Below are 60,948 nucleotides of genomic sequence, written 5' to 3' on the forward strand. Positions count from 1 at the left end.
CTCCATTGAAAACCGTCCGAGGATGGCCGAAATCTTTTGTCGCTGGACGCCGCGGCGGAGTTTGATTTAGCGCTGATGGACCGCTCCTCTTTTTTCGAACGTTTTGATTGGACGGATGGCAGTCTGCTGTCTTGACGTTTTGCTACATTTAGCTCCGTTGGTTGACAGACGAAATAAGGAACTTTCTTTTCACTCAAAGAAGACATTTTCAAATTAAACGAAATGCTGTTCTTTCAATAAATCCCAAAATCATCTCAAGAGAATATCGTTAATATAAGAATTCCAGCACAAATATTATTAATATCTATTCTTAATGTCAAATGCCGCTGTATTTTTTTCTCCACACAAAGACACCTGTCCAATATTGCGGTATATTTTGTGAGACGGCACGAAGTTTCTTTGAAATAAATCTCTATTTAACAGCAGTGTTTCTATATGGACAGGTACATATTTTGCTATCGCTGTACGTGTGGTTGTTAGGTAATTTCTCCGATACACAAGGTAAAACCCGCTACAAGACTTTTCAACGAGTGTTCGCATGAAACAACAGAATCAACGACCCAAGTAGAAATTCGTTTTGTTTTGCCCAAACGATTCCAATGAAATCCATTTTTCTATTTTTTTTCCCTTTCACTCTGCTCTACTGTCTTTTGGAACAATGGATTATTTTTATCTATTCTTAATCTTGATAATATTATTTCGCGAGTATAATCTCTCGGGGCATATCCCTTTTGAATTTTTAAAGATCACTATCAAAATAATTACTAGATTGAATTGAAATCTCCTTTGATACTTCATTTAAATCTTAATTATGTTTTCGAATTTTTTTAATATTTTCTTATGAGTGACAGATATATATCCAATCCAGGACAAATATGTCAAGGGACTACACACGAATTTTTGTATAGCCTATAATGCTATATGCAACGAATAACCCAACACGAATTAAATAGCTAGCTAGTATATCGTAGATTAACTCTTTTCATATTCTACGTTATGTACTAGTATACATGTAGCTATATACTGTTTCAACAGTGGGCAATTCCGTATACAAATTGTTACTTACACTGTACATGCATATAGATCTAGAGTACTTATGATTCCGTCCCTATCATATTAAGTGATACTCTTGGTCTCACGATAACTGGCCTTGATTTTATTCAAATGTATGAAAATTTAATGTACGGTACTGAAGAAAGGTTTACGAGAGAAGGAAAATGCATCATGATTAATTATGGTTAGGCCTGGCTCCGGGGTCATAAAACGTAGTCACGCTCACTTTTGCTCTCAATTTCACTATTTCAAAAGGAATATGTAAGTGGAAAGTTGATACTGTGACCACTAGTAAAATAATCTAAATTCTAGGGGTCCGAAACCAGCTTTTCCAACCTGGACAACCCCCCCCCCCCGAACCAATTTATTAAGAGAAAGGACTGACGTAATAATGTCTGACCGCTCGGTCTGACAATAGGCCCGTGAGTGTTCCCGGTCTCCTGGGCACATGTACATGCACTATACGCTGCACTATAAACTGATACAGGAAGCTTTGCTAATTACATTATATAGGGTGAAGAGTATCATTATAAAGCTAGGGGGCGGAGAGCCAACACAGAGCGTTGGGCAGTTCATGAAAAAGAAGTGTTAGTGCGTGGGGAGGGTTTGGATATGAGGAAGGGTGGGGAATGTGGGGTCGGAGTGTATCATTCTTGTCATGCCCCATTATTTTTTAACCCATGGACACCACCTGCATGTACTATAACTTTGAACAAAAAACTGGCGCAATGCACATTGTTTCTGAAAGATGTTCAAAATTCAATGCTTGCAAATATTTTACAAAAAGCGGTAAATCGTCATTCATCCTTAATGGTTCATTTCATCCTACTGTACATGAAATGAAAATGGACAAAAATACCCCCCCCCCTCCCAAATTACCAGGCAACCAAACATATTTGGAGCTAATTGTAAATGTTTCTGTCAAAACAAATTCAGTTCATCATTGTGCTTTAATTTTGTGATCTTCTTACCTTTTCTATCAATAAATTCCATTCATATCAGAATCATTTCACACTTGTCCGTTTCCTGGATTTTACATGTACCAATCAAGAGAAGAAGAAAAAAAAGAAGTTGAATAAAATATGATTTTTAACACGGATTATGCCGCTCAGAGAGTAATCACCCTTCAGTCTTTTATTCATGAATAAATAATTCTCCTTCCTCTGTGGAACAATAAAAACTATTAATTAAGCGATTTTTGCCCCGAGCCATCGAGCTTGCAAAAGTTATTCAAAGATAGGTCCACTTCAGAAACCACTCTTTCGTAAAAGAAAAGGAAGAAAATTCTTACTCGATATTTAATTTAAAAAAAAAAACAACTTTTAAAGACTCACCTGTCTAGTTGGGAATCTCCTTGTGTACGTTGTCCATTTCATCACCTTGATTCCTTGATGTAATACCTAATTACGGAATCGCTTCTTCTTGCAATATTGACTTATCTTCTTCAACGTCTTGCGAAAATCACGGTTTATTTGTAAATATCAAGTTTTCCCTTCGTGAATATGTATATATTTTTTTACCTAGCACTTTATTTGCATTGAAATTTGCAGTGTTTAATTTTCTTCCTCAAAGATATAATTATGCAATGTTGTTAATTATAGGACATTATATATAAGGTTATTTCAGTGGCACCTGCCCGCATCGATATTAAACCATACCCCATATATACATATATACTGTCCCGCAGAGCCCAACATTACACAAAACGACCCATCTCCGCAAACAAAATGAAAAATCCGCGAGACCGTGTTGGATCTGTAGAATATTAGTGTTTACTTATAATACAAAATCGATTCCAATCACTTCATTTAAACAAACTATCACCTTTCACTTTTCCTCACTATTTCTGAAGAAGAAATTTAATCTGACTGTGTACATAGACACGCAATAAGATTAGGCCTGGATATAGTAGATTTACTTTCACGTGCATTTTGTTTTCATTGTGTCTCTCCCCATTCTTGGTCTGTTTGCTGAAAGTTTAAATCACGTTGAATAACATAAAAGTTGCTAAATATGCTTTGTCAAAATTGCTCAATGAACGAATTGAGAATCTTCACTTAAATATGATTGTTATATTTCGTACAAGAATGTTTCTTTACGGCGATGCGATTTAGCCTTTAAAAAGTTCTTAATAAAAAAAATCTAGATTTATTTTAGAAGTTCTAAAAAAAGCAAGATGAATTGCAAATGTCTGTGCAAAAAAATTCGTTACATCACGTAATATAACTCAAAAGATACATGTATGTGTATTACATGTACACTTTGATTTTCACTAAAAAAGTAGGATGATACATTGATATTCAAGCTAAAGAGGGGGGGGGGGGGGGTACTAGTAGTATGCAGTAGGTAATCGATATTGTCAATTTACAGTTTATAAATTTATGAATTGCAGTAGACATACTTTTTTGTGTTAAAAGTATAACTCAGATATAGTTAACACTTGCTATTGACTTCGTAAAGAAAATAATGTGGTTTTGGGGTTAATTGGTTGTGATTAGATAGATGTAGTGAGTTCTCAATGATTCAGGAAATCATCGGGATCCAACGGTAGATGGAAGTCGCTTTCCCATTTTGATATTTTCTTGCAAATATGTACATCCCACGCGGGTAATGTCATTTTTTCTGCAATGATCGCTGCCTTCATAACCTGCATGAATCATCAAAGAAAGCATTTTATTGTTTATATCAACATCTTTCTTCTAGCTAATTGTTAAATTGATAATGAAAAGTAAGTAAAATTTACAAAATTACTGTTAATGTACGTAAGTACGTTAGCTAAAAGAAACAGCCAAATTGTCTCCTGTGAGACTTTGATTCAGACATCGTCATGATTATTTCGTGCAGTCCGTGATTTTTCCTAGGTCGTTCTAGGTTCGACCAATCGATAAACAGTCTGTCCTGTCATTTTCTTGTCAGTTTCAGCCGCTGTAGATTTCGACCAATCGATAAACGGGGCGTGTAGATTTCAGTCTGGCTATTTCTATAGAGCTATGAATTAACTATAAGTTTCCGTAATAAATGGTAGGAATAATACTTGTTTTATATAGATATATAATGTTGAATGTTACTGGTATATACATGTATATGCCGTTTTAATTTGCGTTTTTCCATTAAGCTACAAGAGTTATGAACTTTCTGCGAATTATACAGTTTAAATCAAACGTATTTAAAAGTATTTAATATAAATTATAATTTATTTACTTACTGACTGGGTTGGTTAATATTATAAAAAACCAACTTTGAAATATCCATAAGCACGTGGTGTGACAAGCTAATTTTAGAACTACGTACACATAATGTCGACGCGAGAACGTGGTCAGTCCGTTGGCAGTGGAATAACGCGTTCGGAGAGAAAAGAAAGAAAGAAACAGTTTGACAGAGAACGTTGTAAAATGAGAATCTGTATATTGAAGACCACTTTGAGCGGTGGACACGTGTAAGAAATGAATTAAACTTTATGTTTAATAAGAGTTTGCCGGATTCTTGCTGTTTTGAGTCGAGGGCCCAAGAAGTGATGATTTTTACGTTTTGTTTTACAATTATTTGTTGTCAAATTTATGAAAATAATGGTCAATTGCAAAAGAGCTCGGTGGAAAAATCGAAAAAATCGGTGTCGATTGTCACCGATACGCAACCATCCACACAAAATGCAGATGAATTAGTGTCTGTTTTTCAACATCACAAAATATTTCAATATTCTTTTCTTTACTACCTCTGACATATATATATCAACGAGGTATTCACCATAATTTAAAAATAAATAACGACGATTAACCTACATGTATGCATATTCAAAAACGATTAAAGCTTGATTATAATGGATTTGTATAAGTAGCTGCTTAGAAAGACTATCAAGCCGTCTATTAAAGTTGTAAATTTCAAGAATTTTTTGGGGGGAGGGGGGGAGGTAGGTCAAATGAGCAGACAATGGCTGAATTCTGATCGGGGGTGGGGGGGGGGGGGGGGTTATACAAGATTACAATACACGGGGAATAACTCTTATTTGTGTTCAATCCTCTGTCAGCTGACCACATTCCACACAAGCAGGCTCAGTCATGTTTGAGAACGTCTGCGCGTTTGATGGATGTCCAATTCCATGAATATCATAAACAACTAACACGAGGTTTGTATTCCTTATAAAATTAATAATCTAATATATACATGAAAAATTAAGATGCCGACGTGTTGTTTTTTTATTTACATATTCATATTTAAACAAAACTACAAAGTACTTTCGTTTTAATTTCAGTTTTGTATTATTATACCACCAAAAATGTATTTTACGTCCAAACGCTTATCAATTAATACAAGTCGATTATTCTCTTTGACTATTGTTTCATTGCATGGAAATCTTTGATGAAAGCAGAGCGACAACATACAATTTCTAACACTTTTCGAGTGACCTAAAACATATTTTATATATCTAATAAATAAAATGCTTTCTTAGGTGATTCATGCATGATATGAAGGTGGTGACATTGCAGAAAAAATACATAACCTGCGATAGCGGGTTCTGCCAATATTTTCTGCAATGCTCGATACCTTCATATCATGAATGAATCACCAAAGAAAGCATTTTATTATTTCTATTTACATCTTTCTTTTAGTTAATTATTAATAAACTGATTATAAAAAGTATGTAAAATTCACTAAATTACTGCTAATGAACATAAGTACGATGGATAAAAGAAACAGTCAATCGTCTCCTGTGATACTTTGAGTCTGACATCATCATGATTTTTTGCGCAGTCCTTGATTTTTTTTAAGTCGCTGTAGGTTTTGATCAATCGATAAACGGTGCGTGTAGATTTCAGTCCTGTCAGTTTCAGCCGCTATAGATTTCGACCAATCGATAAACGGGGCGTGTTGATTTCAGTCTGGCTGTTTCGATTGAGCTATGAATTAACTATAAGTTTCCGTAAGAAATAGAGGGAATCATACCCGATAGATGTAAATATGTATACATAATAGTACATGTATTTTCTAGAAAGAATTTCATATGCATTTTAAATAACATTTAATTATATATAATAAGTAAGTTAGATCTGTAATATCTGTCGTGTTTATTTTTCTTGATCAATGACTAACATTTACTTTGATTTTTTTCATTTTAATATTTAGACAAATTATGGATCCTCATTCTACTGCCCAGGATGTGCACCGATGTGACCTTTGTGAGACAGCCATAGTACACAGCTACTGTGACTTTTGTCATGTCAACCTCTGCAAACCCTGTATACTAGATCATATATTAGATGAATATGACAAACATAAAATAGTCCCATTCCAGGAACGAAGATCAACCCTTGTTTATCCAAAATGTAGGACACACCCACAAAAAAACTGCGATTTGCTGTGCAAGAATTGCAACAACCTATTTGTTTGTTCCTCTTGTACTGCCTCTCAACAACACAGAGGGCATATATTTGTAGATGTTACAGAGGTTTACAAGACAAAGAAAAACAATATTGAAAAGGACACAGAGGAATTTGAAAATCTTATTTCTCCTAAATATGAAGAAATTGCACTGGACTTGGAAAATCAGCTCGCCAACCTGGATGTTGGATATGAGAAGCTTACATCAGAAATTACTAAACAAGGAGAGGAATGGCACAAAGAAATCGAGCTCATCATCAACAAGATGAAAACAGAAATAAGCGAGATTAAAGTAAAACACAAAGACATTTTACAGAAACATTTGGATGAAATCAAACAGATACAGTCTCTGATAAAACAAACATTACTTGCATTAAACGAAATCAAGAAATCTACTGCAGTAGTTCCTACCATTAAATACAAGTCGAAGAACAGAGAGTTTAGCAAACTTCCACCAAAGGTTCAAGTAAAACTGCCAACATACATTCCAAAACCGATAGACCATGAGAATCTGTATAGTTTGTTTGGACAGATCACTCCGTTATCTACTGCTACAGAAGAAAACGTCTTGTCACTGAACCAACCCAACACTTTAGTCAGAGAACTACTGGATGAACCAGAGCTAGTTGCCACAATACAAACTGGGTATGAACTACTACTCAGTGTTACCTGTCTAGATGAGGACTGTGTATGGACGCATGGAATCACCAATGAAATCAAATTCTTTAACATTAATGGTTCACTTCTCCAAACAATCGGGACAAAAACAGGACAATTCCCCAGTGACATAGTTGTAAACAGTGATGGTGATCTAGTATACTCTGACTGGAAAATTAGGACAGTGAATAAAGTAAAGAATGGACAGACAGAAGAGTTAATCAGATTACATGAATGGACGCCTAATCAGCTATGTGTCACCTCCACTGGTGATCTCCTGGTTACCATGTACCGTGATGATCTAACTCAATCCAAAGTTGTCCGTTACTCGGGATCTACAGACAAACAAACAATGCAATTTGATGATAAAGGTAAATCTCTGTACTCGGGGAATGGTGATAGTAAATACATCACGGAGAACAGAAACCATGACGTCTGTGTAGCTGACAATGAGGCTAGTGCAGTAGTGGTGGTTAATCAGGACGGGAAACTCAGATGGAGATATACCGGCCATCCCTCAGTTAACAAGAATCAAACATTTAAACCCCGGGGTATCACTACAGACAGTCAGAGTCGTATCCTGACAGCGGACTTCAACAGCCATTGTATCCACATTCTGGATCAGAATGGACAGTTTCTCCGTTACATTGATAACTGTGGTCTAAAGTATCCTGCTGGTTTATGTGTGGACAATAATGACAATCTATTTGTGTCAGAATATAGTAAAGGCTATGTAAAGAAAATAATATTTCTAAGATAGACACCAAATTGGTGACTGATAAAGAGAAAACAGAAACCATTTTCAATATTTTGGCAATTTTTATAGCTTAAGATATATTGAACAGGCAATTAAAATCCAGTCACCCTTTCTTCATTCATTATGCATATCATATAAGTGATTTAATACATGATTGTTGAGTAAGTTGAGTTAACGTTTTTATTTGTTTTTAAATGATTTTTTTGTAACTAAATGTCCAAACATTTTTTCATTTGATAAAGCATTGCTTCCTTATAAAACAGAAAATGACGCCCCATTTCCTTTTGGTAAAGTCAACATAAACTGTACCTAAATCTTCAACACGGTTAGATTTTTAAAAAAGAAACTCAATCCAAAATTTCTTAATACTTGGGATCTACAGAACAACTAAAAAAATTCAATATTTTTAATGCATAAGATTTTGATGCTTAAATATACATGCATAAATGGTGTTTTATTGGTATTGCGAGTTCTTACAATGAATGACAAATACAATGAATGACAAATACGAAATTAAGAAGTATTTATATGTCATAATTATTTATAACCTTTTAATAAATAATACCGGTACATGTACTTAAATATACAAAAATACCTGGTCCAATCTATATATATAAATATATGTTATTGTACTTGTGAGATAAAGTTAATAGATTAGAACATCTGAAAGGTCACTTAATGCCATGTACTTGGAACAGCTTTCTAAAGGAAAGCGGCCATCACCTCCGTCTGCGTTTCCTAGAGGCTGGTTCACTCAGTCGTTTCCTCTTCCTGTTTTCAAAGTCACCAGAAATTTCCCTATCCAAGAAAGTCAAGAATTTACTATTAAAACTAGAACTGTCCTAATGGGACTAATACCCCCGCAAGGCTAATTTCAAATGGGACAGATAATTGTATTGGATACAAAAAAAAAATTCCAGACTTGTAAAAAAAAAATAGTTAACAAAGAAAAATTAAAAACAAAACTGTCAGAATTTCAATACATATCTATAACAGAATTACATTTACAAATGTATGTATCTGATGATATATTTTTAATTTTTTATTTAATTGATTTTAAAGAAAAACCAACAAAATGACATAACCCATCCCTTTGCAGAAATACCGGTATCCAAGCAATGCTCTTCTGTTGATAAAACTTTCAATATCTTTCTAATATAAGAGTCTTGACAGATGCAATTAGTTGTTTCAAATTTTCCTCACTTTCTCCTATGGCACAATGGAACTCCATATCAGAAAATTGATCCCATAGGACTATGATTTTCTTTGATGAGCTTGTTAAATTTAATAAACTCCCAAAACATTACCATAATTACCATACTATGTAGAAATATGTAAAAGGTGGGTAAAACAAAGTTCATGGAAAAATGTACACTCAGCAGCAAAATCAGAGAAAATAAGAATGAGAGAATTTACATGTCCCAGGTGCTGATAAGACAATAATTTATTACAAAAGATGATTGGATGCTTGACATGTTAATTGATCTATTATGTTTAACAATCTTGAAACCTACACCCAGTGACTCTGCTGTGCACAGATGCAAATCACCATCTGTAACATGACAAAGTATTTTGACTATAGTTGTTAATGAGCATCCCCCTTACATGCACACTAACATTATTTTACAAGCTTGACTTACAAAGAGATATTAATAAAACACACACAAGTATCTTATCGCAAACTTTGTTGCCAAAATGATTTTATCTACAATCAAAGTACTGAAGAACTGACGGGAGTTGATTTTATCGATTATTATTTATTTTAAAATAAACGATATGTCATTTTGCATTGTAAGTATTTTCCTATATGTTTTTAAATTACGCACATTTTTTATTATATAAATTCTCCGACAGGAATTTCGTGACAACCCCATATGAATCTTTTTGTGTAATATTCAAAAAATTAATTCCATCAAACTACGTTTGAGTAATCGAAATAGTTCTGAGAAATTGTATGGATTTGGGCAATATTGAATTCTAGTCTCCTTCAACCAGATCGACGTTCAGCTGTCTCCGTTAATAAACTCCCAAAACATTACCATACTATGTAAAAAAGAACATTTAATATTACAAACAATTTTAAAATTGCCAAAACACTACAATTATATCAGTAATTTTGAATTTCATTTAAACTAGAAAACTGACCAGTCAGGAAGGGCCCCGCTATGAAATTATATAGAGAACAATGATAAAAAATAAATGCCCGGCATAAGATGTAAAGAACTGCAAAATATATAAGGTGGTAAAAAAAATTATGAAAATTATAAGTAACAACTGTATTTTTAAAATTTCAAGATAATTCCTGAATGTCCAAAAACTCTAAATAGTAACCTTGTATCTGCATAAAACAGGGATAACCTCATGTCTTATAAAAAAAAAAAACTTAAATGTGTATTAAAAAAGATTTAAACAGGTGTTTTATAAAATGCAAGCCTTCAGTGAATGCTAATACATTGTATCACCCAGGGTTGACCTCAACTTCAAAACAAACATCAGTTGCAGACAAAGGTGTTCACTTATCTTCATATGGCAGATAGAGATAAGCCTCTAAATTTTCTGCAGCAGGCAAGATAATTAATCCCAGGGGATTAATTGTTCTGCTCTCTCATCCTTTTCTTCTAAATTTACAATAAGATTTTTTTTCATAAATGACAGAATGGGGTTATTATCTGATTACCTGTTAAAATTAACAGCATTAAGGCAGAAAAAAATAAAATAATTATTTATTAGTATTTTAACCAAAATAAAGTATGAATATTATATTTTAAATCCATATTTCAAAGAATGTACACAATACTACACATCATTAAAAATTGACCATGACTTCAAAACAAAGTTCATTTGCAGACACAGGCTGTGCAGTAATTAATCTCAATGTGACAGATAAAGATAAAGCTTAGGATTTTCTTCCTGTGAAAGATTAATTAATCCCAAAGGACAAATATTGCACAGCCTTCCAAGTATACAGGGATGGTAACATTCTCAGCAGTTATCTCTCTTTGCCAATTCATTCTTATGCATAGTTAAGGAATCTACCCCACAACCCCAGCTCCAAACCAGAAGACATATAGAACCAAACTTAGCATCAAAATATGTATTTCTGTCATTACCATACCAAAGGACTATGTGCGGTTTGGTCAAATATCTGCCCCCGATTTCAACCAATTTTTTAATAGTATCGTATAAGAATGAAATCTTCACAAATCATTGTAAAGAGGATGCCTATAACTTTAACCTTGATTTTAGTCATTCTTGCTCACTCGCTTTTTATCTATGACGTCATCTAAATGACCTAATTCCCGCAAAGCTGCAAACAAATGAAGATATTCTCATTTTTGCTCTATATTTTGCATTCGGAAGTATAGAGCGCAGGTCTGCTCAAGTGCAATTTTAACATATGTTTTTCTTCAGATAGTTATACATATTAAACTAAAAAATGGTACTTGAGCAAGCCTGCGCTCGATGTTTCCCAGTCGAAAAACCATCGGAAAACACCCATATTTTGCTACAAAACATCAATTTATCAAAAAAATGCAATATTCATGACGTCATTTCTACGTTATGACGTCACTGTGGTGATAACCTTTTACACCTTTATTTCAATATGATTTTAACTATCTTCCATCTTATTTTAAAGCTCTTTCTAAAACTTTGATTTTGGGGGGCAAAAATTGCATAAAACCGTACTTAGTCCTTTGAACTTGATTGGGCAACCATAAAAAAAGTTATTAAACAAAAACAGAAAATTTGTGGACGGAAGAGTGACAGACGGACAGACAGAAGGACAGACGGACAGAGTGATTACTATAGGGTACCCGCAAATCCTTGCAGGACCCTAATTAATGCCCAATAGGGTCACTTCATCAATTAAGTTGACTAATAAATTTAAACAACTTCTAAAAATAGTTAACTTCTTTATTAATAATGATATTATCTATTTCCTTATAATGATAGAAACTTTTGATTTACATGAAACAGTTTTAAAATAGCCCCAAAACCCTCACCCATTTTACAGATTATCAATTTCCCCATCTGAACCATGGCTCAAATAATGGCTCCCTTGGGACAAATGTCACTTGTCTTTGATGTCCTTATTAGCTCCTAAGAATTCATCATTGACAAACAAAAACTTTGCATTGTCAATTGATAGAATACTTATAAAAAATATTTTTTTATTTATTAATTAAGACATAAAGACAAAAAACCTCAATCTGAATGTATTTATATAAATATATTTTAAAGTGTTTTAATACTATTAATTAATTAATAAAATCTGTAAGGATTACCTCCCTTACTTTTTAACATCAGTGTACAACATATAGAATGAGGAAAATGAAAACTGTCATAAAATCATTAAATCTTGTCTGATCTTAAAAAAATTGCAGGTGCACATCTTCAGATGGTGTTCAACATATGTACAAATTTTCAAACTATTCCATGCAGTAATAAAAAATTCTATAGAGGGGGACAAAGTTGCGTCTACAGACAGACGGACAGACGGGCAGGGTGAAACCAATATAACCCCCTAAACTTCGTTTGCGGGGGTATAATCATTCAACATAACCCCAAGGTTATCTCATCCAAAATGAGATTCATCCTGGTGATGCTGTGTTTCTAAACTAATCTTATAATATTAAATAAAACCCACAATGTTTTTTTTTATTTAAAAAAAACTTAATCTAAACATATACCCGGTACCGGTAAAAAATTATTTTATCACATTGAAAGATGTATATCAACCAACTACTGTTAGTGTATTAAGTTATTGCATTCAAAATTCAAAAAAAAAAAATTCACACGGGCATCTACATGTTAATCGGCGTGTTTTAAAGATACCGATAAGTGAATTTTAAGCCAAGCTTCTGAGAAATTTATTTTCAAAAAAATCATAATCCAAGCAGTCAAAGGCAGTGCAAGCATCCATGGAAAGCACTGAAACATTGAAAAGAAGCAAATTCAAACCTTTTAATGGAAGTCTTTCAGTTTTTTCATCTTCCCCTTCCATATTCTAAGTGGAGGTAAGAGCAAAACATATAAATGCAATAGAAAATCGGACTACTTTAATTTTGTGGTCTTCTTACCTTTTCTATCAATAAATTCTATTCATATCAGAATCTTTTCGTCCGTTGCCTGGATTTTACATGTACCAATCAAGAGAAGAGGAAAAAAGGAAGTTGAATAAAATATGATTTTTAACACGGATTATGCCGCTCTGAGAGTAATCACCCATCGGTCTTTTATTCATGAATAAGTAATTATCCCTCCTCTGTGGAACAATAAAAATTAATAATTAAGCGATTTTTGCCGCCAGCCATCGAGCTTGTAAAAGTTATCCCGCAAAGACAGGTCCACTTCAGAAACCCCTCTTTCGTAAAAGAAAAGAAAGCAACTTTATTCCTGCTCGATATTTAAAAAAAACAACTTTTAAAGACTCACCTGTCTAGCTAGGAATCTCCTTGTGTACATTGTCCATTTCATCGCCTTGATTCCTTGGTGTAATACCTAATTACGGAATCGCTTCTTCTTCCAATATTGACTTATCTTCTTCAATGTCTTGCCAAAATCACGGTTTATTTGTACATATCAAGTTTTTTTTTCATGAATATACATATTTTTTTCCTAGCATCTTATTTGCATTGAAATTTGCAATGTTAAATTTTCTTCCTTAAAGATGTAATTATGCAATGTTGTTAATTATAGCACAGTATATATAAGGTTATTTCAGTGGCACCTGCCCGCATCGATATTAAACCATACCCCATATAAACATATACTGTCCCGCGGAGCCCAACATTACACAAAATGACCCATCTCCGCAAACAAAATGAAAAATCCGCGAGACCATGTTGGATCTGTAGAGTATTAGTGTTTACTTATAATACAAAAACGATTCCAATCACTTCTTCTAAACAAACTATAACCTTTCACTTTTCCTCACCATTTCTGAAGAAGAAATTTAATCTGACTGTGTACATAGACACGCAATAAGATTAGGCCTGGATATAGTAGGTTTACTTTCACGTGCATTTTGATTTTCTTATGTCTCTCCCCATTCTTGGTCTGTTTGCTCAAAGTTTAAATCACGTTGAATAACATAAAAGTTGCTAAATATGCTTTGTCAAAATTGCTCGATAGGCGAATTGAGAATCTTCACTTAAATATGATTGTTATATTTCGTTCAAGACTGTTTCTGTACGGCGATGCAATTTAGCATTTAAAAAATTCTTATAAAAAGTTTTTTATTGATGAAATTCTAGAACGAGCCAGATGAGTTGTAAATGTCTGTTCAAAAACTTGTAAATGTCTGTTCAAAAACTTGTCAGACGACATAATATAACTCAAAAGATTCATGTACATATATATTTTTCGCACTTTGATATTCACTACAAAAGTACAATGATAGGTTGATATTGATATTCAAGCTGGGGGGGGGGGGGTGTACTAGTAATCAGTAAGTAATCGATATTGTACTTTTACAGTATACATTCGTTGAAAATTATCGGTAATAGTAATTTATAAATTTCAGTAGACATACTTTTTGTGTTAAAGGGGCATGGTCACGATTTTGGTCAAAAATTATTTTTTTGATTTCAATGTTTACAATGCTTTAGAAAGGCATTTTTAATAGGCAGCTAAACTTTGAGTGTCATTTGATGGGTTATAAGCGACTTTCAGAGCTTACAATTCTTCGCTATGTAAACAAAGGGTTTGTAACTTACATTTCGATCGAATGTTGAAGTGAAAATTCCAGTTTTACACCTAAAATAAATGTATTAATCGTTAGAAGCTGTTTATTTATGCTTAGAATGAATAAAAAGATAGACGAACCAGCTTTAAAAAGATTTGTACTGGTTTAATTATTGAGCTTATGTAAACAAAAACAGGGCACGAGCCTTGTTTACATGACGAAGAATTGTGAGCCCTGTATCTTGCTTAAAACTCAACGTCTGGCACCCACATTTCATTTGATCATTAGAAATGCATTCCTAAAGCATTGCAAATAATAAAAACAGAAAAATAATATTTGACCAAAATCGTGACCATGCCCCTTTAAAAGTAATACTCAGATATAGTTAACACATGCTATTGACTTCGTAAAGAAAATAATGTTGTTTCGGGGTTAATTGTAATTAGATAGATGCACTGAGTTTTCAGTAATTAATGAAATCGTGTGTATCTTTCTGTAGATGGAAGTCGCTTTCACATTGCGATATGTTCTGACTAGCAATTATGTACATCTTTCTTAACAAGCATGGTCTTGGAGCAAACAACTTTTGCACTGTGCCAGCTGAAATTATTTTGGACAGCTCTACGTTCAGTGATATTGGGTCCCCAGGGTTTTGAATATATATATATATATATATATATATATATATATATATATATATATATATATATATATATATATATATATATATATATATATATATATATATATATACACCTGTATATGCCGTTTTAATTTGCATTTTTCGATCCACTAAGCTACAAAAGTTATGAACTCTCTGCAAATTATACAGTTTAAATCAAAATCATTTAAAAGTATAAAATATAAATTATAATTTATTTATTTACTAGCCGGGTTGGTCAATAAACGGCCAACTTTGAAATATTCATAAGCACGTGGTGTGACAAGCTAATTTTAGAACGGACGTACACATGATGTCGACGCGGGAACGTGGTCAGTCTGTTGGCAGTGGAATAAAGCGTTTGGAGAGAAAAGAAAGAAACAGTTGGACAGAGAACGTTGTAAAATGAGAATCTATATTGAAGACCACTTTGTCAGCTTCTTGCTGTTTTGAGTCGAGGGCCTAAGAAGGGATAATTTTGACGTTTAATTTTATAGTTATTGGTTGTCAAATTTATGGTCAATTGCAAAAGAGCTCGGTGAAAAAATCGGAAAAAATCGGTGTCGATAACGATAAAAATCGACACTGATACGCAACCATCCACATAAAATGCAAATATCTGATATTTTTTCTGTTAGCAGCACAAAAATCTGTTGATATAAACTCAAACAACTGTAAACAAACCTGTCGTTTTACCCCGTTTACCATGCTGCTATTCTGAATTACTATTTCAGCCCACATGCACAAATCCACCTCAAGCTTTAATCGTTTATGAATATGCATACATGTAGGTAAATTGTTGTTATTCATTTTCATGGTTAATACCTCGTTGATGTTTATCAAAAAATCCGAAAATCTTTTTTCACGTATCTAGTCAACCATGCTGGCAAAATAAAATTCGTGTTGGTTTTTTTAACATCGCAAAAATGCCATTAAAAACGGCATATAAACCCTTAAAAAAAATATAATGTCTAAATATTCTTTTCTTCACTACCTCTCACACTTACTAAATTATATATAACTACCTGCATATTTAGAAAGATTATCAAGCCTTCTATTAAAGTTGTAAATTTCAAGAGTTCTCCTTTTGGGTGGGGGGGTGGGGGGTGGGGGTGGTTAAATATGCAGACAATGGCTAATTTCTGATTGGGGGGAGGGGGTGTAGATACGTGACTACAATACACGGGGAATAACTCTAACTGTTTTAAAATCTCTGTCAGGTGACCACATTCCACACAAGCAGGCTCGGTCATGTTTGAGAACGTCTGCACGGTTGATGTATGTCCTATTCCATTAATATCATGATCAACTAACACAAGGTTTGTGTTACTTATAAACTTAATAATCTAATCTATAATAATACATGAAAAATTAAGATGCCGACGTGTTGTTGTTGTTTGATATACTTGTATCTAAACAAAACTACAAAGTACTTTAGTTTTTAAATTCAGTGTATTATTATACTACCTAACATTTATTTTACGTTGACATGCTTATCAATTACTGTGGAATCATTAGATTTCGTGGTGGCTCAATTTTCATAGAATTCGTGGGCACCTCTCATCCACGAATTAACACCCCCACGAATTAATATATTAGGGCTATAAAGTCATAACCCTTTTGTAAGTATATGAAAATACACGAAATTACGTCCCCACGATCGTGTAAAATTTAAGCAATCCACGAAAATTGGCCCCCACGAATTTTAATGATTCCACAGTAATACAAGCCGATTATTCTATTTTACATTTTTCTTTGGAAATCTTTGATGAAAGCAGATCGACAACATACAATTATCACACTTTTCGAGTGACCCAAGACATATTTTATATATCTAAACAATAAAATGCTTTCTTTGGTGATTTATGCGGGATATGAAGGTGGCGACATTGCAAAAAAAATTCATAACTTACGGTAGCGGGAACTGTCAATATCTTCTGCAATGATCGCTACCTTCATACCCCGCATGAATCATCAAAGAAAGCATTTTATTATTTATATTTACATTTTTCTTTTACCAAATTATTAAACTGATTATCAAAAGTAAAATTTACTTTATCACTGCTAATGTACATCAGTACGATAGGTAAAAGAAACAGCCGAATCGTCACCTCTAGAATTTTGAGTCTGACATCATGATTTTCATGCAGTCCGTGATTTTTCTGAGCTTGCTGTGGGTTTCGACCAATCAATAAACGGGGCGCGTTGATTTCAGTCTTGCTGTTTCTATAGAGCTATGAAATAACTAAAAGTTTCCGTAAGAAATAGAGGGAGTCATACTCGGTAGATGTACATATAATAGAACATATATTTTCAGAAAAAAATTCATATGCATTTTAAATATCATTAAAAAAATAACAATACATAAGTAAGATCTGTAAAAATTTTTAGTGTTTATTTTTCTTGATCACTTACTAACATTTACTTTGATTTTTTTCATTTTAATTTTTAGACAAATTATGGATCCTCGCTCAAGTGCCCAGGATGTGCATCGATGTGACCTTTGTGAGACCGCCATAGTACACAGCTACTGTGACTTTTGTCATGTCAACCTCTGCAAGCCCTGTATACTAGATCACATCTTAGATGAATATGACAAACATAAAATAGTGCCATTCCAGGAACGAAGATCAACCCTCGTTTATTCAAAATGTAGGACACATCCACAAAAAAATTGCGATTTGCTGTGCAAGAATTGCAACAACCTATTTGTTTGCTCCTCTTGTACTGCTTCTGAACAACACAGGGGACATATATTTGTAGATGTTACAGAGGTTTACAAGACAAAGAAAAATATTATCGAAAAAGACACAGAGGAATTAGAAAATCTTATTTCTCCTAAATATGAAGAAATTGCACTGGACTTGGAAAATCAGCTTGCCAACCTGGATGGAGGATATGAGAAACTTACAACAACAATGTCCAAACAAGGAGAGCAATGGCACAGAGAAATCGACATCGTTATCAACAAAATGAAAACTGAAATCAGCGAGATAAAAGTGAAACACAAAGACATTTTACAGAAACATTTGGATGAAATCAAACAGATACAGTCTCTGATAAAACAAACATTACTTGCCTTAAACGAAATCGAGAGATCTACTGCAGTAGCTCCTACCATTGAATACAAGTCGAAGAACAGAGAGTTTAGCAAACTTCCACCGAAGGTTCAAGTAAAACTGCCAACATTTATTCCAAAAACAATAGACCGTGAGAAGCTGTACAGTTTGTTTGGACAGATCACCCCATTATCTACTGCTACAGAGGAATATGTCATGTCACCGAACCAACCAAACACTTCAGTCAGAGAACTACTGGATGAACCGGAGCTAGTTGCCACAATACAGACTGGGTATGAAAAACTACGTGGTGTTACCTGTCTAGATGAAGACGGTGTATGGACGCATGGATTGACCAATGAAATCAAATGCTTTAACATCAACGGTTCACTTCTCCAAACAATCGGGACAAAATCAGGACAAAGGCCCAATGCCATAGCTGTAAACAGTGATGGGGATCTACTGTTATCTGACTGGAAAACTAGGACAGTTATTAAAGTAAAGAATGGACAGACAGAAGAGTTGATCACATTACAGGGTTGGACACCTTATAATCTGTGTGTCACCTTTACTGGTGATCTCCTGGTTACCATGTACAATGATGATAAAACCCAATCAAAAGTTGTCCGTTACTCTGGATCTGCCGAGAAACAAACGATTCAATTTGATGATAAAGGTAAACCTCTGTACTCAGGGAATACCAGGCTTAAATACATCACAGAGAACAGAAACCATGACATCTGTGTCGCTGATAATATTAGTGCTGGTGCAGTAGTGGTGGTTAATCAGGACGGGAAACTCAAATGGAGATACACTGGTCATCCCTCAGTTACCAAGAACCAAACATTTGCACCCCGGGGTATTGCAACAGACAGTCAGAGTCGTATCCTGACAGCAAACGGTTTATACCACTGTATCCACATTCTAGATCAGAATGGACAGTTTCTCCATTACTTTGATAACTGTGATCTGGACGATCCTTTTGGTTTATGTGTGGACAATGATGACAATCTGTTTGTGTCAGAATATTGTACAGGCAATGTAAAGAAAATAAAATATCTAAGATAGACACCAAATTGGTGACTGATAAAGATAAAGCAAAAACCATTTTCATTATTTTGGCAATTTTTTTATAACTTAAGATATACTGAACAGGTAATTAAAATCAAATCATCATTTCCTTCTTATATTACATATCATATGCGTGATTTAAAACATGATTGTTGAGCAAGTTGAGTTTTTATTGTTTTTAAATGATTTTCTTTTTTTTTCAACTAAATATCCAAGATTTTGCATTTGATTAAAGTAATGCTTCCTTATAAAACAGTGTTACAGTGGTACATCTATTTCATTAGAGTTTTCACATTGAATGACAAATACAATTTTAAATTGAAAAGTATTTACATGTCATAATTATTTTTAGACTTTTACAAAATAATAGATAAATATACAAAAACACCTGGTCCAATCAATATTATATATATATATATATATATATATATATATATATATATATATATATATATATATATATATATATATATATATATATATATATATATATATATATATATATATATATATATGCACATGCTATTGTACTTGTGATATAAAGTATATAGAATAGATCTGAATTAAGTTCACAAAATGCCCTGTACTTGGAACAACCTTCTGAAGGAAAGCAACCATCACCTCCGTCTGCGTTTCCTGGACGCTGGTTCACTCAGTCGTTTCCTCTTCCTGTTCTCAAAGTCCTCAGAAACCTTATCCAAGAAAGACAAAATACAAATTCGATCATAATTATTCAACATAACCCCTAGGTTAAGGTGGAATAACACACCTTGAAAAAGTCATTCAAATTAACAGTATATTATTTGATTATGAAAGATATAATGATAAATAAACTGTACATGCGTCAAATAAGTGAAAAAATTACAGTTTGGAGATACTATTTTAAAGATGAATATCTAAAAATTTCAATTTACATGTAGTAAGTAACAACAAAAGCCCATGCGGGATTCGAACTAGTGATGTACGGTTCACAATCTCGACACTTTATCCACTCGGCTTTGGAGTAAGTTAAGTGTTGCCGTCGTTTAATAGAACGAACTGTCGTTTCGATCAGAGGTCAGCCATTTTATGATGATGTGTTCTTCCATCTTCCATCTTAACATCCGAAATGAGATTATTGCTCACCCTGATGATGCTGTGTTTCTAAACTAGTCTCATAGTAAATAAAACCCAAAATGTGTTGTTGGTTTTTTTTTAAAACTTAATTCAAACATAACGGTAAAAGAATTTTTGATCTCCTTGGAGGATGTATTACAAATTACAATCAATTTGTTTATATCAACTAATGTTAGTGTATGAAAGTTACTGCATTCAAAATTCAACAAAACTTTCTTCACTCAGGCATCTAAATGAGCTTGTTTAAAGAGACTTGGACACGATTTAAGATCAAAAAATTTATTTTTATTTTTACTGTATAAAATGGTTTACTGGTGCATTTTAAATGATTGACCAAAATATTGAATGTTAAAGTCAAGCTACAAGCGAGATACAGAGGTAAGAATTGGTTGTTATGTAAACAAAGCTCGAGTCTTATAGTTGTTTACAAAAAATGTAATGAAGAGAATTATCCTTTCTTTGACAATTAAGAACAATTTCAACTGATTCAGTATCTTCATAAATACTATTATCAACAAAAGAAAGATACATTTGTTTGAAACTTACGCCAATACAACACATATGTAAAAAATGACAATATTCGAGTTTGTTTACAAAACAAAGAATTATGAACTCTGTAACTTGCTTATAACTTGATATTTGACTTTCAAATTTTGACATAGCATTTTAAAACTCTATATTTATCAGTATAAACATTGAAAATGGAAAAATAAAATTTAGAAAATTTTAAGTCAAATCGTGTCCACGTCCCTTTAAATAATAAGACTTGTACACTTATAGCCAAGCTACTGTGAAATTATTTTTTAGGAAAATCAAATTTCAAGCAGACCAACTAAGAAGTGCAAAAGGTGCTAAATATGCTAAAATTAATAAAAGTTCCACATTTTGTACACACAGGCTACGTATATTAATTTAAATACCTGGTAAGCACTGAAACATTGAAAAGAAACAAATTCAAACCTTTTAACTGGAAGTCTTTCAGTTTTCTCATCTTGATATTTAAGCTAGGTAGGGGTGGGGGGGGGGGGTACTAGTAAGCAGTAGGTAATCGATATTGTACATTTACAGTATACATTCGTTGAAAATTATCGGTAATAGTAATTTATAAATTTCAGTAGACATACTTTTTGTGTTAAAGGGGCATGGTCACGATTTTGGTCAAAAATTATTTTTTCGATTTCAATGTTTACAATGCTTTAGAAAGGCATTTTAAATAGGCAGCCAAACTTTGAGTGTCATTTGATGGGTTATAAGCTACTTTCAGAGTTTACAATTCTTCGCTATGTTAACAAAGGATTTGTAACTTACATTTCGAATGTTGAAGTGAAAATTCAAGTTTTACACCTAAAATAAATGTGTTAATCGTTAGGAGCTGTTTATTTATGCTTAAAATGAATAATAAGATTGACAAACCAGCTTTAAAAAGATTTGTACTGGTTTAATTATTGAGCCTATGTAAACAAAAACAGGGCACGAGCCTTGTTTACATGACGAAGAATTGTGAGCCCTGTATCTTGCTTAAAACTCAACGTCTGGCACCCACATTTCATTTGATCATTAGAAATGCATTCCTAAAGCATTGCAAATAATAAAAACAGAAAAATAATATTTGACCAAAATCGTGACCATGCCCCTTTAAAAGTAATACTCAGATATAGTTAACACATGCTATTGACTTCGTAAAGAAAATAATGTGGTTTTGGGGTTAATTGTTTGTAATTAGATATAGATGCAGTGAGTTGTCATTAATTAATGAAATCGTGTGTATCTTTCTGTAGATTCACATAATTTGCGATATGTTCTGACTAGCAATTATGTACATCTTTCTTAACAAGCATGGTCTTGGAGCAAACAACTTTTGCACTGTGCCAGCTGAAATTATTTTGGACAGCTCTACCTTCAGTGATATTGGGTCCCCAGGGTTTTGACTCTCTCTCTCTCTCTCTCTCTCTCTCTCTCTCTCTCTCTCTCTCTCTCTCTCTCTCTCTATTAAATAAGAAAACACGAAAAACGTTCAATATAGCTTAAGCGCTTTCATTTTAAAATCTTCAGAAGCTATATAGCTTCTGAAGATTTTAAAATGAAAGCGCTTAAGCTATATTGAACGTTTTGCGTGTTTTCTTATTAATTTTTATCTATAACCCACCGACCACTGTGGATTTTATTGTGTTTCAATATATATATATATATATATATATATATATATATATATATATATATATATATATATATATATATATATATATATATATATATATATATATATATATATATATATATATATATATATATAAAATGTTATAAGGTTTCCTTTTTACTTCTATTGACGCTGAATTGAAACTGACTGCATAATTAGAAAGAATATAAATTAAGCCAGTCCTTTACCAAATTTGTTTAATCTCTGAATCCGAGGGTAGGGGTCCTTACTCTAGGATGTGACCAGAATGGTCATATAATTTTAAAGGTATATACCTGTATATGCCGTTTTTATTTGCGTTTTTCGATCCACTAAGCTACAAAAGTTATAAACTCTCTGCAAATTATACAGTTTAAATCAAAAGCATTAATTTAAAAGTATTACATATAAATTATAATTTTTATTTATTTACTAACCGGGTTGGTCAATAAACGGCCAACTTTGAAATATTCATAAGCACGTGGTGTGACAAGCTAATTTTAGAACGTACGTACACATGATGTCGACGCGGGAACGTGGTCAGTCTGTTGGCAGTGGAATAAAGCGTTCGGAGAGAAAAGAAAGAAACAGTTGGACAGAGAACGTTGTAAAATGAGAATCTATATTGAAGACCACTTTGTCAGCTTCTTGCTGTTTTGAGTCGAGGACCTAAGAAGGGATAATTTTGACGTTTATTTTTATAGTTATTGGTTGTCAAATTTCTGGTCAATTGCAAAAGAGCTCGGTGAAAAAATCGGAAAAAATCGGTGTCGATAACGATAAAAATCGACACTGATACGCAACCATCCTCATAAAATGCAGATGACCATATCTGATATTTTTTCTGTTAGCAGCACAAAAATCTGTTTAAATATAAACTCAAACAACTGTAAACAAACCTGTCGTATTACCCCGTTTACCATGCTGCTATTCTGAATTACTATTTCAGCGCACATGCACAAATCCATCTCAAGCTTTAATCGTTTATGAATATGCATACATGTAGGTAAATTGTTGTTATTCATTTTCATGGTTAATATCTCGTTGATGTTAATCAAAAAATCCGAAAATCTTTTGTAAACCTTTTTTCACGTATCTAGTCAACCATGCTGGCAAAATAAAATTAGTGTTGTTTTTTTTTAACATCGGCAAAATGCCATTAAAAACGGCATATAAACCCTTAAAAAAAATATAATGTCTAAATATTCTTTTCTTCACTACCTCTCACACTTAATAAATTATATATAACTACCTGCATATTTAGAAAGACTATCAAGCCTTCTATTAAAGTTGTAAATTTCAAGAGTTCTCCTTTTTTTGGGGAGGGGGGGGGGGGTGGTTAAATACGCAGACAATGGCTAATTTCTGATCGGGGGGGGGGGGGGGTAGATACGTGACTACAATACACGGGGAATAACTCGAACTCTTTTAAACTCTCTGTCAGGTGACCACATTCCACACAAGCAGGCTCGGTCATATTTGAGAACGTCTGCACGTTTGATGGATGTCCTATTCCATTAATATCATGATCAACTAACACCAGGTTTGTGTTACTTATAAACTTAATAATCTAATCTATAATAATACATGAAAAATTAAGATGCCGACGTGTTGTTGTTGTTTAATTAATATACTTGTATCTAAACAAAACTACAAAGTACTTTCGTTTTTAAATTCAGTGTATTATTATACTACCTAACATTTATTTTACGTTCACATGCTTATCAATTAATACAAGCCGATTATATTCTATTTGACATTTTTCTTTGGAAATCTTTGATGAAAGCAGATCGACAACATACAATTATCACACTTTGCAAGTGACCTAAGACATATTTTATATATCTAAACAATAAAATGCTTTCTTTGGTGATTTATGCGGGATATGAAGGTGGCGACATTGCAAAAAAAATTCATAACTTACGGTAGCGGGATCTGTCAATATTTTCTGCAATGATCGCTACCTTCATACCCCGCATGAATCATCAAAGAAAGCATTTTATTATTTATATTGACATCTTTCTTTTACCAAATTATTAAACTGATTATCAAAAGTAAAATTAACTTTATCACTGCTTATGTACATCAGTACGATAGCTAAAAGAAACAGCCGAATCGTCACCTCTAGAGTTTTGAGTCTGACCTCATCATGATTTTCATGCAGTCCGTGATTTTTCTGAGCTCGCTGTGGGTTTCGACCAATCGATAAACGGGGCTTGTTGATTTCAGTCTGGCTGTTTCTATAAAGCTATGAAATAACTAAAAGTTTCCATAAGAAATAGAGGGAATCATACTCGGTAGATGTATATATAATAGAATATGTATTTTCAGAAAAAAATTCATATGCATTTTTAATTTCATTAAAATAATCAAAATACATAAGTTAGATCAGTAAAATTTATTTGTGTTTATTTTTCTTGATCACTGACTATTATTTACTTTCATTTTTTCATTCTAATTTTTAGACAAATTATGGATCCTCATTCTACTGCTCAGGATGTGCACCGATGTGACCTTTGTGAGACCGCCATAGTACACAGCTATTGTGACTTTTGTCATGTCAGCCTTTGCAAACCCTGTATATTAGATCACATATTAGATGAATATGAAAAACATAAAATAGTTCCATTCAAGGAACGAAGATCAACCCTCGTTTATTCAAAATGTAGGACACATCCACAAAAAAATTGCGAGTTGCTGTGCAAGAATTGTAACAACCGATTTGTTTGTTCCTCTTGTACTGCCTCTGAACAACACAGGGGACATATATTTGTAGATGTTACAGAGGTTTACAAGACAAAGAAAAACAATATCGAAAAAGACACAGAGGAATTAGAAAATCTTATTTCTCCTAAATATAAAGAAATTGCACTGGACTTGGAAAATCAGCTTGCCAACCTGGATGGAGGATATGAGAAACTAACAACAACAATGTCCAAACAAGGAGAGCAATGGCACAGAGAAATCGACATCGTCATCGACATAATGAAAACTGAAATTAATGAGATTAAAGTGAAACACAGAGATATTTTACAGAAACATTTGGATGAAATCAAACAGATACAGTCGCTGATAAAACAAACATTACTTGCCTTATACGAAATCGAGAAATCTACTGCAGTAGCTACTACCATTGAATACAACTCAAAGATCAGAGAATTTAGCAAACTTCCACCCAAGCTTCAAGTAAAACTGCCAACATTCATTCAAAAACCGATAGACAGGGAGAAGCTGTATAGTTTGTTTGGACATATCACCCCATTATCTACTGCAACAGAAGAAAATGTCCTGTCACTGAACCAACCCAACACTTTAGTCAAAGAACTACTGGATGAACCGGAGCTAGTTGCCACAATACAGACTGGGTATGAACAACTACTCGGTGTTACCTGTCTAGATGAAGACGGTGTATGGACGCATGGATTGACCAATAAAATCAAATGCTTTAACATCAATGGTTCACTTCTCCAAACAATCGGGACAAAATCAGAACAAAGGCCCAATGCCATAGTTGTAAACAGTGATGGGGATCTACTGTACTCTGACTGGAAAGCTAGGACAGTGAATAAAGTAAAGAATGGACAAACAGAAGAGTTGATCAGATTACAGGAATGGGTGCCCAATAACTTGTGTGTCACCTCTAATGGTGATATACTGGTCACCATGCACAGTAATAATGGAACTCAATCCAAAGTTGTCCGGTATTCGGGTTCTACGAAGAAACAAACAATTCAATTTGATGATGAAGGTACACCTCTGTACTCGGGGAATATGTATTATAAATACATCACTGAAAACAGAAACCATGACATCTGTGTAGCTGATTGCAGGGCCAGTGCAGTAGTCGTGGTTTATCAGGACGGGAAACTCAGATGGAGGTACATCGGTCATCCCTCAGTTACCAAGCACAAACCATTTATACCCCGTGGTATCACAACAGACAGTCAGAGTCGTATCCTGACAGCCGATAGAGACAACCATTGTATCCACATTCTGGATCAGAATGGACAGTTTCTCCGTTACATTGATAACTGTGATCTGAACAATCCTTATGGTTTATGTGTGGACAATAATAACAATTTGTTTGTGTCAGAATATTATAAAGGCAATGTAAAGAAAATAAAATTTCTAAGATAGACACCAAATTGGTGATTGAAAAAATAAAGCAGAAACCATTTTCATTATTTTGGTAATTTTTTATAACTTAGGTATACTGAACAGGTAGTTAAAGTCCAGTCATTTTTCCTCATTCAATATCATACATATTATATTATACTTACATATTCATTATTTTGGCTAATTGGTAATTTTGGTAATTAAAATCCAGTCATCATTTCCTCATTCATTATATTATATATTATATACGTGATATAATACATGATTGTTGAGCAAGTTGAGTTTTCATTTGTTTTATATATGATTTTATTTTTTTACAACTAAATGTCCAAGATATTGCATTTGATAATTAAAACAATGCTTCCTTATAAAACAGAAAATGACGCCCCATTTCCTTTTGGTAAAGTCAACATATATTGTATCTAAATTTTCAACACGTTAAGATTTTTAAAAAACAATTTCAAGCCAAAGTTTTCCAAAACTTGGAATCTACAGAACAATTAAAAAATTTCAATATTTTTAATGCATTAGATTTTTATGACAAATATACATGCATAAATAGTGTTCTATTGGTATTGCACTAAAGTTTTAACAATGAATGACTAATGCGAAATTGAGAAGAATTTATATGTCATAATTATTTATAACCTTTTACAAAATAATACATGTACTTAAATATACAAAAACACCTAGTCCAATTAATATATATATAAATATATGTTATTGTACTTGTGAGATAAAGTTCATAGATTATAATTAAATATAACTAATTAGAACATCTGAAGTTCACAAAATGTCCTGTACTTGGAACAACTTTCTAAAGGAAAGGGGCCATCACCTCCGTCTGCGTTTCCTGGACGCTGGTTCACTCAGTCGTTTCCTCTTCCTGTTCTCAAAGTCACCAGAAATCTCCCTATGCATGAAAGACAAAAAATTACTATTATAATCATTCAACATAACCCCAAGGTTATCTCATCCAAAATGAGATTTTTGATCATCCTGGTGATGCTGTGTTTTTGAACTAATTTTATAATAAATAAATCCCAGATGTGTTTTTTTTAAACTTAATTCAAACATATACCTGGTACAGGTAAAAAAATATTTTTTTTTCATTGAAAGATGTATATCAACCAACTACTGTTAGTGTATGAAAGTTATTGCATTCAAAATTCCAAAAAAAACTTTTCTTTACTAAGGCACCTACATGTAAATCAGCGTGTTTTAAAGATACCTGTAAGTGCATTTTAAGCCAAGCCTCTGAAATTTTTTTTTTTTAAATCACAATCCAAGCAGTCAAAGGCAGTTAAAAAGGTGCTTAATATGATGAAAGCTATTTTAAATTTAATATAAGTACCATTTTTGTTAGCACATGCTTCATATATTAATTTGAATACATGGTAAACACAGAAACATTGAAAAAGAAACAAATTCAAACCTTTTAACAGGAAGTCTTTCAGTGTTTTCATCTTCCCCTTCCATGTTCTAAGTGGAGGTAAGAACAAAACATAAAAATGCAAATGAAAATCTGACTGTATCTAATATGTTAAGGAGCAAAAATTATTATATCTAAAAAAAAATATGTTATAAACAATATTTTAAAAAACCCAATTAAATACAATAAATATGCTGCACATATATACTGTATATGTACTGCTACAATGCTAGGAAATAGAAGTCACCTTCAGATCTTTGATGGGAGAGAAGACTGCCGACAGATCACTACAGTTGGACTTGTCACTCTTAGTGGAGATGCTAGAGAGATGACGGGTCCTTGATGTGGAGACACCCACCGCTCCACTTAGTGCCGGCCACAAGATGGAAATCCACATCATACTCCTTCACTGGTGTCTCATATATATGGAGACTGTCACCTACAAAACATGCAATACATGAAATAATAATGTAATAATAATGATATTATCTTAATAAATGTGGACATTTAATGCAAATAAAACTGTGACCACCTCTCTCTCTTTCTCTCTCTCTCTCTCTCTCTCTCATATATTTGACACTAAAACTGATAAATATACTCATTCGCTCTAAATTATGTAGAGCATATAACTGATATTATATAAGGAATAAGGAATCATTCTTTGAGTATCATGAGGTGATAATTTGGGTCGGGGCGTGATCAAACCCAATAAAGCCCGAAGGGCTTAATGATAGATTTTATCACGCCCCGACCGAAATTATCACCTCATAATATTCAAAGAATGAATCCTCTTTACTTATATTTATATAATCTTAGGCCATTGTACGATTAAATATTTAAATATAAATAAATAAACCCCGCTGGCGCCTCGATTTGGCGTCGTTTGTTTTATGAGTTATATAGTACAAAATCGATACGTTGTGTTATCACAGGCAAAGACACTGGATAATGTAAATATACTAGATTATACTACCTTTATCTGGATTTTCAGATTTTCCAGCCTCATTTTGTTCATCAGAAGTCTGTGATTTTGACTTTGGCGTTGTCTGCAATGATGCATCAACAGACCCATCAGCAACAATACCAACACTTTTGTTTGTCTGATCTTTAATGGAGATGTGTTTTTCTCCATTAGAACTCTCCATCAGATTGTCATCTTTCATCGTCTCTTTCTCTTTATCTTCTAACCAAGTACTTGGTTCAAGTTCTACTTATTCATCCTCCTCATGAATACCATGTTCATCCACCATTTCATCTTCAATATCAATATTCTGACTACGCTTTAAATTCTTTTTCCTTTTGAAAGTTCCCTCATTTTTATATGACTTGGATTTAGAAGGGCCATTTTTTCTTGGAAGAGTCAACGAGATGTCAGCTTTATCCACCATGTTCAACAAATCAGGTTCACTCCTTTCTGCAGAGCCTTCATCCGGGGCAATAAAACGTAGTCACGCTCACTTTTGCTCTCAATTTCACTATTTCAAAAGGAATATGTAAGTGGAAAGTTGATACCTTGACCACAAGTGAAATAATCAAATTTATAGGGGACCAAAACCAGCATTTTTTTTCTGATCTGGACCCTCGACCCAATTTTATAAAGAGAAAGGATTGACGCATAAGAATGTCTGACCGCTCGGTCTGACAATAGTCTCCTTGGTACATGTATTATACGCTCTACTATAAACTGATAAAGTAAGCTTTGCTATTTACATTATATAGGGTAAATAGTATCATTATAAAGCCGGGGGAGGGGGAGAGAGAGCGGAGGGCCAACACAGAGCGTTGGGAAGTTCATGAAAAAGAAGTGTTAGTGCGTGGGGAGGGTTTGGGTGTGGGGAAGGGCGGGGGTGTGGGGGTCGGAATGTATGATTCTTGTCATGCCCCATTATTTTTTCACCGATGGACACCTAGCTCTTGCATGTACTATAACTTTGAACAAAACTGGCGCAATGCACGTTGTTTCTGAAAGATGTTCAAAATTCAATGCTTGCAAATATTTTACCAAAAGCGGTAAATCGTCATTCATCCTAAATGGTTCATTTCATCCTACTGTACATAAAATGAAAATGGACAGAAAAAACCCCTCCCCTCCCAAATTACCAGGCAACCAAACATATTTGGAGCTAATTGTAAATGTTTCTGTCAAAACAAATTCAGTTCATCACTGTGCTTTAATTTTGTGATCTTCTTACCTTTTCTATCAATAAATTCCATTTATATCAGAATCATTTCACACTCGTCCGTTGCCTGGATTTTACATGTACCAATCAAGGGAAGAAAAAAAAAAGAAGTTGAATAAAATATAATTTTTAACACGGATTATGCCGCTCAGAGAGTAATCACCCATTAGTCTTTTATTCATGAATAAATAATTCTCCCTCCTCTGTGGAACAATTAAAACTATTAATTAAGAGATTTTTGCCGTGAGCCATCGATCTTTCAAAAGTTATTAAAAGATAGGTCTACTTCAGAAACCCCTCTTTCGTAAAAGAAAAGAAAGAAACTTTATTCCTACTTGATATTAAATAAAAAAACTTTTAAAGACTCACCTGTCTAGTTGGGAATCTCCTTGTGTACTTTGTCCATTTCATCACCTTGATTCCATGGTGTAATACCTAATTACGGAATCGCTTCTTCTTTCAATATTGACTTATCTTCTTCAACGTCTTGCGAAAATCACGGTTTATTTGTGAATATCAAGTTTTCTTTTCATGAATATGTATATTTTTTTCCCAGCACCTTATTTGCATTGAAATTTGCAGTGTTTAATTTTCTTCCTCAAAGATATAATTATGCAATGTTGTTAATTATAGGACGTTATATATAAGGTTATTTCAGTGGCACCTGCCCGCATCGATATTAAACCATACCCCATATATACATATACTGTCCCGCAGAGCCCAACATTACACAGGACGACCCATCTCCGCAAACAAAATGAAAAATCCGCGAGACCGTGTTGGATCTGTAGAGTATTAGTGTTTACTTATAATACAAAATCGATTCCAATCACTTCATTTAAACAAACTATCACCTTTCACTTTTCCTCACCATTTCTGAAGAAGAAATTTAATCTGACTGTGTACATAGACACGCAATAAGATTAGGCCTGGATAAAGTACATTTACTTTCACGTGCATTTTTGATTTTCTTGTGTCTCTCCCCGTTCTTGGTCTGTTTGCTCAAAGTTTAAATCACGTTGAATAACATAATAGTTGCTAAATATGCTTTGTCAAATATGCTCAATGAACGAATTGAGAATCTTCACTTAAATATGATTGTTAAATTTCGTACAAGAATGTTTCTGTACGGCGATGCAATTTAACATTTAAAAAATTCTTATGAAAAGTTTTTTTTATTTATTAATGAAATTCTACAACGTAAATGTCTGTTCAAAAACTTGTCAGACGACATAATATAACTCAAAAGATTCATGTACATATATATTTTTCGCACTTTGACATTCACTACAAAAGTACAGTGATACGTTGATATTGACATTCAAGCTGGGGGGGGGGGGGGTACAAGTAAGCAGTGGGTAATCGATATTGTACATTTACAGTATACATTCGTTGAAAATCATCTATTATAGTAATTTATAAATTTCAGAAGACAACCTTTTTGTGTTAAAAGTAATATTCAGATATAGAAAACACAATCATGCTATTGACTTCTTAAAGAAAATAATGTGGTTTTGGGGTTAAATGTTTGTTATTAAATAGATGCAGTGAGTTCTCGGTGATTCATGAAATCATGGGTATCTATCGATAGATGGAAGTCGCTTTCACATTTTGATATTTTCTAGCAATTATGTATAGTACCGATCAGACCCAACCTAACAGAAAGTAAACCCCAACTAAACCCTGGGTTTACTCTGGGTTTACTTCGGGTTTACTAGAGTGGACCCAGAGTAAACCCAAAGTAAACCCAGAGTGCACACAGAGAGTAACCCAGTCAGAAGTACACCCCTGAAAGCAGACGCTAACTATGTATTCGGAATATACAAAGGTAGGAATTACAGAGAGCAGGATGGTAAGCTTAAATACTAGTCTGCTTCACACTTCAGTGCATACAGTTTACCTCAAAAGCAATTTCAAAGTAAATCCATAGTAAACCCCGAGTAAACCCAAAGTAAACCCCAAGTGGACCCAAATTTTCAAAAAGTAAACCCAGAGTAAACCCTAAGTAAACCCAAAAAGTAAACCCGGGGTTTAGTTGGGGTTTACTCTGGTGTTAAGTTGGTCTGATCGGTACTGTACATCATGGTCTTGTAGCGGACAACTTTTGCACTATGCCAGCTGAAATGATTTTGGACAGCTCTGATATACGTTCTGTGATATTGGGTCCCCCGGGTATAGACTCTAGGGTGGGGTCTAACAATCATACAGTTTTAATATATATATATATATATATATATATATATATATATATATATATATATATATATATATATATATATATATATATATATATATATATATATATATATATATATATATATATTATATATATCTCCAAGAAAAACCTCAGTGATCGGTGAAATATATATAAAACTTTAATAAATGAAAACACAAAGATCGAGTAAAACATTTGCGCTTTCATTTTCAATACTGTACTGTAAAACATCTGAAGAAAATGAAAGCGCTTATGTTTTACTCGATCTTTGTGTTTTCATTTATTTAAATATATATATATATATATATATATATATATATATATATATATATATATATATATATATATATATATATATATATATATATATATATATATATATATATATATATATATATATAAGAACGTACGTACACAAGATGTCGACGCGAGAACGTGGTCAGTCCGTTGGCAGTGGAATAACGCGTTCGGAGAGAAAAGAAAGAAACAGTTGGACAGAGAACGTTGTAAAATGAGAATCTAAATATTGCAGACCACTTTGAGCGCGGCGGACACGTGTTAGACATGAATTAAATTTTATGTTTACTTTGAGATTGCCGGCTTCTTGCTGTTTTGAGTCGAGTGTCCCAGAAGGTATATTTTTCACGTTTTATTTTATAATTATTTTTTGTCAAATGTATGAAAATAATGGTCAATTGCAAAAGAGGTCGGTGATAAAATCTGTTTAAATGAATTCAAACAACTATGTCGTATTACCCCGTTTACCATGCGCAAATCCACCTCAAGCTTTACTCGTTTATGAATATGCATAGGTAAATCGTTGTTATTCATTTTCAAATTATGGCTAATCCCTCGTTAATATTTATCAAAAAATTCCAATATTTTCTGGGGGGTTTTCATATACCCAGATATGCTTTCCCTTCCTTTGACACTCAATAACACTATAGCTGCATATATAGAAAGACTATCAAGCCTTCTATTAATTTGTTGTTTTTTTTTTGGGGGGGGGGGTGTCAAATGAGCAGACAATGGCTGAATTCTGGTTTGGGGGGGGGGGGTAGATACAAGACTACAATACACGGGGAATAACTCTAATTTGTTTTCAATCCTCTGTCAGGTGACCACATTCCAATACAAGCAGGCTCAGTCATGTTTGCGAACGTCTGCACACTGGATGGATGTCCAAATCCATGAATATCATATAAACAACTATCACAAGGTTTGTATTCCTTATACTTTTAATAATCTAATCAATACATGAAAAATTTAGATCCGACGTGGGTTTTTTTTTTTAGATAATCATATTTAAACAAAACTACAAAGTACTTTCGTTTTAAATTCAGTTTTGTATTATACCACCAAAAACGTATGTTTACGACCAAATGCTTATCAATTAATACAAGTCGATTATTCTATTTGACTATTGTTTCTTTGGAAATCGTTGATGAAAGCAGAGCGACAACATACAATTATCACACTTTTCGAGTGACCTAAAACACATTGTTTATATATATAATCTTTGATGATTCATGCGGGATATGAAGGTGGCGACATTGCAGAAAAAATTCATAATCTACGGTAGCGGGTTCTGTCAATTTTTTTCTGCAATGATCGCTACTTTCATATTCTGCATGAATCATGAAAAGGAAGCATTTTATTATTTCTATTTACAACTTATTTAAACTAATCATTTAATTGATTATAAAAAGAAAGTAAAATTCACTAAATTACTGCTAATGAACATCAGTACGATAGCTGAAAGAAACTGCCAAATCGTCTCTTGTGATACTTTAAGTCTGACATCATGATGATTTTTTTCGTGCAGTCCGTGATCTTTCTTAGGTCGCTGTAGGTTTCGACCAATCGATAAACGGTGCGTGTTGATTTCAGTAACTATAAGTTTCCGTTAGGAATAGAGGGAACCATACTCGGTAGATGTAAATATATTTACATAATAGTACATGTATTTTCAGAAAGAATTTCATATTATCCGTTTTGATATCATTTAATATTATATAATAAATACGTGTAAGTTAGAGCTATAATATTTTTCGTGTTTATTTTTCTTGATCAGTGACAAACATTGACTTGGATTTTTTCATTTTAATTTTTAGACAAATTATGGATCCTCATTCTAGTGCCCAGGATGTGCACCGATGTGACCTTTGTGAGACCGCCATAGTACACAGCTACTGTGACTTTTGTCATGTCAACCTATGTAAACCTTGTATATTAGATCACATATTAGATGAATACGACAAACATAAAATAGTTCCATTCAAGGAACGAAGATCAACCCTCGTTTATCCAAAATGTAGGACGCATCCACACAAAATTTGCGATTTGCTGTGCAAGAATTGCAATAACGTATTTGTTTGTTCTTCTTGTACTGCCAGTGAACAACACAGGGAACATGTATTTGTAGATGTTACTGAGGTTTACAAGAAAAAGAAAAACAATATCGAAAAAGACACAGAGGAATTAGAAAATCTTATTTCTCCTAAATATATAGAAATTGCAATGGACTTGGAAAATCAGCTTGCCAACCTGGATGGAGGATATGAGAAACTTACAACAACAATGTCCAAACAAGGAGAGCAATGGCACAGAGAAATCGACATCGTTATCAACAAAATGAAAACTGAAATCAGCGAGATAAAAGTGAAACACAAAGACATTATACAGAAACACTTGGATGAAATCAAACAGATACAGTCTCTGATAAAACAAACATTACTTGCCTTAAACGAAATCGAGAAATCTACTGCAGTAGCTCCTACCATTGAATACATCTCCAAGATCACAGAGTTTAGCAAACTTCCACCAAAGGTTCAAGTAAAACTCCCAACATACATTCCAAAACCGATAGACCGTGAGAAGCTGTATAGTTTGTTTGGACACATTACCCCATTATCTACTGCTACAGAAGAAAATGTCTTGTCACTAAACCAACCAAATACTTCAGTCAGAGAACTACTGGATGAACCAGAGCTTGTTGCCACAATACAGACTGGGTATAAAGGACTACTCGGTGTTACCTGTCTAGACGAAGACAGTGTATGGACGTATGGATTGACCAATAAAATCCAATGCTTTAACATTAATGGTTCATTTCTCCAAACACTCCGGACAAGATCAGGAGCAAGGCCCAATGACATAGTTGTAAACAGTGATGGGGATTTACTGTACTCTGACTGGAGATCTAGGACAGTGAATAAAGTAAAGAATGGACAGACAGAAGAGTTGATCACATTACAGGGTTGGACACCTTATAATCTGTGTGTCACCTCTACTGGTGATCTCCTGGTTACCATGTACAGTGATGATGAAACTCAATCCAACGTAGTCCGTTACTCGGGATCTACAGTGAAACAAACCATTCAATTTGATGATAAAGGTAAACCTCTGTACTCAGGGAATACCAGGCTTAAATACATCACAGAGAACAGAAACCATGACATCTGTGTCGCTGATAATAGTGCTGGTGCAGTAGTGGTAGTTAATCAGGACGGGAAACTCAGATGGAGATACATTGGTCATCCCCCAGTTACCAAGAACCAAACATTTGCACCCCGGGGTATTGCAACAGACAGTCAGAGTTGTATCCTAACAGCAAACGGTTTAAACCACTGTATCCACCTTTTGGATCATAATGGACAGTTTCTCCGTTACATTGATAACTGTGATCTGAAAGATCCTTATGGTTTATGTGTGGACAATAATGACAATCTGTTTGTGTCAGAATGTGATAAAGGCAATGTAAATAAAATAAAATTTTTAAGAAAGACACCAAATTGGTGACTTATGGAGATAAAGCAGTAACCATTTTCATTATTTTGGCATTTTTTTAAAACTTATTAAAGATATATTAAAAAGGTAGTTAAAATCAAGTCATCATTAAGGTCTTCCGTTTCCAACGGAAGACCTTTCTATTATTGTGCGGGTTAAGATTATTCTTTTTTTTTTTTTTTTTTCTTCCTAGACGCGAACTTTGAGGCTTCATATCGTGCTCATTTCTGAACGGTTTTTGCTCTAATTTTCAGGGCTAATGGACTTTACAAAACACTATCTTCATCAATTCATAAAAGTTAGAATTTCCTTTCCGTTAACGAGTTATTCCCCTTTTAAAAATTTTTAGGGCCTTTGGTTTCCAGACAAAGGCTCCGAGACTATGATAGCAGGGAATGGGAATCCAACGAATTTGAATAACAAAGACATTGAAGTTGTATACATCGGTTTTTGTTTTTGGATTTCGTTCCTTATTTAGGAAAAGGTAGGGGGTTAAAAAACAGGATTCGGAAGAGTGCGAAAATTTAGTCATATTTTCCTTTGTATCTTTTAAACAAAAAATAATTTGTCAAAACATGTAGAATAAAAGTTGTGCAGAATAACAAGGGCTTTCATTTGACACCAATAAAAAAGGGCTGGCCCCTTAAATTAAGGGCCGAGAGCCCCTAAAAGTTTTTGCTTAATAACTCAAAAAAGGTTAGGATTTTGATATGGCTGTCGCTGGAAAAGTTGTTTGTTGGGATCTCATCAAGGTCGTAACAATATTATTTTGTAAGTGATTTGTGTAGTATGAGTGTAAAAAGCTTTACATGTTGACATGTACCTGTTTTCATTTGACATGTTAACGAAAGTCTTTGTGCGTACAACTGGCATAAAGTTGCCACAGAAAGTATGCTGGTTTATACAGGAGGCATTAATTTATAAGAATTTTTTTGTTGGTGGAGTACATGCTTTTTTTTAGGTAGGAGTTTAAGTCATTGTTGTTAAGTTCTTATAGTGCACAATCATTAAAAACGGCAATTGGAAAACAAAACATTCTTTTTCTTTTCTATTAAACCACAAAATATGGAATTAAAAAACTCTATGCATTACATTTTATTTATTAACTCCATGCATTTAAAATCTACCTTGAATCAGAGCTGTGTGTGTGTGTGTGTACCATTACGTAAGCTCTCCCTCGCCCGCGGCCGAGAAAATCGGTCACCATGCTCGCGGCTGGACTACCTAGCGGTCAGCGGTTATCTATAAATACACGAGAGCTGTGTCTCTCATATACATGTATGAGTTTATTTAGCCGCGAACTCAAGAATTGGTTTCGTTTTGATTTCACATAATTTTTTATGGATTAAACGATTGGGTGTCAATTAAGAAATCGTTCAGTTAATTAATAAAAGCAATGTCATTCTCAATCTAAAGCAATAATAGACACAGATCAATTGTGGGTTTTAAGTTTAAAATAAATAACTTCTATTTGATATAGAGTATGGTCATTATACTGCAAACTTTTCAAATCTTCCTGGGTTCTGAGCTGTGCCTGTCTGTGCGTTGTACATGTACCTTTACGTAATATACCCTTCGCCCACGGCCGATGAGATCAGCCACGGCTGCACTACCTAGCGGTAATTAAGCGGTTATTTAATACACAAGATTCTCACACCGCGACGCACACTTACATGCATATGAACGTGTTTGAGTTAATATAGCCGTAAAAACAGAAACTGTTTTAATTTAATGCTATAAAAGTTTGTCCATCTTGTATTTATTCAATTGAACATTTGAGTGTAAATGAATATTAATGAGCGATATTACTCCAAATTGTAAACATCGTAAGAAATAAATTAATGGTTAGTTTGTTTATGTAAAATATTTTAAAAACTGCACAAATAATGTTTTTAATCAACCCCCCCCCCCCACACACACAAATAGTAAACCATCCCTCGCACATGGCTGAGGAGAACCGGCGCGAGTGGACAAGTAATCCGCGGTCGGTTCGTGTTCTTCTACATGTACCTTATCACGCGTTCATGTTTCATATTTTGCACGGACACAACAATATCTTATTATGTTTTCAACTATTATATTTGTTTAAGATGAAAAGATAAATTCATTAAACTTGTACAGTTGATTAAGCATTGATATATAGATAGCGTACAAGGTAGTTTAAAAATCAAATTATTATCAAAGTTCCATGTAACATGTTTGCGGTAGGTGCTAGCACGATAAAAAAATGTCCTGAATTGAGGCATTCAATGATTTAAAAAAAAATTCACATGAATTTTAAACAACTTTAGATTAGATTCTATCGGTCACATATTAATCACTTCTGTATAGTTTTTCTACATGGTCGTTCGTTTCTTTGTAGAAGCGAACTCATTGCTGCCCCCCCCCCCCCTCCCGCCCCGCTGACAGGAGCTCTCGCTGGATGTTTTTAATTGTCAAAACGATATCAAGATCTATCGAAAATCATTTTTGGTGGCTTCTTCTCATGTGTACATTTTGTTTCACTTTCCCACCCGTTTGTTTATTCGGTCAGTCTGTGTAAATTCAATCGCCACGTGCGACCGAGAGTCTTGTGTCGCTTCAGCGCACAACTGAAATCGGTTTTTCAGTATTCGGCGGGATTTGATTTTTCTGCTAACATTAGTATTTTTATTAGTTTCAGAGATTACGATGTAAAAACACAAACAGTAAATACACCTAATATTATTTACATTGGTGATGTTGAAAAATATTTAAAATTAAATTAGTCACATTCGTAAGATAAAAATGTTCTACGAACAACCGATTATTTTTTCCTATGTCGTATCATTCGCGCATGAATAAGCATGTTCTGTACATGTACCTCAGAAAAAATTGAAATGATTACACAAAAAAGAAAGTTGTAATTAGTACTTCGGAATTTTTTTTTCTGAAAGTAATTTCACATTGTATTGTAAAGAACAAGAAATAAAAATGATTTAAATTTATGACTCAATATTCGTATATATTACCGGCGCTTCGTACATGTGTAACGGCGTACAGTGTATTATTAATAGATTATTATAATCTGTTCGAATTATTACCATGCGTAAAGATTCCCATAATAATTACTAGTAATTGCAAGACTGTGTACATCGTAGGCAAATCCCTGTGTGTTAATTACTTCGAAGACTCTTTGTTTTCCGTTAAATTAACAGTGGTTTAAATAATTTTCAGATAATTAATAAATTTTATGTCATTTAAATTGTATGCTTCATCAAATACTGATTCCGATTACCTTGAAGTCATTAATTTTCCTTTGGCTATTGACAAAAAAAGAGACGCTTGACCATCCAATGAAAACAAATACACAGAGTTTGATTTTAAAAAATTAAGTGAAAGCTTAAAACATTTTGATTTTACTGTGTAACACCACAGAAAACAATACACAGCCAGTGGTGTCACTTAACAGGTGCACAGGTAAAGCACCCAAGCCACGTCCAGTGAGTCGTGACGAATTCTGTATGGCCAGCACTGAGCACGGTCGGTAAAAATCAAAGTGAGTATGGAACACTGAGTGTTTATACAAGCTACCGAAAAAAGTGAAGCTCGAGGAAAAAGTGTAAAAGCAAACAAATTAATTAAGGTCTGTATATAAAAATTACATGTATATCCTATATTGTATAACTTTAAAGCGTTTTAAAGAACGATTGTGAAAATTTCTTTGGCCGCACGCCGTCGACAACATGCACATGGATAAGAATGACGTAGCTTATATCAAACTAAATTCCCTAGCATGGAGTCCGAGAATACGGACATTAAATATTTTGAAATGCGTACAAATGATCACTTATGAACATGATGAATTTAGATGTAGTGTAAAGGAAAGGGAACGAAGGCGAATGCTTAGTGGAAAAGTAAAACGTCTAAGGTAAAGAATGTTTCACACTGAGTAACCATGAAGAAAGTAAATTTACAACCTATGTTTAATTCCAGGAAGATTCGGCAAACTTTGAATCGATTATTAACGGTAACACTTGTAATAAAAACAGTTTCTTAAATACTCGTACAGTCTTCGATGTTTGACATTATTTACCTTATCCTATTACTGGTCTATATATAGACATCGTTGTTCCCTGGTTAAAGAATTTCAAAACACTTCAAAGTTTCATAAATTTATAAGGTATACTATACCATGTCCCGAGTTTTTTCTTCCACCACTTTTTGCTTGATATTTCAATAATAGTAAATACCTTTGTGCTCAAACTACGTTCATCAACTTATATGAAAAATGTCTAGATTATATGTGTTGAAACGCCCCCTCTACCGCTTCAGGTTTCAATACACATCCCAATATTGAAAGTCTACGGGGATTTTGCATTGCATAAGCCATTAATAAGCCCAGATGATAACGTTAAAAAATTGCGCGAGGTATCCCGAGTACTTCCGAATGGAGAAAAGATGTAAACATTTCCCATTATAAATCTCCGTAAGAAAATTGTTTTCGTTCCTGTGAAATTTTATGAGTGAAAATTGTTCAATGAAGATATCTTGGATATATTCCCTTTCATCAATTTCAGTTGTGTTTCTTTCACAGGTATGTGTATTTTTATTAAAAATCATCAAAATTTGATGGAAGCAATAACTTGGGATATACTATAGACCGTGATTTGTCACTTTATACTATAACTATTGTTGATAGATAGTTCACTCATCTGCGTCATCTATAATTTACTCCATTAACCAGTTAACTCTCACTCTCTCTCTCTCTCTCTCTCTCTCACTCTCTCTCTCTCTCTCTCTCATACATTTTCAACTCGCAGCAACAACGGAAGACCTACTCGTGGCTTTGCCACGAGCTCTGCTCTAGTTTTCTCATTATATTACATATTATATACGTGATTTAATACATGATTGTCGAGTAAGTTGAGTTTTTATTTGTTTTTAATGATTTTTTTTTTCAACTAAATGTCCAAGATTTATTGTATCTTAATCTTCAAAACATTAAGATTTTTAAAAAACAAACTCAACCCAAAGTTTCCCAATCCTTGGGATCTACAGAACAATTAAAAAATTTCAATATTTTTAATGCATAAGATTTTTTTGACAAAATATACATGCATAGTGTTCTATTGGTATTGCACTAAAATTTTTAAAATGAATGACAAATACGGAATTGAGAAGTATTTATATGTCAAAATTATTTATAACCTTTTTCAAAATAATGCATGTACTTAAATATACAAAAACACCTAGTCCAATTAATATATATATATATAAATATATGTTATTGTACTTGTGAGATACAGTTAATAGATTAGAACATCTGAAAATTCACATAATGTCCTGTACTTGGAACAACTTTCTAAAGGAAAGCGGCCATCACCTCCGTCGCGTTTCCTGGACGCTGGTTCACTCAGTCATTTCCTCTTCCTGTTCTCAAAGTCACCAGAAATCTTCCTATGCATGAAAACAAAAATTACATTTATAATCATTCAACATAACCCCAACGTTATCTCATCCAAAATGAGATTCTGGATCATCCTGGTGATGCTGTGTTTCTAGACTAATCTTATAATAAATAAAACCCAAAATGTGTTTTTTAAATTTGTAATTCAAACATATACCAGGTACCGGTAAAAAAATATTTTATCTCATTGAAAGATGTATATCAACCAACTACTGTTAGTGTAAAAAGTTATCGCATTCAAAATTAAAAAAAAAATTCTTCACTCTACATGTAAATCAGCGTGTTTTAAAGATACCGATAAGTGCATTTTAAGCCAAGCTTCTGTGAAATTTATTTTCAAAAAAATCATAACCCAAGCAGTCAAAGGCAGTGCAAATGGTGCTAAATATATGATGAAAGCTATTTTAAAATTAAGTTAAGTATCATTTTTGTAAACACATGCTACAAATATTAATTTGAATACATGGAAAACACTGAAACATTGAAAAGAAACAAATTCAAACCTTTTAACAGGAAGTGTTGCAGTTTTTTTTATCTTCCCCTTCCATATTCTAAGTAGAGGTAAGAACAAAACATATAAATGCAATTGAAAATCTGACTGAAGAAAAACTACAGGAACCTAAAATGTCTAGAAGCAAAAATTATTATATTTTTAAAAAAATTGTTATAAACAATGTTTAAAAGAACAATTAAATACAATAAATATGCTGCACATATATACTGTATATGTACTGCTACAATGCTTGGAAATAGAAGTCACCTTTAGATCTTTGATGGGAGAGAAGACTGCGGACAAATCACTACAGTTGGCCTTGTCACTCTAGGTAGAAATGCTTGAGAGATGGCGGGTCCTCGATGTGGAGACACCCACCGCTCCACTTAGTGCCGGCCACAAGATGGAAATCCACATCATACTCCTTCACTGGTGTCTCATATATATGGAGACTGTCACCTACAAAACATGCAATACATGAAATAATAATGTAATAATGTAATAATAATGATATTATATTAATAAATGTGGACATTTAATGCAAATAAAACTATGACCATCTCTCTCTCTCTTTCTCTCTCTCTCTCTCTCTCATATATTTGACACTAAAACTGATAAATATACTCATTCGCTCTAAATTATGTAGAGCATATAACTGATATTATATAAGGAATAAGGAATCATTCTTTGAGTATCATGAGGTGATAATTTGGGTCGGGGCGTGATCAAACCCAATAAAGCCCGAAGGGCTTAATGATAGATTTTATCACGCCCCGACCGAAATTATCACCTCATAATATTCAAAGAATGAATCCTCTTTACTTATATTTATATAATCTTAGGCCATCGTACGATTAAATATTTAAATATAAATAAATAAACCCCGCTGGCGCCTCGATTTGGCGTCGTTTGTATTATGAGTTATATAGTACAAAATCGATACGTTGTGTTATCACAGGGAAAGACACTGGATAATGTAAATATACTAGATTATACTACCTTTATCTGGATTTTCAGATTTTCCAGCCTCATTTTGTTCATCAGAAGTCTTTGATTTTGACTTTGGCGTTGTCTGCAATGATGCATCAACAGACCCATCAGCAACAATACCAACACTTTTGTTTGTCTGATCTTTAATGGAGATGTGTTTTTCTCCATTAGAACTCTCCATCAGATTGTCATCTTTCATCGTCTCTTTCTCTTTATCTTCTAACCAAGTACTTGGTTCAAGTTCTACTTATTCATCCTCCTCATGAATACCATGTTCATCCACCATTTCATCTTCAATATCAATATTCTGACTACGCTTTAAATTCTTTTTCCTTTTGAAAGTTCCCTCATTTTTATATGACTTGGATTTAGAAGGGCCATTTTTTCTTGGAAGAGTCAACGAGATGTCAGCTTTATCCACCATGTTCAACAAATCAGGTTCACTCCTTTCTGCAGAGCCTTCATCCGGGGCAATAAAACGTAGTCACGCTCACTTTTGCTCTCAATTTCACTATTTCAAAAGGAATATGTAAGTGGAAAGTTGATACCTTGACCACAAGTGAAATAATCAAATTTATAGGGGACCAAAACCAGCATTTTTTTCTGATCTGGACCCTCGACCCAATTTTATAAAGAGAAAGGACTGACGTATAAGAATGTCTGACCGCTCGGTCTGACAATAGTCTCCTTGGTACATGTATTATACGCTCTACTATAAACTGATAAAGTAAGCTTTGCTATTTACATTATATAGGGTAAATAGTATCATTATAAAGCCGGGGGAGGGGGAGAGAGAGCGGAGGGCCAACACAGAGCGTTGGGAAGTTCATGAAAAAGAAGTGTTAGTGCGTGGGGAGGGTTTGGGTGTGGGGAAGGGCGGGGGTGTGGGGGTCGGAATGTATGATTCTTGTCATGCCCCATTATTTTTTCACCGATGGACACCTAGCTCTTGCATGTACTATAACTTTGAACAAAACTGGCGCAATGCACGTTGTTTCTGAAAGATGTTCAAAATTCAATGCTTGCAAATATTTTACCAAAAGCGGTAAATCGTCATTCATCTTTAATGGTTCATTTCATCCTACTGTACATAAAATGAAAATGGACAGAAAAAACCCCTCCCCTCCCAAATTACCAGGCAACCAAACATATTTGGAGCTAATTGTAAATGTTTCTGTCAAAACAAATTCAGTTCATCACTGTGCTTTAATTTTGTGATCTTCTTACCTTTTCTATCAATAAATTCCATTTATATCAGAATCATTTCACACTCGTCCGTTGCCTGGATTTTACATGTACCAATCAAGGGAAGAAAAAAAAAGAAGTTGAATAAAATATAATTTTTAACACGGATTATGCCGCTCAGAGAGTAATCACCCATCCGTCTTTTATTCATGAATAAATAATTCTCCCTCCTCTGTGGAACAATTAAAACTATTAATTAAGAGATTTTTGCCGTGAGCCATCGATCTTTCAAAAGTTATTCAAAGATAGGTCTACTTCAGAAACCCCTCTTTCGTAAAAGAAAAGAAAGAAACTTTATTCCTACTTGATATTAAATAAAAAAACTTTTAAAGACTCACCTGTCTAGTTGGGAATCTCCTTGTGTACTTTGTCCATTTCATCACCTTGATTCCATGGTGTAATACCTAATTACGGAATCGCTTCTTCTTTCAATATTGACTTATCTTCTTCAACGTCTTGCGAAAATCACGGTTTATTTGTGAATATCAAGTTTTCTTTTCATGAATATGTATATTTTTTTCCCAGCACCTTATTTGCATTGAAATTTGCAGTGTTTAATTTTCTTCCTCAAAGATATAATTATGCAATGTTGTTAATTATAGGACGTTATATATAAGGTTATTTCAGTGGCACCTGCCCGCATCGATATTAAACCATACCCCATATATACATATACTGTCCCGCAGAGCCCAACATTACACAGGACGACCCATCTCCGCAAACAAAATGAAAAATCCGCGAGACCGTGTTGGATCTGTAGAGTATTAGTGTTTACTTATAATACAAAATCGATTCCAATCACTTCATTTAAACAAACTATCACCTTTCACTTTTCCTCACCATTTCTGAAGAAGAAATTTAATCTGACTGTGTACATAGACACGCAATAAGATTAGGCCTGGATAAAGTACATTTACTTTCACGTGCATTTTTGATTTTCTTGTGTCTCTCCCCGTTCTTGGTCTGTTTGCTCAAAGTTTAAATCACGTTGAATAACATAATAGTTGCTAAATATGCTTTGTCAAATATGCTCAATGAACGAATTGAGAATCTTCACTTAAATATGATTGTTAAATTTCGTACAAGAATGTTTCTGTACGGCGATGCAATTTAACATTTAAAAAATTCTTATGAAAAGTTTTTTTTATTTATTAATGAAATTCTACAACGTAAATGTCTGTTCAAAAACTTGTCAGACGACATAATATAACTCAAAAGATTCATGTACATATATATTTTTCGCACTTTGACATTCACTACAAAAGTACAGTGATACGTTGATATTGACATTCAAGCTGGGGGGGGGGGGGTACAAGTAAGCAGTGGGTAATCGATATTGTACATTTACAGTATACATTCGTTGAAAATCATCTATTATAGTAATTTATAAATTTCAGAAGACAACCTTTTTGTGTTAAAAGTAATATTCAGATATAGAAAACACAATCATGCTATTGACTTCTTAAAGAAAATAATGTGGTTTTGGGGTTAAATGTTTGTTATTAAATAGATGCAGTGAGTTCTCGGTGATTCATGAAATCATGGGTATCTATCGATAGATGGAAGTCGCTTTCACATTTTGATATTTTCTAGCAATTATGTATAGTACCGATCAGACCCAACCTAACAGAAAGTAAACCCCAACTAAACCCTGGGTTTACTCTGGGTTTACTTCGGGTTTACTAGAGTGGACCCAGAGTAAACCCAAAGTAAACCCAGAGTGCACACAGAGAGTAACCCAGTCAGAAGTACACCCCTGAAAGCAGACGCTAACTATGTATTCGGAATATACAAAGGTAGGAATTACAGAGAGCAGGATGGTAAGCTTAAATACTAGTCTGCTTCACACTTCAGTGCATACAGTTTACCTCAAAAGCAATTTCAAAGTAAATCCATAGTAAACCCCGAGTAAACCCAAAGTAAACCCCAAGTGGACCCAAATTTTCAAAAAGTAAACCCAGAGTAAACCCTAAGTAAACCCAAAAAGTAAACCCGGGGTTTAGTTGGGGTTTACTCTGGTGTTAAGTTGGTCTGATCGGTACTGTACATCATGGTCTTGTAGCGGACAACTTTTGCACTATGCCAGCTGAAATGATTTTGGACAGCTCTGATATACGTTCTGTGATATTGGGTCCCCCGGGTATAGACTCTAGGGTGGGGTCTAACAATCATACAGTTTTAATATATATATATATATATATATATATATATATATATATATATATATATATATATATATATATATATATATATATATATATATATATATATATATATTATATATATCTCCAAGAAAAACCTCAGTGATCGGTGAAATATATATAAAACTTTAATAAATGAAAACACAAAGATCGAGTAAAACATTTGCGCTTTCATTTTCAATACTGTACTGTAAAACATCTGAAGAAAATGAAAGCGCTTATGTTTTACTCGATCTTTGTGTTTTCATTTATTTAAATATATATATATATATATATATATATATATATATATATATATATATATATATATATATATATATATATATATATATATATATATATATATATATATATATATATATAAGAACGTACGTACACAAGATGTCGACGCGAGAACGTGGTCAGTCCGTTGGCAGTGGAATAACGCGTTCGGAGAGAAAAGAAAGAAACAGTTGGACAGAGAACGTTGTAAAATGAGAATCTAAATATTGCAGACCACTTTGAGCGCGGCGGACACGTGTTAGACATGAATTAAATTTTATGTTTACTTTGAGATTGCCGGCTTCTTGCTGTTTTGAGTCGAGTGTCCCAGAAGGTATATTTTTCACGTTTTATTTTATAATTATTTTTTGTCAAATGTATGAAAATAATGGTCAATTGCAAAAGAGGTCGGTGATAAAATCTGTTTAAATGAATTCAAACAACTATGTCGTATTACCCCGTTTACCATGCGCAAATCCACCTCAAGCTTTACTCGTTTATGAATATGCATAGGTAAATCGTTGTTATTCATTTTCAAATTATGGCTAATCCCTCGTTAATATTTATCAAAAAATTCCAATATTTTCTGGGGGGTTTTCATATACCCAGATATGCTTTCCCTTCCTTTGACACTCAATAACACTATAGCTGCATATATAGAAAGACTATCAAGCCTTCTATTAATTTGTTGTTATTTTTTTTGGGGGGGAGGGTGTCAAATGAGCAGACAATGGCTGAATTCTGGTTTGGGGGGGGGGGGGGGTAGATACAAGACTACAATACACGGGGAATAACTCTAATTTGTTTTCAATCCTCTGTCAGGTGACCACATTCCAATACAAGCAGGCTCAGTCATGTTTGCGAACGTCTGCACACTGGATGGATGTCCAAATCCATGAATATCATATAAACAACTATCACAAGGTTTGTATTCCTTATACTTTTAATAATCTAATCAATACATGAAAAATTAAGATCCGACGTGGGTTTTTTTTTTTTAGATAATCATATTTAAACAAAACTACAAAGTACTTTCGTTTTAAATTCAGTTTTGTATTATACCACCAAAAACGTATGTTTACGACCAAATGCTTATCAATTAATACAAGTCGATTATTCTATTTGACTATTGTTTCTTTGGAAATCGTTGATGAAAGCAGAGCGACAACATACAATTATCACACTTTTCGAGTGACCTAAAACACATTGTTTATATATATAATCTTTGATGATTCATGCGGGATATGAAGGTGGCGACATTGCAGAAAAAATTCATAATCTACGGTAGCGGGTTCTGTCAATTTTTTTCTGCAATGATCGCTACTTTCATATTCTGCATGAATCATGAAAAGGAAGCATTTTATTATTTCTATTTACAACTTATTTAAACTAATCATTTAATTGATTATAAAAAGAAAGTAAAATTCACTAAATTACTGCTAATGAACATCAGTACGATAGCTGAAAGAAACTGCCAAATCGTCTCTTGTGATACTTTAAGTCTGACATCATGATGATTTTTTTCGTGCAGTCCGTGATCTTTCTTAGGTCGCTGTAGGTTTCGACCAATCGATAAACGGTGCGTGTTGATTTCAGTAACTATAAGTTTCCGTTAGGAATAGAGGGAACCATACTCGGTAGATGTAAATATATTTACATAATAGTACATGTATTTTCAGAAAGAATTTCATATTATCCGTTTTGATATCATTTAATATTATATAATAAATACGTGTAAGTTAGAGCTATAATATTTTTAGGGTCTTCCGTTTCCGACGGAAGACCCTCTTGTTATTCTATTGTTTCTTTTCCTTATTATTATTTTATTTTTTATTTTTTTTCTGGCTTTTTTCGAACGCTTTTTCTCGTGAACTACTCAACCGATTTGCATGAAATTTACAGGACATATTGAGCATCAAACGTACTTGATATTATAAAATTTTTGGCTGATGACGTCACTTCCGGTTTGAGATTCTGAGGATTTAGTGATTTTTTAAGGACCATTTTGTCCTCGTAACTCCTCAAAAAGTAATTGGGATAGAAACGTGAAACTTTCAGGGATAGTAGATGAATGTCTGTAAATGATCCTATTTATTGGATATTTTGAAAAATGCGCAAAGCGCCGATGCTCGCCCGAGCTCAAAAATTGGCACCAATTTTTTTTACGTAATTTTCGCACATTTTCTGCCCTAGCTTTTAATGTGTAAATATTTTGTTAAGACATGTAATGCAAAAGTTGTTCAAATTTACTACGACTTTCGTTTGATTTCAAGAAAAAGGGGCTGGCTTCTCAAATTAGGGGCCAAAAGGGCTCTAAAGTATTTTTGCAATAAGTCTTTACTGAACAATAATTTGTTATCAATGATAGAAGCAAAAATGTTTATTGTACAGCTGTTTATCTATACAGTACCATACTTAAGTCATATGTTACGTAATTAGGGGTTTCAAGGGGCCAGAAGTCCAAATTTTCGATCATTAATATATGAAAAAGGAGAAATATTTTGAAAAGCATTGTAGAACAAAAGTTGCTTAAAATAATGTTCTGTACAATAGGCCACCTTAAATTTTTTTGTTCATGGCCCCATTTAGGAGATAAAGGGCCGGCCCCTAAAACACGATTGTAAAGATATCCAAAGAACGGTTAACATTTCGTAAACACTTGTTGAACAAAATATGTTTATATTTGCAAGACCTTTCATTTGATATCAAGAAAAAGGGGCTTGCCCCTCCAATTAGGGGCCAAGAGGGGTCTTAAATCTTCTTACAAGAACTGTTTACTGAACAATAATTTGTTATTAATTATAGAAGCAAAAATGTTCATTGTACAGCTGTTTATCTATACAGTATCATACCTTAGTCATAAATTACGTAATAAGGGGTTTTAAGGGGCCAGAATTCAAAACTTTGATCATTTATATCTGAAAAAGGAGAAATATTTTTAAAAGCAATGTAGAACAAAAGTTGTTCAAAATAATGTTCTGAACAATATGACACCATTAATTTTGTTGTTAGTGGCCCCAGTAAAGAGTTAAAGGGTCGGCCCCTAAAATACAGTTGTTTAGATATCTCTCGATAACGGTTAACCATTCGTGAACATTTGTAGAACAAAATATGTTTCTATTAGCGAGACCTTTTATTTGATATTAAAAAAAAGGGGCTGACCCCTCAAATTAGGGGCCAGAAGGGCTATTAAGTATTTTTATAATAACTCTTTTCTGACCAACAATTTGATAAAAATCATTCGCAACAAAGGAGCTTTTATTAAGCTTTATTTAAAACTGAAATCCGTTTTGAAATCGGACGATGCATTACAAAAATATTGGGATTTAAAAATTGAGTTTTCCGGAAATTTTGATTCCACGTTTTTGGTTAAGAAAATAGTGTAATGTTAAAAGTTAAATTAACTCGTACCTAAAATAATTTGGAAATTGTTAATTCGTACTTGAAGACATTAGGGACTTTTTTTGTTAAGTCGTTCTAGAAATTGTAAAGGTTTCTGTTAATTCGTTCTTGAAATCATTCAGATATTCTTAAGTCGTACTAGGAATTATTCGATTTAAAAAAAAAAAAAATATTTTCTTTGTAGTTGGTTTTAAAACTCTGCTTCTTACAGGAACTTCTATCTTTACATTTTGACACCACCGGAAGACCCACTCGTTGCTTTGCAACGAGCTTTGCTCTAGTTCGTGTTTATTTCTCTTGATCAGTGACAAACATTGACTTGGATTTTTTCATTTTAATTTTTAGACAAATTATGGATCCTCATTCTAGTGCCCAGGATGTGCACCGATGTGACCTTTGTGAGACCGCCATAGTACACAGCTACTGTGACTTTTGTCATGTCAACCTATGTAAACCTTGTATATTAGATCATATATTAGATGAATACGACAAACATAAAATAGTTCCATTCAAGGAACGAAGATCAACCCTCGTTTATCCAAAATGTAGGACGCATCCACACAAAATTTGCGATTTGCTGTGCAAGAATTGCAATAACGTATTTGTTTGTTCTTCTTGTACTGCCAGTGAACAACACAGGGAACATGTATTTGTAGATGTTACTGAGGTTTACAAGAAAAAGAAAAACAATATCGAAAAAGACACAGAGGAATTAGAAAATCTTATTTCTCCTAAATATATAGAAATTGCAATGGACTTGGAAAATCAGCTTGCCAACCTGGATGGAGGATATGAGAAACTTACAACAACAATGTCCAAACAAGGAGAGCAATGGCACAGAGAAATCGACATCGTTATCAACAAAATGAAAACTGAAATCAGCGAGATAAAAGTGAAACACAAAGACATTATACAGAAACACTTGGATGAAATCAAACAGATACAGTCTCTGATAAAACAAACATTACTTGCCTTAAACGAAATCGAGAAATCTACTGCAGTAGCTCCTACCATTGAATACATCTCCAAGATCACAGAGTTTAGCAAACTTCCACCAAAGGTTCAAGTAAAACTCCCAACATACATTCCAAAACCGATAGACCGTGAGAAGCTGTATAGTTTGTTTGGACACATTACCCCATTATCTACTGCTACAGAAGAAAATGTCTTGTCACTAAACCAACCAAATACTTCAGTCAGAGAACTACTGGATGAACCAGAGCTTGTTGCCACAATACAGACTGGGTATAAAGGACTACTCGGTGTTACCTGTCTAGACGAAGACAGTGTATGGACGTATGGATTGACCAATAAAATCCAATGCTTTAACATTAATGGTTCATTTCTCCAAACACTCCGGACAAGATCAGGAGCAAGGCCCAATGACATAGTTGTAAACAGTGATGGGGATTTACTGTACTCTGACTGGAGATCTAGGACAGTGAATAAAGTAAAGAATGGACAGACAGAAGAGTTGATCACATTACAGGGTTGGACACCTTATAATCTGTGTGTCACCTCTACTGGTGATCTCCTGGTTACCATGTACAGTGATGATGAAACTCAATCCAACGTAGTCCGTTACTCGGGATCTACAGTGAAACAAACCATTCAATTTGATGATAAAGGTAAACCTCTGTACTCAGGGAATACCAGGCTTAAATACATCACAGAGAACAGAAACCATGACATCTGTGTCGCTGATAATAGTGCTGGTGCAGTAGTGGTAGTTAATCAGGACGGGAAACTCAGATGGAGATACATTGGTCATCCCCCAGTTACCAAGAACCAAACATTTGCACCCCGGGGTATTGCAACAGACAGTCAGAGTTGTATCCTAACAGCAAACGGTTTAAACCACTGTATCCACCTTCTGGATCATAATGGACAGTTTCTCCGTTACATTGATAACTGTGATCTGAAAGATCCTTATGGTTTATGTGTGGACAATAATGACAATCTGTTTGTGTCAGAATGTGATAAAGGCAATGTAAAGAAAATAAAATTTTTAAGAAAGACACCAAATTGGTGACTTATGGAGATAAAGCAGTAACCATTTTCATTATTTTGGCATTTTTTTAAAACTTATTAAAGATATATTAAAAAGGTAGTTAAAATCAAGTCATCATTAAGGTCTTCCGTTTCCAACGGAAGACCTTTCTATTATTGTGCGGGTTAAGATTATTCTTTTTTTTTTTTTTCTTCCTAGACGCGAACTTTGAGGCTTCATATCGTGCTCATTTCTGAACGGTTTTTGCTCTAATTTTCAGGGCTAATGGACTTTACAAAACACTATCTTCATCAATTCATAAAAGTTAGAATTTCCTTTCCGTTAACGAGTTATTCCCCTTTTAAAATTTTTTAGGGCCTTTGGTTTCCAGACAAAGGCTCCGAGACTATGATAGCAGGGAATGGGAATCCAACGAATTTGAATAACAAAGACATTGAAGTTGTATACATCGGTTTTTGTTTTTGGATTTCGTTCCTTATTTAGGAAAAGGTAGGGGGTTAAAAAACAGGATTCGGAAGAGTGCGAAAATTTAGTCATATTTTCCTTTGTATCTTTTAAACAAAAAATAATTTGTCAAAACATGTAGAATAAAAGTTGTGCAGAATAACAAGGGCTTTCATTTGACACCAATAAAAAAGGGCTGGCCCCTTAAATTAAGGGCCGAGAGCCCCTAAAAGTTTTTGCTTAATAACTCAAAAAAGGTTAGGATTTTGATATGGCTGTCGCTGGAAAAGTTGTTTGTTGGGATCTCATCAAGGTCGTAACAATATTATTTTGTAAGTGATTTGTGTAGTATGAGTGTAAAAAGCTTTACATGTTGACATGTACCTGTTTTCATTTGACATGTTAACGAAAGTCTTTGTGCGTACAACTGGCATAAAGTTGCCACAGAAAGTATGCTGGTTTATACAGGAGGCATTAATTTATAAGAATTTTTTTGTTGGTGGAGTACATGCTTTTTTTTAGGTAGGAGTTTAAGTCATTGTTGTTAAGTTCTTATAGTGCACAATCATTAAAAACGGCAATTGGAAAACAAAACATTCTTTTTCTTTTCTATTAAACCACAAAATATGGAATTAAAAAACTCTATGCATTACATTTTATTTATTAACTCCATGCATTTAAAATCTACCTTGAATCAGAGCTGTGTGTGTGTGTGTGTACCATTACGTAAGCTCTCCCTCGCCCGCGGCCGAGAAAATCGGTCACCATGCTCGCGGCTGGACTACCTAGCGGTCAGCGGTTATCTATAAATACACGAGAGCTGTGTCTCTCATATACATGTATGAGTTTATTTAGCCGCGAACTCAAGAATTGGTTTCGTTTTGATTTCACATAATTTTTTATGGATTAAACGATTGGGTGTCAATTAAGAAATCGTTCAGTTAATTAATAAAAGCAATGTCATTCTCAATCTAAAGCAATAATAGACACAGATCAATTGTGGGTTTTAAGTTTAAAATAAATAACTTCTATTTGATATAGAGTATGGTCATTATACTGCAAACTTTTCAAATCTTCCTGGGTTCTGAGCTGTGCCTGTCTGTGCGTTGTACATGTACCTTTACGTAATATACCCTTCGCCCACGGCCGATGAGATCAGCCACGGCTGCACTACCTAGCGGTAATTAAGCGGTTATTTAATACACAAGATTCTCACACCGCGACGCACACTTACATGCATATGAACGTGTTTGAGTTAATATAGCCGTAAAAACAGAAACTGTTTTAATTTAATGCTATAAAAGTTTGTCCATCTTGTATTTATTCAATTGAACATTTGAGTGTAAATGAATATTAATGAGCGATATTACTCCAAATTGTAAACATCGTAAGAAATAAATTAATGGTTAGTTTGTTTATGTAAAATATTTTAAAAACTGCACAAATAATGTTTTTAATCAACCCCCCCCCCCCCCCCACACACAAATAGTAAACCATCCCTCGCACATGGCTGAGGAGAACCGGCGCGAGTGGACAAGTAATCCGCGGTCGGTTCGTGTTCTTCTACATGTACCTTATCACGCGTTCATGTTTCATATTTTGCACGGACACAACAATATCTTATTATGTTTTCAACTATTATATTTGTTTAAGATGAAAAGATAAATTCATTAAACTTGTACAGTTGATTAAGCATTGATATATAGATAGCGTACAAGGTAGTTTAAAAATCAAATTATTATCAAAGTTCCATGTAACATGTTTGCGGTAGGTGCTAGCGCGATAAAAAAATGTCCTGAATTGAGGCATTCAATGATTTAAAAAAAAATTCACATGAATTTTAAACAACTTTAGATTAGATTCTATCGGTCACATATTAATCACTTCTGTATAGTTTTTCTACATGGTCGTTCGTTTCTTTGTAGAAGCGAACTCATTGCTGCCCCCCCCCCCCCCTCCCGCCCCGCTGACAGGAGCTCTCGCTGGATGTTTTTAATTGTCAAAACGATATCAAGATCTATCGAAAATCATTTTTGGTGGCTTCTTCTCATGTGTACATTTTGTTTCACTTTCCCACCCGTTTGTTTATTCGGTCAGTCTGTGTAAATTCAATCGCCACGTGCGACCGAGAGTCTTGTGTCGCTTCAGCGCACAACTGAAATCGGTTTTTCAGTATTCGGCGGGATTTGATTTTTCTGCTAACATTAGTATTTTTATTAGTTTCAGAGATTACGATGTAAAAACACAAACAGTAAATACACCTAATATTATTTACATTGGTGATGTTGAAAAATATTTAAAATTAAATTAGTCACATTCGTAAGATAAAAATGTTCTACGAACAACCGATTATTTTTTCCTATGTCGTATCATTCGCGCATGAATAAGCATGTTCTGTACATGTACCTCAGAAAAAATTGAAATGATTACACAAAAAAGAAAGTTGTAATTAGTACTTCGGAATTTTTTTTTCTGAAAGTAATTTCACATTGTATTGTAAAGAACAAGAAATAAAAATGATTTAAATTTATGACTCAATATTCGTATATATTACCGGCGCTTCGTACATGTGTAACGGCGTACAGTGTATTATTAATAGATTATTATAATCTGTTCGAATTATTACCATGCGTAAAGATTCCCATAATAATTACTAGTAATTGCAAGACTGTGTACATCGTAGGCAAATCCCTGTGTGTTAATTACTTCGAAGACTCTTTGTTTTCCGTTAAATTAACAGTGGTTTAAATAATTTTCAGATAATTAATAAATTTTATGTCATTTAAATTGTATGCTTCATCAAATACTGATTCCGATTACCTTGAAGTCATTAATTTTCCTTTGGCTATTGACAAAAAAAGAGACGCTTGACCATCCAATGAAAACAAATACACAGAGTTTGATTTTAAAAAATTAAGTGAAAGCTTAAAACATTTTGATTTTACTGTGTAACACCACAGAAAACAATACACAGCCAGTGGTGTCACTTAACAGGTGCACAGGTAAAGCACCCAAGCCACGTCCAGTGAGTCGTGACGAATTCTGTATGGCCAGCACTGAGCACGGTCGGTAAAAATCAAAGTGAGTATGGAACACTGAGTGTTTATACAAGCTACCGAAAAAAGTGAAGCTCGAGGAAAAAGTGTAAAAGCAAACAAATTAATTAAGGTCTGTATATAAAAATTACATGTATATCCTATATTGTATAACTTTAAAGCGTTTTAAAGAACGATTGTGAAAATTTCTTTGGCCGCACGCCGTCGACAACATGCACATGGATAAGAATGACGTAGCTTATATCAAACTAAATTCCCTAGCATGGAGTCCGAGAATACGGACATTAAATATTTTGAAATGCGTACAAATGATCACTTATGAACATGATGAATTTAGATGTAGTGTAAAGGAAAGGGAACGAAGGCGAATGCTTAGTGGAAAAGTAAAACGTCTAAGGTAAAGAATGTTTCACACTGAGTAACCATGAAGAAAGTAAATTTACAACCTATGTTTAATTCCAGGAAGATTCGGCAAACTTTGAATCGATTATTAACGGTAACACTTGTAATAAAAACAGTTTCTTAAATACTCGTACAGTCTTCGATGTTTGACATTATTTACCTTATCCTATTACTGGTCTATATATAGACATCGTTGTTCCCTGGTTAAAGAATTTCAAAACACTTCAAAGTTTCATAAATTTATAAGGTATACTATACCATGTCCCGAGTTTTTTCTTCCACCACTTTTTGCTTGATATTTCAATAATAGTAAATACCTTTGTGCTCAAACTACGTTCATCAACTTATATGAAAAATGTCTAGATTATATGTGTTGAAACGCCCCCTCTACCGCTTCAGGTTTCAATACACATCCCAATATTGAAAGTCTACGGGGATTTTGCATTGCATAAGCCATTAATAAGCCCAGATGATAACGTTAAAAAATTGCGCGAGGTATCCCGAGTACTTCCGAATGGAGAAAAGATGTAAACATTTCCCATTATAAATCTCCGTAAGAAAATTGTTTTCGTTCCTGTGAAATTTTATGAGTGAAAATTGTTCAATGAAGATATCTTGGATATATTCCCTTTCATCAATTTCAGTTGTGTTTCTTTCACAGGTATGTGTATTTTTATTAAAAATCATCAAAATTTGATGGAAGCAATAACTTGGGATATACTATAGACCGTGATTTGTCACTTTATACTATAACTATTGTTGATAGATAGTTCACTCATCTGCGTCATCTATAATTTACTCCATTAACCAGTTAACTCTCACTCTCTCTCTCTCTCTCTCTCTCTCACTCTCTCTCTCTCTCTCTCTCTCTCTCATACATTTTCAACTCGCAGCAACAACGGAAGACCTACTCGTGGCTTTGCCACGAGCTCTGCTCTAGTTTTCTCATTATATTACATATTATATACGTGATTTAATACATGATTGTCGAGTAAGTTGAGTTTTTATTTGTTTTTAATGATTTTTTTTTCAACTAAATGTCCAAGATTTATTGTATCTTAATCTTCAAAACATTAAGATTTTTAAAAAACAAACTCAACCCAAAGTTTCCCAATCCTTGGGATCTACAGAACAATTAAAAAATTTCAATATTTTTAATGCATAAGATTTTTTTGACAAAATATACATGCATAGTGTTCTATTGGTATTGCACTAAAATTTTTAAAATGAATGACAAATACGGAATTGAGAAGTATTTATATGTCAAAATTATTTATAACCTTTTTCAAAATAATGCATGTACTTAAATATACAAAAACACCTAGTCCAATTAATATATATATATATAAATATATGTTATTGTACTTGTGAGATACAGTTAATAGATTAGAACATCTGAAAATTCACATAATGTCCTGTACTTGGAACAACTTTCTAAAGGAAAGCGGCCATCACCTCCGTCTGCGTTTCCTGGACGCTGGTTCACTCAGTCATTTCCTCTTCCTGTTCTCAAAGTCACCAGAAATCTTCCTATGCATGAAAACAAAAATTACATTTATAATCATTCAACATAACCCCAACGTTATCTCATCCAAAATGAGATTCTGGATCATCCTGGTGATGCTGTGTTTCTAGACTAATCTTATAATAAATAAAACCCAAAATGTGTTTTTTAAATTTGTAATTCAAACATATACCAGGTACCGGTAAAAAAATATTTTATCTCATTGAAAGATGTATATCAACCAACTACTGTTAGTGTAAAAAGTTATCGCATTCAAAATTAAAAAAAAAATTCTTCACTCTACATGTAAATCAGCGTGTTTTAAAGATACCGATAAGTGCATTTTAAGCCAAGCTTCTGTGAAATTTATTTTCAAAAAAATCATAACCCAAGCAGTCAAAGGCAGTGCAAATGGTGCTAAATATATGATGAAAGCTATTTTAAAATTAAGTTAAGTATCATTTTTGTAAACACATGCTACAAATATTAATTTGAATACATGGAAAACACTGAAACATTGAAAAGAAACAAATTCAAACCTTTTAACAGGAAGTGTTGCAGTTTTTTTTATCTTCCCCTTCCATATTCTAAGTAGAGGTAAGAACAAAACATATAAATGCAATTGAAAATCTGACTGAAGAAAAACTACAGGAACCTAAAATGTCTAGAAGCAAAAATTATTATATTTTTAAAAAAATTGTTATAAACAATGTTTAAAAGAACAATTAAATACAATAAATATGCTGCACATATATACTGTATATGTACTGCTACAATGCTTGGAAATAGAAGTCACCTTTAGATCTTTGATGGGAGAGAAGACTGCGGACAAATCACTACAGTTGGCCTTGTCACTCTAGGTAGAAATGCTTGAGAGATGGCGGGTCCTCGATGTGGAGACACCCACCGCTCCACTTAGTGCCGGCCACAAGATGGAAATCCACATCATACTCCTTCACTGGTGTCTCATATATATGGAGACTGTCACCTACAAAACATGCAATACATGAAATAATAATGTAATAATGTAATAATAATGATATTATCTTAATAAATGTGGACATTTAATGCAAATAAAACTATGACCATCTCTCTCTCTCTTTCTCTCTCTCTCTCTCTCTCATATATTTGACACTAAAACTGATAAATATACTCATTCGCTCTAAATTATGTAGAGCATATAACTGATATTATATAAGGAATAAGGAATCATTCTTTGAGTATCATGAGGTGATAATTTGGGTCGGGGCGTGATCAAACCCAATAAAGCCCGAAGGGCTTAATGATAGATTTTATCACGCCCCGACCGAAATTATCACCTCATAATATTCAAAGAATGAATCCTCTTTACTTATATTTATATAATCTTAGGCCATCGTACGATTAAATATTTAAATATAAATAAATAAACCCCGCTGGCGCCTCGATTTGGCGTCGTTTGTATTATGAGTTATATAGTACAAAATCGATACGTTGTGTTATCACAGGGAAAGACACTGGATAATGTAAATATACTAGATTATACTACCTTTATCTGGATTTTCAGATTTTCCAGCCTCATTTTGTTCATCAGAAGTCTTTGATTTTGACTTTGGCGTTGTCTGCAATGATGCATCAACAGACCCATCAGCAACAATACCAACACTTTTGTTTGTCTGATCTTTAATGGAGATGTGTTTTTCTCCATTAGAACTCTCCATCAGATTGTCATCTTTCATCGTCTCTTTCTCTTTATCTTCTAACCAAGTACTTGGTTCAAGTTCTACTTATTCATCCTCCTCATGAATACCATGTTCATCCACCATTTCATCTTCAATATCAATATTCTGACTACGCTTTAAATTCTTTTTCCTTTTGAAAGTTCCCTCATTTTTATATGACTTGGATTTAGAAGGGCCATTTTTTCTTGGAAGAGTCAACGAGATGTCAGCTTTATCCACCATGTTCAACAAATCAGGTTCACTCCTTTCTGCAGAGCCTTCATCCGGGGCAATAAAACGTAGTCACGCTCACTTTTGCTCTCAATTTCACTATTTCAAAAGGAATATGTAAGTGGAAAGTTGATACCTTGACCACAAGTGAAATAATCAAATTTATAGGGGACCAAAACCAGCATTTTTTTCTGATCTGGACCCTCGACCCAATTTTATAAAGAGAAAGGACTGACGTATAAGAATGTCTGACCGCTCGGTCTGACAATAGGCCCGTGAGTGTTCCCGGTCTCCTTGGTACATGTATTATACGCTCTACTATAAACTGATAAAGAAAGCTTTGCTAATTACATTATATAGGGTAAATAGTATCATTATAAAGCCGGGGGAGGGGGAGAGAGAGCGGAGGGCCAACACAGAGGGTTGGGAAGTTCATGAAAAAGAAGTGTTAGTGCGTGGGGAGGGTTTGGGTATGGGGAAGGGCGGGGGTGTGGGGGTCGGAATGTATGATTCTTGTCATGCCCCATTATTTTTTCACCGATGGACACCTAGCTCTTGCATGTACTATAACTTTGAACAAAACTGGCGCAATGCACGTTGTTTCTGAAAGATGTTCAAAATTCAATGCTTGCAAATATTTTACCAAAAGCGGTAAATCGTCATTCATCCTTAATGGTTCATTTCATCCTACTGTACATGAAATGAAAATGGACAGAAAAACCACCTCCCCTCCCAAATTACCAGGCAACCAAACATATTTGGAGCTAATTGTAAATGTTTCTGTCAAAACAAATTCAGTTCATCATTGTGCTTTAATTTTGTGATCTTCTTACCTTTTCTATCAATAAATTCTATTTATATCGGAATCATTTCACACTCGTCCGTTGCCTGGATTTTACATGTACCAATCAAGGGAAGAAAAAAAAAGAAGTTGAATAAAATATAGTTTTTAACACGGATTATGCCGCTCAGAGAGTAATCACCCATCCGTCTTTTATTCATGAATAAATAATTCTCCCTCCTCTGTGGAACAATTAAAACTATTAATTAAGAGATTTTTGCCGTGAGCCATCGATCTTTCAAAAGTTATTCAAAGATAGGTCTACTTCAGAAACCACTCTTTCGTAAAAGAAAAGAAAGAAACTTTATTCCTACTTGATATTAAATAAAAAAAACTTTTAAAGTCTCACTTGTCTAGTTGGGAATCTCCTTGTGTACTTTGTCCATTTCATCA

At 33.7% G+C, this 60,948-nt stretch overlaps 4 protein-coding genes, 2 long non-coding RNA genes and 1 pseudogene across 15 annotated transcripts in view; 3 read left to right on the forward strand and 4 right to left on the reverse strand.

Annotated features, from left to right (window-relative positions):
• Nucleotides 1-2,194, reverse strand: part of LOC128157650 (uncharacterized) — a 20,777-nt gene extending 18,583 nt beyond the window's left edge. Inside the window, exon 1 of one of the 6 annotated variants that reach the window (XM_052820222.1) lies at nucleotides 2,025-2,194. In XM_052820222.1, coding sequence (XP_052676182.1) covers nucleotides 2,025-2,046 — 22 coding nt within the window. In that variant the 5' untranslated portion in view covers nucleotides 2,047-2,194. Of the gene's footprint in view, nucleotides 569-2,024 lie in introns of those variants that run through there. The other 5 variants (XM_052820217.1, XM_052820220.1, XM_052820216.1 and 2 more) reach the window with 5 other exon arrangements.
• A 2,887-nt stretch (nucleotides 2,195-5,081) lies between these two features.
• Nucleotides 5,082-19,334, forward strand: LOC128160864 (uncharacterized; annotated as a pseudogene).
• Nucleotides 19,335-24,072: 4,738 nt separating this feature from the next.
• Nucleotides 24,073-36,426, forward strand: LOC128157656 (uncharacterized). The gene is made up of 4 exons (XM_052820229.1): nucleotides 24,073-24,157; nucleotides 25,080-26,696; nucleotides 34,672-34,738; nucleotides 35,096-36,426. The coding sequence occupies exons 2-4, from the start codon at nucleotides 25,087-25,089 to the stop codon at nucleotides 36,356-36,358; spliced, it is 2,940 nt and encodes a 979-aa protein (XP_052676189.1). The 5' UTR covers nucleotides 24,073-24,157; nucleotides 25,080-25,086; the 3' UTR covers nucleotides 36,359-36,426.
• On the reverse strand, nucleotides 26,763-30,951 carry LOC128157658 (uncharacterized). 2 transcript variants are annotated; one of them, XR_008239839.1, is made up of 6 exons: nucleotides 30,712-30,951; nucleotides 30,355-30,409; nucleotides 29,136-29,637; nucleotides 28,410-28,601; nucleotides 28,166-28,212; nucleotides 26,763-27,643 (listed from the first exon to the last, which is right to left on the reverse strand). It is a non-coding gene; the product is annotated as an uncharacterized LOC128157658 (long non-coding RNA). The 2 variants fall into 2 exon arrangements; XR_008239840.1 differs by lacking the exon at nucleotides 30,355-30,409.
• A 4,843-nt stretch (nucleotides 36,427-41,269) lies between the features above and the next one.
• Nucleotides 41,270-45,080, reverse strand: LOC128157659 (uncharacterized). Of its 3 annotated transcripts, none has more exons than XR_008239842.1 (6): nucleotides 44,841-45,080; nucleotides 44,485-44,539; nucleotides 43,267-43,768; nucleotides 42,535-42,726; nucleotides 42,278-42,325; nucleotides 41,270-41,764 (listed from the first exon to the last, which is right to left on the reverse strand). It is a non-coding gene; the product is annotated as an uncharacterized LOC128157659 (long non-coding RNA). The 3 variants fall into 3 exon arrangements; XR_008239841.1 differs by having other exon boundaries at nucleotides 44,485-44,674; XR_008239843.1 differs by lacking the exon at nucleotides 44,485-44,539.
• A 2,715-nt stretch (nucleotides 45,081-47,795) lies between these two features.
• LOC128157652 (E3 ubiquitin-protein ligase Midline-1-like) lies at nucleotides 47,796-52,490 on the forward strand. Its single transcript, XM_052820225.1, has 2 exons — nucleotides 47,796-47,888; nucleotides 50,712-52,490. Exon 2 carries the CDS (start codon nucleotides 50,719-50,721, stop codon nucleotides 52,396-52,398), a length of 1,680 nt encoding a protein of 559 aa, XP_052676185.1. The 5' UTR covers nucleotides 47,796-47,888; nucleotides 50,712-50,718; the 3' UTR covers nucleotides 52,399-52,490.
• A 4,772-nt stretch (nucleotides 52,491-57,262) lies between these two features.
• On the reverse strand, nucleotides 57,263-60,083 carry LOC128157655 (uncharacterized). Of its 2 annotated transcripts, XR_008239838.1 has the most exons (4): nucleotides 59,312-60,083; nucleotides 58,580-58,771; nucleotides 58,323-58,370; nucleotides 57,263-57,809 (listed from the first exon to the last, which is right to left on the reverse strand). XR_008239838.1 is itself a non-coding variant. In XM_052820228.1 (2 exons), the coding sequence occupies exons 1-2, from the start codon at nucleotides 59,499-59,501 to the stop codon at nucleotides 58,635-58,637; spliced, it is 327 nt and encodes a 108-aa protein (XP_052676188.1). In that variant the 5' UTR covers nucleotides 59,502-60,083; the 3' UTR covers nucleotides 58,438-58,634. The 2 variants fall into 2 exon arrangements, 1 of the variants encoding a protein (XP_052676188.1); XM_052820228.1 differs by lacking the exons at nucleotides 57,263-57,809; nucleotides 58,323-58,370 and having other exon boundaries at nucleotides 58,438-58,771.
• Between the last annotated feature and the right edge of the window lie 865 nt (nucleotides 60,084-60,948).

The sequence above is a fragment of the Crassostrea angulata genome, chromosome 8 (assembly GCF_025612915.1).
Source record: "Crassostrea angulata isolate pt1a10 chromosome 8, ASM2561291v2, whole genome shotgun sequence".
Taxonomy (NCBI): Eukaryota; Metazoa; Mollusca; class Bivalvia; order Ostreida; family Ostreidae; genus Magallana; species Magallana angulata.

Excerpts from the sequence above, each read along its gene's own strand:
- LOC128157655 (XM_052820228.1), bottom strand. The coding sequence starts at position 59,501 with ATGAAAGATGACAATCTGATGGAGAGTTCTAATGGAGAAAAACACATC. Across the intron at positions 58,772-59,311 it reads ATCTGAAAATCCAGATAAAG|GTGACAGTCTCCATATATAT; the intron begins GTAGTATAATCT and ends CATGTTTTGTAG.
- LOC128157652 (XM_052820225.1), top strand. The coding sequence starts at position 50,719 with ATGGATCCTCATTCTAGTGCCCAGGATGTGCACCGATGTGACCTTTGT.
- LOC128157656 (XM_052820229.1), top strand. The coding sequence starts at position 25,087 with ATGGATCCTCATTCTACTGCTCAGGATGTGCACCGATGTGACCTTTGT. Across the intron at positions 26,697-34,671 it reads GTGGACAATAATAACAATTT|ACAAATTATGGATCCTCATT; the intron begins GTTTGTGTCAGA and ends TTTAATTTTTAG. Across the intron at positions 34,739-35,095 it reads ACCTTTGTGAGACCGCCATA|CTTGCCAACCTGGATGGAGG; the intron begins GTACACAGCTAC and ends TTGGAAAATCAG.